The sequence below is a fragment of the Castanea sativa genome, chromosome 4 (genome assembly GCF_040712315.1).
Source record: "Castanea sativa cultivar Marrone di Chiusa Pesio chromosome 4, ASM4071231v1".
NCBI lineage: Eukaryota > Viridiplantae > Streptophyta > Magnoliopsida > Fagales > Fagaceae > Castanea > Castanea sativa.
The window spans coordinates 15,843,121-15,915,209 of NC_134016.1; the positions used below are offsets into that span (position 1 = coordinate 15,843,121).

General features: G+C 36.2%; 5 protein-coding genes across 5 annotated transcripts; 4 read left to right on the plus strand and 1 right to left on the minus strand.

Moving 5' to 3' along the window:
- Positions 1-8,751: 8,751 nt before the first annotated feature.
- On the minus strand, positions 8,752-11,228 carry LOC142631741 (adenosylhomocysteinase). The gene is made up of 2 exons (XM_075806032.1): positions 10,341-11,228; positions 8,752-9,805 (listed from the first exon to the last, which is right to left on the minus strand). The coding sequence occupies exons 1-2, from the start codon at positions 11,049-11,051 to the stop codon at positions 9,059-9,061; spliced, it is 1,458 nt and encodes a 485-aa protein (XP_075662147.1). The 5' UTR covers positions 11,052-11,228; the 3' UTR covers positions 8,752-9,058.
- A 15,247-nt stretch (positions 11,229-26,475) lies between these two features.
- On the plus strand, positions 26,476-26,880 carry LOC142632514 (uncharacterized). Its single transcript, XM_075806900.1, has one exon. The coding sequence runs from the start codon at positions 26,476-26,478 to the stop codon at positions 26,878-26,880; it is 405 nt and encodes a 134-aa protein (XP_075663015.1).
- Positions 26,881-32,402: 5,522 nt separating this feature from the next.
- Positions 32,403-33,285, plus strand: LOC142632515 (uncharacterized). The gene is made up of 2 exons (XM_075806901.1): positions 32,403-33,195; positions 33,278-33,285. The coding sequence occupies exons 1-2, from the start codon at positions 32,403-32,405 to the stop codon at positions 33,283-33,285; spliced, it is 801 nt and encodes a 266-aa protein (XP_075663016.1).
- An 8,641-nt stretch (positions 33,286-41,926) lies between these two features.
- LOC142632516 (uncharacterized) lies at positions 41,927-42,505 on the plus strand. The gene has a single exon (XM_075806902.1). It carries the CDS (start codon positions 41,927-41,929, stop codon positions 42,503-42,505), a length of 579 nt encoding a protein of 192 aa, XP_075663017.1.
- Positions 42,506-43,622: 1,117 nt separating this feature from the next.
- LOC142632517 (uncharacterized) lies at positions 43,623-44,675 on the plus strand. Its single transcript, XM_075806903.1, has 2 exons — positions 43,623-43,890; positions 44,005-44,675. Exons 1-2 carry the CDS (start codon positions 43,623-43,625, stop codon positions 44,673-44,675), a joined length of 939 nt encoding a protein of 312 aa, XP_075663018.1.
- The last annotated feature ends 27,414 nt before the right edge of the window (positions 44,676-72,089 follow it).

Below are 72,089 nucleotides of genomic sequence, written 5' to 3' on the forward strand. Positions count from 1 at the left end.
TTTTTTGGATTGATGTTCACTCCAGCAATGCTTGGGGTCCTACGTTTTATCCCTTTTTCCGTTGGCTTTTTTGTTTTTTTTTTTTGTTTTTTGTTAAATTTGTTTTTGTTTAGTTTTGGTATCATTTAATTAGAGTTTTTTTATATACATATTTTGTTATTCATTATTAAGGTAATTACACTCTACTCCTTTGAGGTTTAAGAGAATAACACTCTACTACAAACTTAAAGATAAGAAACACTTTCCTCCATTGACATGACCAAACTTTGTTAAATTGATATTAAAAATGTTGTGCACTATCTTACTTTCTTACTTAATGACAGGCTTCCAAAATTATTATCCATTTCGGTATTAAAATTCATTGTTTTGAATTTTTAAATAAAGAGTATTTTAAAATATTCAAAATGACTTTTTCTTTTTCTTTTTTCTTTTTTCAACTAGCTAAGAAGAGATTTATTGATGTAAATTTTTTGGTGCTTCATAAATTTTGCATTTTAATTATATATTTATTAGTTACGTTTTTACTAATCATGGTTAAACTTTGTTAAAGAAAATCTTTTAAAATTTTAAAATATTCCATTATTAATATTAAACAAAAAGGGGAAGTGTTATTTTCTTCAACTGTGTGAGGTGAATGGTTTTTTCCTTCTACTTTAAGTAGAGTGTCATTTCCTCAAATCTCAAAGAAGTGGAGTGTAGTTACGCCTTCTTTATTTAAGCACAATTATCAATTTTGTAAGAAAATGTTTTTCTTAATGGTAATAAAGCTTTCTTCAGTTTTATGATTGGTGCCGACTCAAGCTGTGCTTGGTGCTAATTCCAAGTAACCCTAGGTGAAGACATCTAGGTTTTATCCCTTATATGATATTTCAATGTTTATTTTCGAGTAAAATTGTTTTCTGTTGTCCAGCTGCGTCACTGCCAATAAGTGGGAGAGCTTGACAAATTTCTTGTGGTTTGATGCAGGTTGCAACTGACTTTGTTTTTGCAGAGATGAGGCACTTGCTTGAGAGTATACTACAAAAAGTTTTTGAGCTCAGTTAATTCATCACAAAATGAAATTGATTTCCACCCATACATCTTTAGTCCACAATTTAACATAAAAGAAAAAGATGCTTAATTAATGTTTACCAAAAATTTTATTAAAAAAAATCTCAATTAATGTTCCTTTTTCTTCTTTTAATTGCATATATGAATAGACTACTTCTTGTGGGCAAAGCATTAGTATGACATACCTTTTGAACGAATAGCTTGACTTTTGAGACAATTTGGAGACCCTGTACGTGGTTTCCATGGTCCTTTTGAATGCATAAAGGAAGATCAACTTGATGAATTTCGATTAAAAACCAAGATATATTTTATATAGACAATCAAATATCATAGATTCATAGTTCATGCATAAAATTTTACAAATAAGAGTTTAAAAAAATGCCTTTTGATTTACCAGATTGGTGACTTCTATTGGAAGCACAGTCATCTGACCTAATGAGCCATTTAAATGGAATAATGATTTCATTTCTGTGGCATTCGGAAATGATGCAGCAGGGCACAGCCACCCTCCTATGAATTTACAAATTCAGTTGAAAGAGATGAGCCTTAAGAAAAATTTATACGATTTTTGGGTATAAAGATAGGAAGGAAGTATTGACCATTGATTTGTCAGTCTCAAACGACTTCGGGTTGGAGAAGATTGAAGTGAAAAGTTTTTTGTAATGAGATCATTGAAAAGCATCTATATCTCTCTTTAAGATGATTGAAAAGCATATTTGTTATTTACTTTGATGAAGCAAAGGTTCGTCAGTTGTAGTGAGTTCGTCCGGATAGGGCTAGGCGCTCTCCTGCGTCACAGTGGAAGTAAGAGCTCGCTAAAATGGTCACCGGTGTGGTGCCTGCTACAACGCCTCCGATGCCAAAGTTAGTACCAAGGAATTCTTATAACAATAGGTCAGAATAACTCAGTATAGCTTGTGATTATGTGTGTACCTCTTGTTGGCGATGTGACGACTTTATATATGTTCCTCTGGATTCTAGCCGTTGTGACATTAATGTCTTTCTTGGTAACGCTTCTTGCTAAGTAATGGGTTTTTAATATGCCCTCAACGGTCTATTCAGCTGGTGTTGTAACCGCCTGAGGCATTATTGGGGGCATTGAATGATCCTGGTATCCTCGTCGGTGATGTGGATACCTGCTTTGGTTCGTCTAAGGGAGTGGTATCGTCTACAGTATTGAACTTGTCTGTAGTTGATTTCGTCAGTCCCATCATACTTGATTATATTTTCATTGAGACGAGGCAAGTTTGTTCAAAGAATTGGAAATCTTGTTCATAATAGATAGGGAGGCCTTTTCAAGTAGTTCTTGTTTTGAAATTATTAATTTGCCTTCTCTAATGGGTTGAACACACTATTTTATGTGCGGATGTATAGTGATTTCTTTTTATTTTCCTTGTGTTGTAAACTTTAGAGGTGCAATCCCCTATGTCCGGATCCATTATAGCCTTCTTAAAATTGAAACTATGTCTCAAAAAAAATTGAAACTAATTGGCTTTAGAGAGTTGAGGTTTTTTTTTTTTTTTTTTTGGTGGGTAAGGTGTGGATCTGTATATGCTGTTGAAAGGTGTAGATGCTCATTTTTCTTTTTTTTTACGAGCCTAGCAGGGAAGTAGGCTTAAAGTCAGGGGGCAAAAGAAAGTAGTATGGAGTGTCATTAAGCTAAGTGGCAAGAATAATGGATAATGGGTCTAAAAAAGCAAATAAATAGATCCTGAAGAAGTAAGTGGGCCTAAAAAGGCCCGGAAGAAAGTAACAACAAACCCATGGGCTATATGGATGTGGAAAAGAGAGAATAGGCCACGGCTGCTACAGCAGGCCCAAAGTAGTGCAAATAAAAAAAGTAAGGGGCTATGGAAAACCCATGAACTCCAAGGTAAAGGTGAGAAATACTTGGGCCAAGAAAGTCCAAGAAGTTATTAAAAACCCATGGGAAACATTTAAAGTAGAAAAAAGGGTCAAGGATGCCCAAGAGAATAAGTGGGCCAAGGACGCCCAAATGAAAGTAGGCGGGACAACGGGAGCCCACAAGTAGCAAAGGGCCCAGTGAGATCATTAGGCCTTCGAAGAAAGGATAAACAGAAAAGGTCTAAAATGGCCCAGCAGGCTTGGGTCAGGTAGACCTCACTGCAGGCACAACAGAACTGTGTGGCAGGAAACAAGTAACAGGAGCTGGGAATAAAGGCTTGGAACGGCCCACAACCAGGCAAGGCCCAACCCTTAGGAGATGCAGGCCATAAATAAGGAGTCAGGTGAAACAGCCCATGCTGAAAGAAGCCAAAAACAAGTAGCAGACTAGGCAGTTTATTGTTTAAACCACGGCAGACAGATGAACAGCAGGCAGAATTTTGAACAAGCATGAAGGCAAAGCACGCGCAAGGCCCAGACACCACCAGCCTGTACCCAGCTAATATAGGAAATGGTGAGGTCATGGGTCAGAGGTAAAGGGGGTATGGTCTGGCGGTGGGGAAGGGGAAAGACCCATTTTCATGTTTTCTGCTTAAGCTCTTTTGGAAGTACTGTCCTGCTGGGATGACATACTATCCAAAAGAGGTAAGGCTGGGTGGGAACCACCAGGTGCATGCCGTGAGAGATTGAGGGAAGGAAAGTATTCACACTGTGGCAAGTAAGAATGCCACAAGGAGCAAGCAAAACGAAAAAGGCTTTCTCTGACTGAGTCGGAGGGGCGCTGGCTGGGTGACTGACCAATTAGTGACGGTCGGCAAAAGAACCTATGCCAGACAAAAACGGTTAAGGGTTAAAATGGTAAAAAGCCAAGCACGGGTGACCCTATATAAGGAGCCCTACTGTGCACGACTAGGGACAGACGGGGGGAAAACCTCTGTAAGATAGTCGCTAGAATCACAAAAACAGGGGAGCGAGAGAAACAAGAAGAATAAGAGAGAAAGAATAAAAAGAGAGTAAAAACAAGAAAGAAAAAAACAAAAGAAAACAGAATAAGAAAAGAAGTGAGAGAGAGGTAGAGGGAATAGAGTGATTGGCATGCACCGAATGGGTTAATCTCCCTCTCCCCTTCCAACCCATGCTCTCTGGTAATAGAAGGAAGAAACTTCATTCAACCCAAGTCACTTAGGACCGTTCCTTCAAAGCAGCTAATTTCCTCCTCAAAGCAGCTAATTTCCTCCTCAAAGAGATTAGTCGCGTTGAAGGAGTGGTTTCCCTTCCTAACACACTCCGTGGAACGGCTTAACGCGGCAGGCTGACATTTGTTTCTTTAATATGTTCCTTATTCTCCATCTAATACTCATTACTTTGTTAACATCGTGTAAGACGGGCACCCACCATTAAGGCCCACTAACTATTTTGCCTAAATTCTTATTATTATATTTATTATATCTGTCTGGTGTAGTTAACGTGATAGTTCTGCCTGCCGTAAGCGTACAATCAAGACCTGACCAACAAGGGCATTGTTTGTGCACAAAACAGACCAGGAAGGTTTGCTCTTGGACTGGTCCCAACTCCTCGATCCAAAAAACTTTGGGTCTAGTGTACTGGCCCAGCCCAACACTTGCAAAAAAGACCCACACAAAAGGCGAGGCGAGAACTTGGACAGCAGGCCAAAAACTTCTAACACCAGAGAGAGGGGTAATCGTTGGTTCTAACCATTTCTCTCTCTTACACTCAAAATGTTTCTCTTTTCTTCCATAGGGGTTTGGACTTTTGGTTTTGGTATTTTAACATCACGTGCATTTCAAGTGCATATTATGTTAATATTTTAATAGCAAACTAACAGACATAATGAATTGCCAAATGTGTGAAATTTAAGAAGTAAATTCAGAGAATGTAACGGCTACTACCTTAAATTTAGGGGGTATGTGAGCATTTTTTTCCTATATATTATGAGCCAATTGGCTAGTGACAGAATATAGTGGGGATTAAGTTTTTTCAATAATGGCAATTTGAAAGAAAAGAGAAAAATAGAGTTTTCTCACCATTAAAAAACCTTCAATTGAGTTCTTATCAGCCTTTGAATTTCTAGGAAGAGACTGTCAGCAGTTTCAACAGGTTGTACCAAGGCCTCAATTGAGTCCTTACTAGCCTTTACTTGAGCTAAAATACGTATATGACCTACAACAGATAACAGCCATGGTTGGTGATGAAAAACACTTAAACCGTTATAAGAAAAGACTTTTCGATTTAGCAAAACAAACAAGCTTCAACAATAATAGAAAGCTCAAATAGCGGGCAGGGGCTTCTTGATCCACTTTCGACCTTCCCCATCTGTTCTCACGCACAGATACTACCACTTATAATCTATCCGGCCTTAAGAAGGGAAAGGAAGAGAGAATTCCCTAAGAAAAAAATTAACAACATATTAAATCATTGTAAGGAAACCTCATCCACGAGGCACTACTCAGACAAGTTACAAAAAAGAGGAAGAAGTTTATTACTTCATTTTCAGTTTTGATTGTACTCTCTTTTTTTGATGAAATTGATATGGATTCTAGTAAAATGATAACAACAAACTTAATGCTACTACTAATACGGTCAATTACTTTTGTGCTGGTGGCAGAAATACTTTCATACCATTCTGCTCTTTTAAGGGGTGTGTCATCTGTTTGATCAAAAGCAATCGCAACATTTCTTAGTCTCAATCAACTACTTTTTCTCCTTGTAGTGCCCCTATCTCAAATCAAATCACCCCTTAATTTTATTTCTTCTTGAACTTGACATGATCTTTGTTGTCATGTTAAAACATGAAGCAAGATAGAGTTTTTTTTTTTTTAACTGCTCTTGACTAAAGTACTACTTTTTGTTTTGTTTGTTTCAAAAGAAATGTACCCCAGTCTTCCAAAGGTCACATCATATCTATACTACTATTTAAGGGGTTTTCCCTGTTTGGATTCTTATTTTTTTAGTTCAAAAATACCCCTACAATCCTATATTTAAATAGAGACAAAACTAAAAGACAATCCGGTAAAAACTCATTTTTTAGTTCAAAGATGCCCCTACAGCCTTATGTTTAAGTAGAGACAAAACTAAAGGACAATTCAGTAAAAATGCAACTCCAACTCCCACTAAAATATTGCCTAAAAAATAGGACCACTCTCCTATTAATTTTTAAATTGATTTATTCACTTATAAATTAGATTTTTAAAATAAAAATCATATATATATATATATATAAAATAATTAAATACAGTTTTTTTCTACAAAATAGGACCACTAAAAAAGAAAAGTCCTATCGCACACGCGAAGAGCGTGTGATGAGACTAGTAACCCATTAACTATATCCAAGCATCATCCTTCCCACATACTACCATATTTTGTCTATGCTGTAAGGGAAAACACAGTATTACACATAGAACTTCATTGTTTGGAGGTTGAATTATAGTGAACAGTGTACAACACATGCTTCCCTCAAAAGTTGACAATACTCAATTGAAGAGAAATTACCAGAATTGGTAAGTACATCATCAGGGGCTTGTGACTTTTGATCCAGCACGAGTAAGCTCATGCAAATCTTTCTCAGCATTAGGAATTGTTTCCTTTCCGATTTTAACATATTCTTCATAAACCATACGGAGCTTGTCCAACTGCTGAAAATGAGAGTCAGCACTTGAGGTATCCACAGCTAGCACTTTCATATGCTCAACAGAACTTGCTGCCTTCACTCTTGCGTAATTCACAAGAAAATATCAGCCACCAGATTTAATGGGCATCCTAGTGCAACACCAAACATTCCCAAAAAAAAAAAAACAAACAAACAAACTAGTGTGTGCTACAGTCCAATGATTAACCTAATGATGAAATAGACCAACCTTTTTAACAAACTCATCTTCATCTTCCACAGAGAGTCACAGCAAGGGCAAACATGATGAGCACAGGCAACCCTTTCAAAGGGATCAAACATTTACCACATATCAACTGCAATGTTGTATTTGCTGCAGGGGATGCCCCATAATACCATTAGCACCTCTATAATCGCAAAAGTGATGCATAAACATATTCATTCTGATATGCATCAATTGATAAGATCTGTGAAGCAAATGTCAGGAACCTTTTCTGGAGATCTCTTCTCTTTAGCTGACTCCAAGACTTTGAGATAAGAATCAATAAGAGATTGTGAATCCAAGGACTGAAGTTTCGATTCAGTAAATCTCTTCCTTGTTGTATGAACATCAAATATGAAGCATTATAGAGAAAATGATTTTGACACAGTGAACTACTTTGCATAATAACTTGCTTCTTGAAATAAAAGCCACTCCTATATCCTTTTCCCCTCAGAGTGGAGATCACGTTACTTGGTCATCTTCCCTAAGTGAGATGTTCGAACTCAAGGAAGCTTACAGGTTAGCAAATATAGAAGAAGAGGGATGCCAGACTGAACCATTCAGAGGGGATTGGATCTGTAAAGTCCTAACCATTCCCAAGGTGAAATGCTTTTTATGGCAGTGCTATCATAAGAGTATACTGGTTCAAGCTACCATTACTGCTAGAAGGATGGAAATACCCCCTTTATGTCCGATTTGTAATGAAGCCCGAGTCTATAATCCATGCTTTGAGAGACTGTCGTTTTGCTCAATACTTTTGAAATTCTTTCCCTTCCCCCATACAAGCCACTCTGTTTTATGGAGCTAATGTTCTCGACTGGCTGAGATTAAACTGTTGTAGTTCCAAGCCTTCTTTTTTTTTGGATGTTGACTGGGGTATCTTGTTTTCCTTTAGGATCTGGTCCTTATGGCTTCAAAGGAATAGTGTCGTCTTCAGGAATAAGAGGTCTCATAGAAACTTGAAGGCAGAGACCTTGGCCAAAGCAACGGAGTTACCATTCATTGGCATTAATAGTAAGCTAACCTGTTCTCACACCAATATGAAAGTTAACCGGCTTAGGCCTCCAGTGAGCTGGTATAAGTTGAATTGGGATGGTTCTTCCCTAGGAAATCATGGGCTAGTGGGAGGAGGGCTGATCTGGAATGATAATAGAGATTGGGTCAAAGGCTATGCTAGAGCCATTGGTGTTAGTGTTACCACCAGCGTTGTAGTTGAGTTGTGGCCGTTGGGAGGAGGGCCGATCTAGAATTATAGTGGAGATTAGGTCAAAGGCTATGCTGAAGCCATTGGTGTTACCACCAGTCTTGTAGCTGAGCTGTGGCTGTTGAGAGATGGAATCCAACTATGTAGGATCAGCTTGAGGGATATTCCTACGGTTAGAAGTCAGCATTAATATAGGTAAACCACCAATTGTGATGGTGCCCTTGCTAGAAGGGGAGCTTTGTTACCTCAAGATTTTGTTGTTTTTTTGGAACCTCGCGCGCCGTTGCTTAGTTTAGACTCTGCGGGGGTTCAGTACGTTCGTGCTGTATCTTCTTCTTTTGCTGTTGTTTAGTTGCTAATGAATTTGCCTTTTCACCAAAAAACATAAAAAAAGATATTTTTGTACTTAGGGAATTTGAACCTGGCTTCCTGTAGTTTTGAGTTTCATTGAGCCAAAGGAGAGTGACAGTCACCATTACCAAGTTGAAAATATAAAATTTGAAAAAAATAAAAATAAAGGGGAAAAAAGAAGTGACTATTATAGTATTATATACCTACAGGCTACACTAATCTTATAAGTGATTCTTCTAAAAAAATATCTTAGTGCGGAAAAATATTTAATGGCATTTAAAAAAAAAGTCACATTGCATATGAAAATAGACCAGAAGGTCGAGAGTAGAGAGCCACCAAAACAAGACAGAAAGCTAAGGAAATAGCAGTCCTTTTTTTTTAGGTTTTAATAACAAACGCAACAAAAACTCAAACAGCATCTGTCAATAATATATTCCCACACAGCCCCATCCAACCCTTATTGATACCCCAATTGGTCTCCTTTCAACAGAGACCAACCAATTTCTTTCCTCCATAACATCCACCACCAAACACAAAAAGCCCCTACCAAAAAGAAATTCAAAACCTAACATCCTAATAAAAGTCATAAATTTGTAATTCAAGCCGGTCCAAATATCAAATATATTGGTTTTCTTGATATGCCTTGCTCTCTTGACTCTTCTCAGTACCTGTAGTGAGCAGGCTTGTATGGACCCTCCACAGGGACACTAATATAGTCAGCCTGGTCCTTGCTGAGCTTGGTGAGCCTAGCCCCAAGTTTGCCAAGGTGAAGTGCAGCAACCTTCTCATCAAGGTGCTTTGGCAAGACATAGACCTTCTTCTCATATTTCCCGCTAGTCCTCTCCTTCCACAGCTCAAGCTGTGCAATCACCTGGTTTGTAAATGAGCAAGACATCACGAAACTTGGGTGCCCTGTGGCACAACCCAAGTTCATGAGCCGACCCTCGGCCAACACAATGATGCCTGAGTTTGTATCAGGGAAGACCCACCTGTCTGTTTGGGGCTTGATGGTGATGCGCTTCACACCTGGATAGTTCTCAAGGCCAAGCATGTCAATCTCATTGTCAAAGTGACCAATGTTGCAAACAATGGCATTGTTCTTCATCTTCCTCATGTGGTCAACCATGATGATGTCCTTGTTACCGGTGGTGGTTACAAAGATGTCAGCCTCAGATACAACATCCTCAAGGGTTAGAACTTGGAGGCCTTCCATAAGGGCCTGAAGAGCACAAATTGGATCAATCTCAGTCACAATCACACGGGCACCAGCTTGCTTCAAGGCAGCAGCACAGCCCTTGCCAACATCACCATATCCAGCAACAACAGCAACCTTGCCGGCAATCATGACATCAGTTGCCCTCATCAAACCATCGGGGAGGGAATGGCGGCATCCATACAAGTTATCAAACTGTTCCAACAAAAGATCACGCCCATTATTAGATCAATCATATGACATACAGATCAATCACTAAAACACTTGTATTAAAAGATGCACCAACTATGAATTAAGATTGTTAATGTATTAAAGATCCGCTTGTTAAAAAAAGAGATGGATGCGTCCAACAATTACAAGTAATCTCACAAAAGTAACAAACACATAAAAGCAAACCCAACATTGGATCTTAGATTCGAAATCCTACAAATTCAATAAAAATAACTAAATAAATAAGATCCACTAGAATATGCACTACAAATTTATTTTTAGACTACACTATTCATTTCTGGTGTTCTATTTTCAGTCAAGTTATCAAAATAGCTAAAGAGTAAACACGAATAGAACACAGAGCATTTCCATATCAGATCTGATGCAAAACCCAAAAGACAAACTAGATCTAGAACTTAAATCAAATCAAAATCTACCCTAAACCAATTAATTCATTAACAACAATAAGGGCCCCCAGATCTAAACGAAAATGACAAAAGACAACGTTTTTAGTTATTACCTTGCTCTTGGTGACGGAGTCGTTAACGTTAATAGCAGGGAACAAGAGGGAACCATTGAACTGCATCTGGTAAAGCCTCTTAACTCCAGTGGTTGTCTCCTCGGACACACCAACCAATCTTTGCTTCATCTTGTGGTACCTCTTGGGGTCTGTCTTCAACCCATCTCTGATAATGGTCAGCACAATCTGGAACTCGGCGTTGTCGGTGGAAGCAGGGTCTGGGAGAGTCCCATTCTTCTCGAACAACTCCTCGGCCTTAACACCCTCGTGGATGAGCAGAGTGGCGTCACCACCGTCATCGACAATGAGATCGGGCCCACCACCGGGACCCCAGTCGAGAGCACGCTCGGTGCACCACCAGTACTCCTGAAGGGTCTCCCCTTTCCAGGCGAACACGGCGGCGGAGTCACGGGCGATGGCGGCGGCGGCGTGGTCCTGGGTCGAGAAGATGTTGCATGAACACCAACGGACCTCGGCGCCGAGGGCCGTCAGGGTCTCGATGAGGACAGCGGTTTGGATGGTCATGTGGAGGGAGCCTGTGATTCTGGCTCCCTTGAAGGGCTGTGAAGGGCCGAACTCAGTTCTGCAGGACATGAGACCTGGCATCTCCACTTCGGCCAGCTCGATCTCGAGACGACCGAAGTCGGCCTGAGACATGTCCTTCACCTTGTACTCACGACCGCTTGTGGTTTTCTCTACCAACAAAGCCATGTTGAGAATGAGGGTCGAGAATTGGATCTGATTAGATTAGGGGGTAGGGAGAGAGAGAGTGAGACACGAGAGACTGAAGGAGCGAATGTGGGTATTAATAGGTTAGAGTGTGTGAAATGAACGGTGTAGATTGGTTTTAGAGAGTTGGTGGATGGATCTTTGGTAGACTGATGAGTTATGGCATAGGACACGGAAGCTGATGCGGGGACCCGAGTGGCTAGAATTAGAAATGAATAAACGATGATGATGCGGGGGAAGCGTGACGGCAGACAGAGTCTAAGAGCCTATTTGGTACATGTGTTTCAAAATATATATTTTGATATTTGAAAATGTATATAAAAATATGTGTGAGGTAAAAAATGTATAAAAATAAGTATAATGTTGTTTAAAAACTGAAAATATATGTTTAAGTGAGTATATCAAATACCTTCTTAACTTTTTTATTTTTTTATTTTTTTATTTTACTAATGTGCACCTAATAGTATACCATTTTTTTTAAAAAAATTTATTGGAAATTAAAAAATTTTTACAGCTTTTTCAATTTCTCATAAAATGTTTCAAAAAATAGATAGGTTAATGTGTGTCCTAAGGCCCACATTAACTAGACCATTTTTTTATTATTAGTGATAATTTTCTATTTATCTCAATTTACTATAGTTAGAGCATCCACATTAGTGGATGCATAATTTCTGTCCATTTTATAAGAAAAAATATACTTTTTCTATTTTACACATCTATTTTTACAAAATACTCACATTAGTTTGTCTATTCTACACATTTATTTAATAAAATATTCATTCTTGACTCAATACCCAGCCACCATTAACGATTAGAGCCGCGGCGATCAAACAACGACATCAAACAACCCACTAATCAAAACCCACCGATCAAACAACAACATCAAACAAAAACGACATTGACTCACTCAATGACACCGATCAAATAACCCAATAATCAAACCCTCCTAGCGATTCAACTCGTTCGCTGCAACTCATTTTGCCAACTCTAATCCACTCAAGGACTTGGCCATTGATTCACTGATCTTCCACAACAACAATGACACCTCTTTCTCCGTCGGAGATGACGCGTTCGCGTCGCAACCAGTCTCGAAGATCTATGCCAATGAAGCAATCGGTGAGGACTTCGATGAAGGGTATCCTGGATCGAACGGTTCAATTTTGCCCCCTCCAATGGAGATGGAGCCTGAGGAAGGCTTTGCTCTCAGGGAATGGAGGAGGCTAAACTGAGGGACCGGAGAGAGAGGTGAGAGTAGAAGTTGAAAAGGAGAGAGTGAGGTGGGCAGCACCACGTTGATCCCAGGGTGTTCCTAGGAACACCCTGAACTGAAAAAAAAAAAATATTTTATATATAATAATTAAAATTATTTTATTTGTTTACCCTTAAAAAAAATGAGGAACACCCTCAATCAAAATTAGGAACACTCTCAACTAAAAAAAAAAAAAATTGTTCTTACTTTCAAGCAAAAAAGAAATAAGCCCAAAAAAAAATTTGAACTAAAAAATGGTAACAAAGCAAGCCCACTAGGAAAAAAAGCCTAACATCAATCAATAAAGCAAACCCAACAGATTACAGTAGCAAACTCACGGATTCTCAAAAAAAAAAAAAACCCAAACAAACCAAAACCCACTATACTAAAACCAGAAACCAATAGATGGCACTTGAAAGAAAGAAAGAAACCTAACCTAAAGTCTAAAGAAAAAAAATCTAACCCATAAACCTATACTGAGCTTTAGAACAGCAGAACGCCAGAACCAACGGATCGCCAGATCGGAGAAGGGGATTGCCAGATCGGGCTTCAAACTCGAGCTCCAAAACGGCTGAACATATCAGATTGGAGATCAGATTGGTCTTCCTCGCCTCGATGTTCTGCCCGAGTCCCGACGACGCCACCCCTCAACCTCAGGCCTCCCTGCTCCCTCAACCTCAAGGTATTTCATCTCTATCTCAATCTCTCCCTGTCTCACTCTCAGTCTCTCTCTCTCTCTCTCTTCATCTCAGTCTCACTTTTTTAACATTTACCCTGTTTGTTTTTGGCTTTATCCGATATTGGTGTTGGTGCTTCTTTTTTTTTTGATATAGTGTTGGTGTTGGTGTTGGTGTAAGTGCAAGGTGTTGGTGTTGATGTTGGGGAGATTATCAATTGTCTTTTAGTGTTGGTGTTGGTGTCTTTTGGTGAGATACAATAAATTGGTTTTATCTAATTTACTGTGTGTTAGTGCTAGTGCAAGTGCAAGTGTACAACTAATAATTAATAAATATGGTTGTGTGGTGTGTGCTAGTTGATTAGTTTAACTAATGGTCGTAAAATATGTAATAAATCACTCTTTTTTAGACTTGGACTTAAGCTATACGGCCTATATATTTTTGTGCCGCACAATTTATTGACTTTTTTTTTTTTTTTGTTAAGTAATAGTGTGATGTTCCAAGTATCAAACAACCATAGCAATTAGTTGAACTAATTAATTTTGTTTGTTTGGGACATTAATTAACCAATAATTAATTGGGGAAAACAACTAATAATTAATAATTTAATTAACCAATACATTATAAAAGACAAACAAAAAACATTATGTTAGGCTAAACAACAATTAATAATTTTATAATTAATGAAACAACAATATAACAAATTATAGTTTATAAAAGACAAACAAATTAATGAAACAACTAAACAACAATACATTTGGAAAAAAATTCCTAGAGCCGCCACTAAGAAAAATTATGCTTCTTAATGAATACCCTGGGAAAAATTCCTAGAATCGCCACTGCCTAAAATACACTTATTTTAGGATGTTCAAAATAGAGTTAATAATTAACAACAAGGAAAAATTATTTTCTTTCTTTTTGAAGATGTGGCAACTAATGGCTTTTTAGGAAATTTTTTTAAAAAGTTATTACATAAGATGAAGAAATAGATATTCAATATTTTTTATAAAGAATAGTTATTCTTCATTTTGAAGAATAGTTATTCATAAGGAATAACTATTCATTGTAATAAAAATAATAACCAACCAACTGAATAGTTATGTCGTAGAAATATTTATTACATTACAGTATGTATTACAGACTACCATATATGCCTTAAGGGCACGTTTGGTACATTGAATGTGGATTACAACAGGAATGATAATCTTTATTACCAGGACTAAAATGTGTTGTAATGGAATAACTAAACTTATTCATTAGTTTGGTTGAGAGTTATTACATTATAATAAAACTTATGATCTATTTTAAGAAATATTTCATTCATACAATTATATTTCCTAGAAAATAATATATTTTAAATTTTAGAGAGATGAGTTATTTTTTGATAATTTTTTATTTCCATAATTGTTAGGTGGAGTAGAAAGTTTATTTATTTGAAAATATATTAATGTTAGAAATTATTACATCTACTAAGGAATAGCTATTACAACCCTTTTAGAGAGGAATAATTATTCCTCATTTTAAAGAATAGCTATTTATAAGAAATGACTATTCCTTATAATAAAAATATAACCAAACTATTGAATAGTTAAACCATAGGAATATTTGTTATATTACAGTGCCTATTACAGTCTACCAAACATGACCTAAAGAATAACTAAACTATAGGAATAACTATTACATTACAGTGCCTATTACAGTCTACCAAACATGACCTAAAGAATAATTAAACTATAGGGATACCTATTACATTATAGCGCCTATTATAGTCTACCAAAACATGCCCTTAATGCTTTGAGTAACTTAGGAAGAATGGAAGATTGGCTTCTTGTGTCAGTTGTGAGTGTGTTTTTTTGGAATTTGTAGGAGACTTCAGAATAGAGATTGGACAACATTGTAACTACTTGATGATAACTAAAAATTTAAAATTGTGATGGAAGACTAAACATTTAAATTTCTATTTGTAAACTGATGGGACAGTGCAACAATTTTATCGGGCATTTTTTTAAGGGGGAGTTAGCAGACGTATTTTTACTGTTTTGTCCTCAATTGTTTTCACTTATTAAACATTGGATGCGAGGATATTTTAGACTGATAAAATGTATATCCCAAATAAGGAAAATCCCTTAAATAGTAAACTGAACATTTAAATTTCAATTTGTAAATTGATGGGAGAGTGCAACAATTTTATCGGGCATTTTTTTAGGGGGAGTTAGTAGATGTATTTTTACTACTTTGTCCTCAATGGTTTTCACTTATTAAACGTTGGATTCGAGGGTATTTTAGACCAATAAAATGTCCATCCCAAACATGATAAATCCCTTAAATAGTAGACTGAACATTTAAATTTCAATTTGTTAATTAATAGGAGAGTGCAATAGTTTTATCAGGCATTGTTTTAGGGGGATTTAGTAGACGTATTTTTACTGTTTTTTCCTCAATTGTTTACACTTATTAAACGTTGGGTGCGAGGTATTTTAGGGTAAATTTCAGTAAACTACCCTGTGGTTTGGGCTAATGCCAACTAGGTTTAAGACTTTTCAATAGTGACCCTTAACACAATTTGGTCCTTAAACACTATTATTTCTATTACCTATTCTCAGCCTCTCTTTCAACTAATAACAAATTCTTTGCTTGGGTTTCACTTTTTGGTGTACCAAAATATCCATACACAAATTCTAAAATAACATATCTTTTAGTTTAATTTAATTTCCGACCAAAAAAAAAAAGGATTAAAAGAGCTATTTAGCATTCTTAAAATTTATCGAAATTTTTACTACCAATAACAGACACTCCACCAAAACCCACTACCCCACATACGCTTCATCGACCTTTTTCATCGGAACTGAAAGAAAAACTGTTACTTCTATTTGTATTCAAATGTCTGCTTTCTATTTCTATTTCTTATCTATTGTAATTAAAGTACTTTACCTACATACGGTTACTTCCTTAAATATTTTTTTTTTTAAAAAACTACTCTTTCTTGTCCCAATCTATAACATTATCATAACAATTAGACAGGTTTAACTATAAAATTAAAAAATTAAAAATTAAAACAAAAACAAAAATTAAAAATTTCCACATGTCCACTTCTTTTTTACTTCTTTTAAAAAAGGAAATTGCTCATTGTTATCCCAACCCATGCAATTATCACAACAATTTTATTTTACTTTTTTGAGAATGATTTATCACAACAATTAGATGGGTTTAACTAAAAACAAAATGAAAATTGCCCTCTTTTAAAAATGTTAAAAACTGATTGCATTAATAATAGGGTTAACAACGAAGCTTTACTACTCCAAAACACCTAAGGCTATCTCACCTCCCACTAGCCACTTCCAAAGAGTCTGAAACAAGGGAACCACAAGCGTGTCACTATCTCAACTCCCACAAGTGTATCACGTCTCCCTTCCTCACTTCACAGTTCACAGTTCACAGACTGCTTCAAATTAAACAAATCCACCAGTTAAATTGCATTAATACGCAAATGTTTGTTTGTTTCCAAATATTTTTACAACCTTTGTTTGATTTGTTCTCTAGATGCTGTAGATTTTTGTTTTACTCTTTTTTTTTTTTTGAGTTTTTTACTCTAATTAAATGGTCTCTTGTTTTTTTTTCTTAGTAAAATTTGCGTATCAATATTGAGGTTGAGATTCAGGGGCGACCTTATGTTAGAGCCAGGGGTTAAAATGAACCCCCTGACTTGTCAATTATATATATATATATATATAAATTTTTTAACTTTTATTTTGACCCTATAAAATAAAAATTTGAACATCCTAACCCTAAATTTTATTTAAAGCCAAATAAAATAATTTTGAATATGATCATCTTAATGCTACTTTCATAATATTTTCACAATAAATGTTATGTGACAAGTTTTAATTGGTTTTTATTTAGACCCATAATTAACATCACTTTTTACCTACCATTAACAACTTACCACCTAGATTTTGTTAAAAAAAATTTGTAAACGTATTGTATATTGAATATTATTAAAAAAAAGTTTCATTTTTGCTCCTTTGTTAAAAATATATGTGTATATTCTCTACAGAACTCTAGCTTACTTTATTGTTGATAGCAAAATGAAGCTATTTTTTCATGCATATTTTTTCTTCATAAGCAAAAAATTACACTACTGTTACAACCAATATATCTCTATCTACATTGGTGATTATTTCCCATTCTCTTCATCTCTCTTTCTTTCTTATGTATTTTTTTGGTTTTTCTCTTTATTTGATCAAATTGTTTGATAAATACTCTACAGATTTTCAAGTCCAAGAAGTTTTTTAGTGCTTGCTCAAATTCCAAGAGAGCGATCACATGTATGATTAAAAAGCCATACATGATTATAAAAAAAAGCCATATAAAAAACTTATATTAGTTACCATTTTTTTTCTTTGTTTCACATTACTCCTAGTTCTACTCTTAGGTGTGTTAGTATTCTTCTTTATCATATATTTTTATTTAATTGATAATACATATAAATATAATAAGTTATTACTAATTTGACAAAAATATATGATTAATTATTTAATTATATTTGTTGTATTACTGATCTTTAAACTATTAATAACTTTTTTATATTATTGAATAATATAGTTGTATAATATACTGAATTGTATTTAGAATACTATTTTAGATTATTGTATATAATATGGAAGTTGTATGTACAAGAAGAAAAATTATTTTATTTTTTATTTACTCCTATGACAAATTTCTTGCTCTATCATTGTGAACCCCCTAGAAAAAAATCCTGGAGTCGCCATTGTTGAGATTTCCAATATTTTCTATCAGCCCTTTGTTAGTCTTCTTATACTTTTTTTACATTTACCTGATTGATATTACCAGGCTTATTTGTGGGATTTTTACTTTACATTTCTCTTTTGCATGTTGTCAAAATTTGGTATATGTGGTCAAATTAAAGCAACACTTTTAGCTCTGTTTATTTTACTGGAAAACTTTCTATAAAGATAATTTTCTATATTTTTCAGTGTTTAGTAACAAAAAAAAACTGGTCAACGGAAAATTATCTTTAGTCAATGGAAAATCCTAATAAAAATAAAGATTGTTTTTTATAGCTTGTTTTCCAAAAAATTTTTTTGGAAAACAATCTCTCTCTCAGTACGCTCTCTCACTATCACTCTTTCTCTTTTCCCTTTTCCCTTTTCTTTTTCTTTCCTCACACCATCACTGTCACTCACTCTGGTCTCTTATTTTCCATAGATCTCTTTCCCTCACTCTCTCTCTATATTTCTCTTCCCCTTTATAACACAGTTCTTTGAGTAGATTTTTTCTCCTCATTGCTTCGTAATTATTTCATTTCTCTCTACTAACTTGCAGAAAAGAACATATTTGCAGCGGTAATTATTCATTCCTCTCTACCAAAATCCCAATTCTTTACTTTGATTTTCAAACTTGATTTTATTTTTTTTCTCTAAGAAACTTTTGGTTTGATGGATTCCATGTATAAGTTTTTTTTGCACATAAAAGTGCTAAAAATATAAAAAATAAAAAATAAGAAAAAATGAATGAATGAAGTAAAAGACGAAAATTTTAACAAGAGTGCCTATATGGCTCTAAATTGCTGTAAGGACCAAAAGCTCATAAAATCAACTTCAAAACGTTCCTGCTGCTTTATTCACTTAAGAGTCCTCATACAATACATTTGGTAGAGAGGGTTCAACAACAAAAAGCCCCCTTCTCGTAGTCTCTTGATTCCTATTTATACTATTCTCTGTTTTCATCGTAACCTTACACCTTGCAATCTGCGGTCCTTTTCCTGTGACACTTGTCCGTCGGCAATGGAACAAGATTCCACTTTGCATCCCGCACTGTTCAGGTCATGTCCACATTAATGCGACAGATAGAGGAGATGCTTGCTAATTAATGCGGCCAGAATGGTTGTTGCCAAGCATTTAATGCAACTTTGCAACCTTCCAAATCAGCCTATTACAACCAGATATTTGTAACATGCCCCTTATGTAGTTATCGTCCTCGCCACCTCATCTTCGGGCACACCCGAAGAGACCTCATCTTTCATTCTAAATGTTGGCCTTTCTTTCTTCGGGTCCTCGGGCTCTTAGGTCCTCACAATTGCTTTGACATAGGATAATCTTTTTTGTTGATAGATACATTATGCAGATACTATGTAGTGATGATATATTATATAGATACATTATATAAATACATAATTTTGAGTAATATTAAAGATTTCTAGTTGACCATAATAGACAATTAGTCTACCAACAAAAAGAGTAAACAATGAAAAGTTATTGTTATTTTGTACTTATTAAAGATCTATTCTCCTGTCAATTTTACGTATATAGACAAATGGTTGATATATATATATATATATATGTATGTATGTGTGTGTGTGTATGTGGTTGATATATATATATATATATATATATATATATATATATATATATATATATGTGTGTGTGTGTGTGTGTGTGTGTGTGTGGACGTTCCTGTCCATATATATGAACAAGATGAGTGGTAGAGATTATAAAAAGTTGACAACTAATTTTTATTGTATGTATTGTCAAAATTTTAGTATGAAAACCAAATTCATTATTGATTTTTTTTTTTAATATTTATTACATTAGTTAGTTTACATAATACGTATGTTTTAAATTACACAAGAAATATAAAAAATAAAAATTTGCATATCAAACACCAGAAAATATTCTCAAGATCATTTTCAAGGTCGTTACCAAATACTGAAAAATAATATAGTTTTGTAGAAAATGTTCTTTGAAAAATGAATCATTTTCCAGAAAATGTTGATGCTGAAACAAACAGAGTTTAGTTAAAGTTAGCAGTGTTCCTTTTGGTTTAATTTCATTATTAATGATTTTTTTCTTTTAAATGCAATGATTATTTTTCTCAGTACATATATTAGTTGTTGTCGTTTTTTTTCAAAAGTTTGATACTTGTATGGGGCAAAAATCCGAGACCCAAAAAGGAATTCCGCTTGGATTAAGGTTCAATGCAATTAATTTATAGAGATAGAACTCTAGACTAACAGTTAAACTTTTGGCCATAATTCTTATTCAAAGATATAAATATGACAAGAAAATAGTTATGGGATTACTCATAAAGTGCAAATTAGTTTGTATTATCTTCCTCGGAAATAGCCAAGGAACCGTTTACATTTAGGAAAATACAAGTATATGTGCTACTTTCTCTCAATTTCGTAAATCAACCTTTTTTCTCTAGGATTCCTTCCTCTGTTCACTAGGAATCTCTCACCTACTAAAATGTTCAATTCCAATGGATAAACCAAAACAATATTCAGAACATTGGCTTATATTAGATCTTAAATGCCTTTGTTGTGGAAATGGACCTAACATGGGCTTTAGCCCCGAATTGCATCATTTTATTGTGAGTTTGTGTGGGTTTCATGTTTTCTTTTGGGTGGCCCTTTTTCAATTTGTTAGCACCTGTGGGTGAGACCCATGATCAAATCTTGCCTTCCGTGACACCAACCTACCCTTTTTCTTTATTTATTTATTATTATATTTTATTTTTCGTAAAGGAATGCACGACAGCACGAGTACATTGGCTTAATTTCATTCGGTCGCTGATTGGGGTCTTTATGTTTTGACATATAGTCAAAAATAATAATAATAGGTCTTAATAATAATAGAGTGAAGAAAAATATCTTTGAGACTCTAGCTAGCAACAGGAGAGCTATGGAGATAAGGGCAAAGACTAAAGCTATAAAGGGAGGAAAGAGGGGAGAGAGAAAAGGAGAGTCTTTTGGCTAAAAATTGTAAAAAACAGAGTTTATTATTGTTATAGGTACTGTTCAAAGTTATTTAGCAAAATGAGGAGAGAGATTGAATTTCGGCAACGGTATTGCCGAAATTGCAAGAAAAAGTAGAATGTGTTAGGGGAGAGAGGAAAATTGAATTTCGGTAATGAGATTACCGAAATTCTTGTCCTGCCCTTACTTGCGAGCCTGCCCGTGAAGTGCCCAAAATACTGAAATGAAAAACCAATTGTGGCAATGGCATTGCCGAAAATAGGTGGAAAAAAAAAAATTGTGGCAACCAAGTTGCCGAAAATGGAGGGGGGAAAAAAATTCTACATCCACAACATTTTTCACAACAAATTACAGGTGATTAGTTGTTATTGGTTCAAATTTGAACCTAACACTAAGATAACTTTTTTGCTCCAATAATAACAATAAGTAACAATTTGTCATTTATGATTTGTTGTAAAAATATTGTGAAAATGTTGTGAATGTATCATTTCTAAAAAAAATTGTGGTGCCGAAATAGAAGGAAAAGAAAAAAAAAAAAGTGGCAATGTGGCAATGCCATTGCCGAAATAGAGGGAAACTTTTTCCCTCTATTTCGGCAATGGCATTGCCACATTGCCACTTTTTTTTTTTTTTTTTTTTGTTTTCCTTCTATTTCGGCTCCACGATTTTTTTTGAAATGATACATCCACAACATTTTTACAATATTTTTACAACAAATCATAAATAGCAAGTTATTACTTATTGTTATTATTGGGGCAAAAAGTTATCTTAGTGTTAGGTTCAAATTTGAACCAATAACAACTAACCACCTGTAATTTATTGTGAAAAATATTGTGGACGTAGCATCTTTTTTTTTTTTTTCCCTCCATTTTCGGCAACTTGGTTGCCACAATTCTTTTTTTTTTTTTTTTCCTTCCATTTTCGGCAATGCCATTGTCACAATTGGTTTTCCATTTCAGTATTTTGGGCACTTCACGGGCAGGCAGGGCAGGACAAGAATTTCGGTAATGTCATTACCGAAATTCAATTTTCTCTCTCCCCTGACCCATTCTACTTTTTCTTGCAATTTCGGCAATACAGTTGCCGAAATTCAGTCTCTCTCCTCATTTTGCCAAATAACTTTGAACAGTACCTATAACAATAATAAACTTCATTTTTTACAATTTTTAGCCAAAAGACTCGAGAAAAGGATCTGAAAAAAACAAAAACAAAATAGAGAGAAAATATAAGAAGCACCACAGGAAAGTGATAGTTCCCAATTGTAACACCTGAATAGAAATTGTAATGCTTTTAGTTAAAGAAATCAACTACTTGAGTTTTCTATTGTGGAGTGCTTATCCCTTATTATTTATTTTTATTAAAGCTACGTAAATAGTTGGAGTAGGAACTAGGAATCAGCGGTGAACTCCTAGGGGGTTAATTTAGGCATCCCTCACAGGTATCTTTGGCGATATTTGTCTGCATTGAAAATTCAAAACCAAGATATAGTTTATTAGATTATCCTACAATTGGGCCCCCCCACCTTGGGCGAAGTGGGTGTCCAAGTCTAGATATGGAGTTTGCTATACCTACAGCTGAAAATTATACGAGTTGTGAAATCAAAAAATAAATAATAAAAAATAAAAAAATCATACGAGTTGTACTGTAAACTGTAAAGCCATATTCCTATCAATAAATTGCACTTATTTCCAATAAATATTTTGATTCTATGAATTCACAGCTAAATTTAAGCATTTCCCTGGACTTGACTTGCATATATTCCAGCGACTGTACCTATGAAAAAATGGGTAGCTAAGAATATGACATCTGAAAATTCTAGAGCTAGACATCTTACTTAAGAAAATGACATCTACTCATCAAAAAAATGATTAGCTTTTACTGTATTTTACGGTTGTAATTGTATTTTGGTGGAGCTGAGCTCCTGAATGGTAAGGAGAATGAAATAATTTTGGATGTTTTGTTGTGTCATAGCAACTAGCAAGGCCCTGAGAGCATAGGCAGTGGGCTGCCATATGCCAAATGTAAGGTACATTTGGCATTCAAGCCCAAAACATGCTCAGCAACTAGAAGGCCAAAATTGAGAAAGACTAAATTTTTTTGACATAGTGCTACAATACCATTTTAAATTTAAGATGGTACAATAGCTAAATGGGATAAAAAAATAATTTTTTAATACTCTCTCTCCTCCTTTTTAACCCCGAAATTTCTCTCCTTTCTCATTATTTCTCTTCTTTTCTCTCTCTTCCTTCTCTCTTTCTCATCTACTCTCTGCTCTCTTCAGACCCAAGACCTTGTGCTTTCTCTGATGACCCTCTCTCTCTTATAAGTTAGATGCTTGCATGTTTAAAATCTGAAAGGCTATCTAATTAAGTATTTCCGAGAAGCTAAGATCAAGGTCGGCGTGGGTTTTGACAACGGTGGAGATCGTGAGTTTTGACGACGGTGGGTTGGGTTTGGATCGGCGTGAGGGCTCCGATGAACAAAGTTTCTCTCTAAACTAGTTTGGAAAGAAACCCTACAAACTCATCATATATCTTTATATTGAGTGTGAATTTTGAAAATCTAACCGTTGGATTGCATGCTCTTATTACATCCTTAATGCTTACAAAATTTCAAGAAGATCAAAAATCAATTACTATGTCATCAATAGTAAATAACATCCAATTTGAACAAAATATGATATGCATGTTAAGAACATAAAGAACATGAAATTCAACAGTTAGATTTTCAAAATTCACACCCAAAAAAGAAATATATAAGAAATTTGAAGAGTTTATCTCCAAATTAATTTGGAGAGAAACTTTGTTCGGCTCCATTGAGTTTGAATCGAAGCTCCGATGGCTTCGATATGATTCTGACGAGGCATCGGTGGTGGGTTTCTTTGCAGGTGTGGTGGCTATTGCTGGCTCCGATTGGTTTGATGGTTTGTGTGTGTGGCTTAGTTGATGGTTTGATGGTTTGTGTTTGTGTTTGTGTGTGTGTGTGGCTCTATTGATGGTTTGATGGTTGGTGTTTGTGTGTGTGTATGTTGATGGATTTGGATAGGTGGATCGGTGTATCATGGGTCTGTGTGTGTGTGGCTTTGTGTGTTGAAACCGATGCTAGAGATTGAGGGAAAAAGAGAGGAAAATGAATAGAGAAAGAGAAACATTTAAAAAAAGAATAAAATAGAATATTTAAATAAAATGGGAAAAAAATAGAATTTTGAGATATTGGATGTGTTGTAAAATAATATTGTATAATTGATAAAGCAGCTTTTTGAGATGGTAAAATAAGATGGAATAGCATTTCCTGATGCTGATGCTCCGAGTACAATGGATTACACCGCTTAACCTACTATGTACCTAAAAAATAAAGGAAAAACGAGTGAAACTTACTATCCATGAAAGAGAGGACTCATATACACCATTTATGAACGAGAAGACTCATATACCCTTAATAGGACCTACCATTTGTAAGAGAGATGACTCATATATCTTCTTCTAAAATGGGAAAAGATGAATTGATCGCCAGCAAGTTATATAATACTCACTACTCACTACTCACTACTCACTACTCACTACTCGCTCTTTCTATATATATGTGTTAGTACTATCAAGTATCAAGCAAGGTACTCTCTCTCTCTATGGTCTACATATATGTCGGTATCAAATTGTAACTGAGTGAGTACTTGACCACACAGATAATTTAATGAATCAAATTATGCAAGGAACCCAAGGACCTTCGGCTTTTGTTGGTTGGCTATTCAAAGATTATTTATCATGTCGACTGGATCTGTGGGCACCCAGCTGATGCTATGATGCAACTCAATCAAATTCGTTCTGTGCTATGAACACTGTTACCCGCCCGATTGTCTCTTTGTCTTTGGCCCATCACTAAAACTGAAATATTTTTGCTCAATAATATACGTAAGCAAAAATTAATTGAAATAGTACAGTAAAATTCATGAATTAAAAAGTATAATGAAATTCATAAATAGTAACAAAAATAAGATAAATAGTAAAATAAGTTAGCAAAATTAATTATGCCAAACAAACACTAAAGGTCTGTTTGGATACCGCTTTTTTTGTTGAATACTTATTACTAAAAGTACTGTAGGTAAAAGTAAAAGTTAGTTGAAATAATACAACTTATAAATAGTATCAAAAAATGTAATAGAGTTCATAAAGAGTCCAAATCTTCTGTCTCACTTTTCCTGCTCCACTTTATTATCCACCAATAAAAACTTGCCACGTGTTCACCTAACTAATTAAATACTATCATTATTGACTTATTAATGCTACCGTTATTAATTAATAGTAGTATTTAATTAATTAGGTGAACACATGACAAATTTTTATTGGTGAAGTATAGAGTGAAGTAGGAAAAATGAGATAAAAAATTTAGACTCGTCCATAAATAGTAGAAAAATAAACTCATAATTTTAAATTTTCATTTATCTCAAGCAGCGTCGGTGGGTGCTATTAAAACGTGAGGTGAGCATGTGAGGATGGTCCTGAATCCTGATAGCTTAGGGAATATCAGCATGTGCCATGCGGGCTCGTGGTTTGCACGTAATAATTAAATTTAAAGGCACTTCGACACAGGGAGAAAAGCTAGCTTCATCCCACTCTTAAATCTATCACTATATTACATCATCATCATATATATTATTAACGTATTTTAATATATATATATATATATATATTTTTTAATACATCAAGGAAATTTAAATCCTAATTTTCTCATTTGAAAATATCAAAAAATGTCAATTGATCTACAATTGAAAAAAAAATTAACTTTAATACTAATACTTGTTTCAGTTGTTTGAAATGAACTTCTCATTTCCTCACAGCATAATCCAAATGCATATTAATTGTATTCTTTTACAAGTAGTAACATCCAAATAACGATGAATAAATGTTGTTAGAAAATGGATATTTTTATCAAACTTAATTTGATGCTTAGCACAAAATATACAAGGCGTAAATGAACTTTTAGTCTTTACATTTTGACCCGATTTCTATTTTGGTCCCTACATTTTCATTTTACCACTTTTAGTCCCTAAACCAATTAATGCGTGACATTTAAGTCCTTACCGACACCCAACTAACAAAAAATGCTGACGTAGCTAATGGCACAGTAAAATAATAATTAAAAAAAATCTATTTTGGCATTAAAAAATTGCCACATCAGCATCTAAATTAATTTTAATTAAATAAAAAAATTAAAAACAAAATTAAAAACATAAAATTACAGATCTAAGAACCTAAGAACTTGTTCTTCAATGTTCTTCATGAATCAAGAAATAAACCCAGGATATCAAACCTAGAATCAAAAAGCAAACCCAGATTGAATATCAAAGACATCAAACCCAGCAAACCCAACTGTGGTTGTAACCATCATAGTCCTCAACATATTACAAACAATATCTGTAATCAAATCCGCCCTGACTCGTTCGAAATCATGTCGAAAACCAAACAAAGAAACATGAATGGAACACGCTAGCCCTCGCCCCAACTCAACCACAACCACAACCACAACAACCACCACTAGTAAAAACCAATTCACCATTCAACGATTCCGTGCGGCGCTTGCGGCTCCTCAGAATGGTGGCCCCTCCACACAGTTCAACACAGAGGTAGCTACCGCTGCCTCTGCACTGATTGCATCCTCAAAAACCACCAGTCCCGCTTTTGCCCACTTTGCTTCCAAGTGTTCAACGATATGCCTCCGCCTTTACCCATCGATTGTCTCGTTTGCCTCAATTGCCCTTCGATCGCTCACCTCTCTTGTGTTCCACCTGACTCTTTTGCTCCCTCTTTTCTCTGCCCTCCTTGCTCTAACCCTAATTTCTCTTACTTCTTCTCCGATTTTGATCCCGACGCTAAGACCAAGCAAATCAAGACTGAGGACGGAGGCAACTCCTCTCTCCGCGGCCATAATGAGAAAGCGATTAATAAGGAATCCACCAAGGCTTTGTTAGCAGCGGCAAGGATTGCTACCGCGTTTATGAACAAGGTGGCTGCTACAACTCAGGCTGATGCTGAAAAGCGCGTTAAGGATGTTTCTTTGGCCAAGAAGAAAGCCAAGGAAGCGTTGGAGCATCAATCTGGGTATGCTCTTTGCTAGGTTTATTGAAGAACAAGTTCTTGTTCTTAGATTTAATTTTATGTTTTTAATTTTTTTTATTTAATTAAAATTAATTTAGATGCTGACGTGACAATTTTTTAATGCCAAAATAGATTTTTTAATTATTATTTTACTGTGCCATTAGCCACATAGCATTTTCTGTTAGTTGGGTGACGGTAAGGACTTAAATGTCACTTGTTAATTGGTTTAAGGACTAAAAGTGGTAAAATGAAAATGTAGGGACCAAAATAGAAATCGGGTCAAAATGTAGAGACTAAAAATGCATTTATGCCAATATACAAATAGCTATATAAAAATACTTAAATCTAAGATCCAACTTTAGGGTCTGTTTAAATACCGCTTATTTTGTTGAAACTAAAAACTTATTACTGAAAGTACTGTAGATAAATGAAAAAATTAGTTGAAATAGTACAGTGGGGCTTATGAATAGTGTCAAAAAGTGTCATGAGGCCCATAAATAGTAGCAAAAATGAGCTGAATAGTGAAATAATTTATAATTTTAATCTACATCTAAACGCACACTTATTATTAACTAGTTATATATATATATTATAGGCGAAACTACACTATTTGTCCCTAAAGTTTACCTACTGAATGTTTTTGGTCCCTAAAGTTTCAAATGAGCACTACCCATCCTGAAGTTTAAAAAATAGGTGTTATTGTTCCTTCCATTAACTTCCGTTAAATTTTTTTTGCTTGTGTGTCTAATAAACAATGACATGACATGTTTTAACTAATGTGTCAACCTTTATTTATAAAAAATTACGCATTGGAGCAACTTATTTTTATTACCCACCCAATTCAAAACGGTTTCTATCGGGTCTTCTTTGCCCATTATTGAGCTTCATGATCAACAAGCAGAAGAGAAAGAATAGAAAAAAGAAAACTGAGAAGTGAAAGGAAGCCCAAAGCCCTCAGGAAACCCAAGACATCAATTAATGGAAGAAAGGTGTTGCAAAATGTTCATAAAAGTCCCCAACTTGATTTCTCCAAAGAGGTTGAATCACTCTTCCTCTTTGATTTGCATTGCAAGATCAAGAAGGCTCAGCCTAAGAGTGATTTAATTATAATTATTTGTCAAGAGATCAACTTTGCACAATGGGGATCTACCTAGTAATTGTAATCTTGTAATTGAGGTTAATTTTGAATATATCCACTCTCTTTTCCAGTTAGGGCTTTAGATCTTGATTTGGTGGGATTATTCTACAACCTAGATGATGGTGTGAACTGTGAAGTTAAAGTTAACTACAAAATATCATCAAAGATGAAGTACAAACCAAGAATAAAGAGGTGGTCGTGAAATTCCTAGGGATAACACTTTTACATTAGAGTTGCAGACTTGACAAGCAACTTAGAGAAATCACAACGATAGAAAAAGAAGGCTGGTGACCAGACCACGTTTGGAGGTTTTCAAACCGGTTTTGATTTGGGAAAGAGAGATCCATTAGACTTTATTGAACTGGGTGGGTAATACAAATGGGTTGCTTCAAATCTAATGTGTAGTTTTTTATCAATAAAATAGTTGTCATGTGAATAAAAAAATGCCATCACTTCGTTATACACATAAGCAAAAGAACTAACAGAAGTTAACAAAGGGACTTATAGCATTTATTTTTTCAACTTTAGGGACCAATAATGCGCATTTGAAACTTTAGAAACCAAAAACACTCAATCAATAAACTTTAGGGACTAACAGTGTATTTTTGCCATATAATATATATATATATATATATATATTTTTTTTTTCCCTGTGGTTGAGGAAAGGTACGGTAGCGTCCGACATTTAGTGCCCGTTTGGTTGGGCTTTTAGGGGCTGAAACGCAGCTTTATTTAAAAGCTGGACTTCTTTGAGCGTTTGGTGAAGCAAAAACGCAATTTTTGGGTAAAAGTTGCATTTTGGGCCAAGGCAAAAACGCCCAATCCAATTATGGAGCTCTGGAGCTCCATAAACAAAAAATCCATGCGCGTTTTCAGCTATCCGTTGGGCTCTTTCTAAAATTACCGAATCACCCATTGATAAATCATTTGTTCTCTTGTGCAACTATCCCTCATTCCTCTCATCTCATCTCTCTGCTCCGCCTAAAATCCCTGAAGCTTAACGCATTTCATCTCTTCTCTACTCTACCCTCTCCGTGCTGTTACCAGTCTCTCCGTGGTAAGTCATCCGTGAATCTTCTTCCTCTTCTTCTGCTTTCTTTGTCTTCTTCTTCGTCTTCTCTAATCTATATTTAAAAAAAAAAAATTATTTATGTCTAATCTAATATGAGAAATACATTTTAAAGGTAGAGATTTGATCAACAAAACACCAAGCAACACTGATCTGCTACCAAAAACCACCAGGTACCAACACTGATCTGAATTTTTTTTTTTTTACCAAGTGTGGGAAAAAAAAATTTCAGATCTTGCATGCTTTGTTGTTGCTAATGATCTATTTGTTCTCTTGCCGGGTACTACAATTTTTTTTAGCTACATGCTTTGTAATTTTTATTTCTTTTGTGGATGCTCTGTTTGACTGAGGATGCTTTGTGGATGCTCTGTTTGACTATTAGCTACATGCTTTGTAGATGCTTTGTAATTTTTTTCTTTTGTAATTAGTCATACACTTTTTGGGAAGCTGAAACAGATAAAAAAAGAATGTATTTTTAAAGTATTGGGTTGCTTCAAATTTTTTGTTTTTTGTTGTGTTTGATTTGTTTTCTCGGCAACCCAGAAGAGAGTTATTGTTATAGATTAATGGGTATTGTTCCTTTACTTGTTTAGTTATTTGTTTTTGTTGATTGGAATTTACAGTGGTTTGAATCTTGCTATGAATGGTTTGTAGACTTGTTATTATTATTATTATTTAGTAAGTATATGAAGTAGTTGATTTAAGTATGAAATAAACTCCCTTATATATACATTGTCCTTTTTGGTAATTTATTCCTCAAACTATAACTTTTATAGTGCTAGCCAAATACTCAGCTTTTTCAAAAAGCACTTTTTAACAGATTTTAAAAAACACTCAGTTTTTTGAAAAAACACTTTTTCATTATGCATTTTTTGAAAACTCAACTTTTTCATTATGCACTTTTTCAAAAAGCCCAACTAACCTCACCCTTATTGGTCGGGCCAAAAAAAAGGTTTACAAAACTACGCAAGCATCTATAATTATAAAAGAGGTCGCTTGGGATTATGAATTTAGAAATGAGTCTTGGCCTTTGACAATTAATTACCATTACTTGCTTATATTGGCTGCTTGCTTACTTTTTACAAAATTTCAATCACAACAACACTAGTCAAAGACCAACTTAGGCTATGGAGAAAATTTTGACCTCAACCATTTTATTTTATACTATCTGTATCAAATATAATTTTCTCAAAACTTCGATAGAATTTGGAACATTATGAAATTAAATTAGGAAAATGGTATTGGTAGGGGTAGCCGGCAATGAGGATTGAATATTGAGGGTTATGTCCTACCTCTGTGAGTACTAAAAAATATAACTGGAGTGTTTGCTTATATATAGAATGCGTTTGACTCCAAATTAAAAAGCCAGCTTATTATACTATTTAGTTTATTTTTGCTACTATTTATGAGTTTCATTGCATTTTTTAGTTTTATTCATAAGTCCCACTATACTATGTCAACGAACTTTTACATTTATTTACAGTACTTTCAACAAAAATATTTCAATTTCAATAAAATAAGCGGATCCCAAACAAATCTATAATTTAAATAATAAAAAAAAATCAGATTTGGTAAACCATTCAATGAAAAGCAAGTCCTAGTTTAGTTTATGATGTAATAAGGATATGATAGGATCTAGGTAGGCCAAGTACCTCATTTGAATATCCTATTTCTCATTTCACGACCCTCACACCAATCTCTCTGTCTCTCTCTCTCTCTCTCTCTCTAAGTTAATTGTTTGCTTGTTTATATTATGTTCCAAAAAGATGTTCTCTCTCTAAGTTAATTATTTGCTTGTTTATATTATGTTCCTAAAAGATGTGGTGCATGCATGGTTGTCAAAATCGCGATCCGGATCATAAAATCGTGCGATTTTACGATCCCACCTCACCAAAAAGTTTAAAATCGTAGCAGGATCGCAAAAATGTTAGGATCGTAGGTAGGATCGTGTAGGATCGTAGGATCGTATGGGATCCTACCGATCCTACCATTTGGCTTTTTTTTATTTTTTTTAAGTGTGATTCGTTTTGGACAATTAAAACCCACAAGCCCAACATTTTTTAAGTGTGATTGGTTTGGATAAACTGAAACCCACAGGCCCAAGTGCCCAACGGTTTTTAAAGCCCATGAAGTCTCAAATTAACCCCTCTGTGAATATACAATCTCAAAAAAACCTAGGTATAAGTATAAGGTTTTCAAAAACAAAACCTATTTAGAAACACAGCTCCAGCAAGCTCTCTGTCCCGCGCCTCCCCTCCCCTCTCCCGCGCCTCCCCTGTCCTACGCCTCCTGCATCCGCGCTCGAAAAACCCGACGGTCCGGCACCTCTCAGCCTTGGTAAATCACTGCCAAACACAGCTCCAGCAAGCTCTCTGTCCCACGCCTCCCCTGTCCTGCGCCTCCCCTGTCCCGCGCCTCCCCTGTCCCGCGCTCAAAAACCCAGCAGTCCAGCACCTCTCAGCCTTGGTAAATCACTGCCAAAGCTTAGCGTTTTTTTTATTTAAAAAACCCATCACCTCAGTTTCACGCATCCTCACTCCTCTGTCAAGAACCCAGACCTCTCAGCCCTCTCAATGATGTTGCCGTGAGCCATTGTTGCGTTTAAACTTTCTGGTAATTTGTTTTGGTAGTTAGTTTATCATTTATTTGTACTTTGATTGCTTGATTCCATATTGTTCTGTTGTGAATATGATTTTGACCAAGCTTTTAAGGGTTTTATTTTTCTATTTTGTTAACTAAATTAAGTAAATTTGAAAAATTATGAAATAGGATCTTCAGTATTTGATTCTTTGAGAAATATTAGTAAACACAATTAGTAGTTTAGAATTGCACACAACTTGTTTGATGAATTCTCTGTGTGATTTTTAAAGCATGCTCTGTATCTTGGTGTCCTTCTTTTGCAGCTCTAGTACAAATATACAATGTATACTTTGGCTAGAAAGAAAATTAAATGAAAAAATGCACCAGGAAATAGGTTTGGCTTGGGATGGGATCATGGTGTTGAATTAGGGTCAAGGAAAGTTCTATGTAATTATTGCAAAGAATTTCATTGTGGGTGTATATATCGGCTGAACCATCATTTCGCTAAGGACTAGGAAAAATGTTTTAGCTTGTTCTAGTGTGCCAGAAAAGGTGAGGGAAAGATTTGTGGCTCTTTTGAATGCCCAAGTTGAAGCATCTATAAAAAAGAAAAGGTGGTATACTATAGAAGAAGAGGATGATGGCAGTGATGATGAATTAGTTGAAGTACAACAACTACATTCATCAAAAGGGAGGAGACAAACACATAGGCTCCTCCATGGATAAGTTTGTTACAAAAAAAAAGCAAGTAACAATGAATCGTATGTTTAAAAAAGGAGAACGCGATATAGTGATCCAACAAATTGCTAGATTCTTCTACACTAGTGCCATCCCTTTTAATTGTGTCAAAAATCCAGAGTTTCTACAAATGATTGAAATGATTTCAAGATTTGGAATTGGCCTCAAGCCTCCTTCCTATCATGAGATTAGGGAGACATGCTTGAAGAAAGAGGTAGATTTCACACAACAAATGCTTGAAGAATATAAGGTTGAATGGAAAAAAACAGGTTGTTCAATTATGTCTGATGGTTGGTCTGATAAGAAAAGGAGATCCATCTGTAATTTTTTGGTGAATAGTCCCAAAGGAACCATTTTCCTATACTCTATAGACACATCTGACATATCTAAAACAGCTGAAAAAGTTTATCAAATGTTAGATGAAGTTGTGGATAGGGTTGGAGAGGAGAATGTTGTGCAATTGGTGACTGACAATGCTGCAAACTATAAACTAGCTGGAGAGATGCTGATGCAGAAGAGAAAGTGCTTGTTTTGGACTCCATGTGTTGCCCATTGCTTAGATTTGATGCTTGAGGATTTTGAAAAAAAGATTAAGGACCATAAGTACACAATTGCAAAGGGGAAGAAGATTACAACGTACATATATTCTAGAGCTATGCTTTTAAATTGGTTGAGGAATTTCACTAAAGGGAGGGAATTGATTAGACCTGCTGCCACTAGATTTGCAACATCGTATTTGACATTGTCATGCCTTAACGAGTTCAAAGGAGAATTGATGACAATGTTTTCTTCAGAACAATGGAGGTGTAGTAAATTTGCAAAAACAAAAGAAGGGAAAACAATTCATGCCATAGTTATGGATAACAACGGCTTTTGGCGACTTGTTGTCAGATGCTTGAAGGCTGTAATACCCCTCTTAAAGGTACTTCGCATGGTTGACTCTGATACACCTCCAATGAGATTTATTTATATGGAAATGGAAAAAGCAAAAGAAGAAATACAGAAAAATTTCAATAATGTTCAAAAGAGGTAACCATTTTATTTATATCTTCCTTAAATTTACATTTGTTTTTAATTCATTAGCTTATTAAATATATAGTCATTGTTTTTTTTAATATAATATCCACTGTTTTAAATTGTAGTTACAAAGAAATATGGGATATTATTGATGATCGATGGGAAATGCAACTTCATAGGCCTTTGCATGCTGCGGGATACTATTTGAACCCATCTATTCATTATGATCCTTCTTTTGATCCGGGTTCAGATATTAAATTAGGACTGTATACGTGTCTTCAACGAATGGTTCCAGAAGTTAGTGATAGGAAAAAGATAGATGTCCAACTTGAAAAATTCAAACAAGAAAAGGGACTTTTTGGTATTGAAGCTGCCATACTAGCCAGAAATACTAAACAGCCAGGTAACAATTTTGTTTTTCATTTTTTGTTTTACATTCAAATTCATCTTTATTAGTTGTAGATTATATTCTTAAGACTAAGATATTATAATTCATATATGTATCGAGTGAGTGGTGGGACTCATATGGAGATGATTGTCTTTGAATTGAAAAAAATTGCTTTAAGAATATTGAGCTTAACATGTAGCTCATCTGGTTGTGAAAGAAATTGGAGTGCGTTTGAAATGGTAAGACCAAATAACTTTGTTATATTATGACAATATGATTTTCCATTTTCGTTCTTAGTTAAAAGTTTGTTTCTTCCCCTCTCCCCTTTGTTTGAGAATTCTCAATTAAAATTGTTGCAACTATAGGTACATTCAAAAAGGAGAAACCGCTTACACCAGAAAAAAATGAATGACTTGGTCTTCGTTATGTACAACTTGAAGATAAAAGAGAAAAGAGCTAAACCATTGAGTACAAAAGAAGAAGTTGGTTTGGAGAATTTGTCTTCTGATGATGAGTGGTTAGTAGCAGATTCTGTACATTCAGAAGATGATAATGCAGATTTTGATGAAGACAATGAAGGTATTAATTTATAACTTTAAAGCCTTCCTTTATAGCTAATATTTATACAAGTTACCTATGTATAGTTTGAATGTATGACCACTAAAAGTATACAAAAAGTAGTTATTGCATAGATCAAACCCAACATCAAATTAAAAAAGTTTAGAATAAACTGGACCCCAAGTCTAGGACTGGATCAACCAGCCCAAACCCACATCAAGCCCACACTACAAAGAACACCTTAGCAGGCACACCAGGCGTACATTAGCAACTAGCCTCTTTTATCCTCAAAATGCTATTGTTTACTCTCTCCACTTTCTTATCTATGACTATGATCTGTCCTATTGTTATCTATGACTAAGCAGCTAGCCTCTTTTAGCCTCTTTGAATTGCTTTTGAATTCTCACAAATTTTTGATATTTGGGTTTTAACAAAAAAAGAAAAAAGAAAAAAGAAAAAGTTAGTGTCTGATTGTGAAGAAAGTTTGGGACTTTGTGAGTTGTGTATGGACTGGGAAAGCTTGTTCTTTGAGGTAAGAATCAGGGGTTTTAATTAAAAAGGAAGCTTGCTTTGGGCTTAAAAATTAGGCCTTTTTATTGTTTTTTATCTTTTGAGATAAATGTATCATGGATTATCTTTTGATGTTGGGTTTGATCTATGCAATAACTACTTTTTGTATACTTTACTTACATTTTGTATATTTTGGTTATCAATGTTAGGTGATGATGAAGTTTCAAGAGTTGCTGCCAAAGGAAAGAGTGTGCTAGTTCATGATGTTAGTGATGAATATCATGAGAATGATGATGGTTCTAATGATGATGATAGTGATGGGCCCCCACCTGGATTTGAGAGAGTTAGGGATTTCGATGATTACGCCATGGATGTTGATACTAGGAATGATATAGATGATGAAATGGGATATGGCAATTATAGTGATTAAATTAGAAAAACCTTAGAATGAGAATTCTCTTTTGGATTACATATTGTAAATTTGTAGTTAGCTAGTTTTTATATGCTAACTAGCCTAACTTATTTTGGATTTGGAACTTAGAATTTGGAAAACATTTTCCATATGTGTAGATAATATTTTGGTACTTAGTTGCTAATTAAACATGTACTAAACTTTTTAGATACATTATGTTGAAAGTTAAATATATTTTGCTTCGTTAGAATGACATAAGAACAATGTAGTGCATGCAAATTACATTTTATGATGCAATTTTTTTTTTTTAATGGATGGATTCATATTTTAAGTGATTATATAATATCTGAAATCATTATCGATAGGTTTTTTAACTTAAAATTTGAAAATAGGTAGGATCTTACGATCGCGTCCGTCTTACGATCTCGATCCTCTACCTCCGTGATCCTACGTAGAATGCGATTTTGGCTTGACCTTGGGTGCATGTATAAAAGCTGCAGTAGGTGTATACTCTTACTCGTCCAAAAAGTCGGTCCCAGCACTAAGTCTCCAACTGGGTTGGTGTGTTAGGTGAGGGTGTTATCGGAAGTCCAAACTTTAATAACCACAACAAGGACAGGGCAAAGATTGAAGACGTCTATTAGAATAAATATCCAAACTAATGGTGAAGAGCGAAGAAATTTATCAAAATAAGTAAATATTCAATGGCTCTAATATGATTAAGGTTGAGTTTTTATTTTTATTTTTTATTGTAATCAATCAACTTTAGTTAAAAATAAGTAAAATAGGATTGCTTTCCATTACAGTGGAAAAGTTTCTTTCATATACCTTAATTACCCTTAACATTTTTTTTCTCCCAAAACCCAATTTTACGCTTTGCTTTTATTTTATTTTATTTTTTTAATTTTATTTTATAAACCTTACACGCCACAGTCAAAACTACGTATGACAATTAGTTGTGCAGAGTAAGTTATAGGGCAGGAAACACACATGCACACCGATGTAGGACAATATGCCCAATGATTTTTTTGAAAAACCTTAAACTCATATGTCATAACCAAAATTGCATAAGGCAATTAATTGCATGAAGCAAGTTATAAGGCGGGAAATATGCGCACACCCTTCTTCCTTGATAACACAACACAACTATCTCAAAAAAAAGAAAAAAAAACAACTATTTTTTGAAAATCAACACAACACAAACAATCATAATCATAAAATTGGTGTTGTTGGTGACCAAAACTATTTCTAATTCCAACTCAAGAGTCAGTCCCTCCCGAGACTCCATGGTTCTCACTTACCTTTACATTGCGATGAGAGAGACATGATAATTTCCATCTGAGATAGAATAAGGGAGAAAGAGAGAGAAATAGAAGCATGCACGGTGAAAAATGAAACTAATCACTCCCTCATTGACGATGAAAACAAAGATGGAAAGGCCATATTAGATCACTGACAGGGGATCGAGTGAGATAGAGAACGAGAACGAGAGAGGAAAAAAAAAATAGACGACTTTAGAGTCTTTAAGCAGAGCAAAGATTTAGCCTTTTGTTTTAAAACGCTAAAAGATAAGCTCAAATAAATAATGCAAGTCTCTGGAATGTATGAGGAAATAATAAAATAATTAATTTTTTTTTATATTTTTCATGAAAGTAGTGTTAGAACTAGTGTCTGTTTGAAAATAATTATTCATGCTTTTTACTATTATTTTTTTAAAAGTCTGCTAAAGTATACTTGTTCTTCGAAAAATATTGAAAAAAATGCCGAAAAAAGTGAAGTTTTAAAAAGCTATGCATAAAAGTTAAAAGGGTTATATTAACAGATGCTCTTAAGACAATGAGTTAACAATCCATTTTAGGAAAGTTTTGACACCACTTTTATAAGAAATGAAAAAAAGTATCAAACATTAATTACTTTTTTTTTTTTCCATAAAACTTTCTTTAAATAAATTATTAACCTTGCCCTAAGGGCATCCGTTAGTATTTTCCAAAATTAAAAGCTGAAGTTTTAAGGTGCTACCAAATAAATACATATAATCCATTAATAACTGTTTTAACAACACCCTTTTAACATAATCTTCCACATGTATGGAAGCATGAAGGAGAACTAAAGGTTGATGTATAGTAATTGAAAGTAAGGCACCAAGTTCCAACAACCACATTGGCTGCTAAACGAGTGCAGAGGGGGGAAGGGATCAAGGAAGATGTCATTATCAAGGGGGTTGGTATTGTCAAAATGACCAAATTACGTCTCAACAACCCACAAACTTCCAACATCTCCTTTTTATTGTATTGTTTTGTTTTGAGTCCAATTCCAAACCACAACTATCATCTCCTACCACTTACCAACTCTAACAATGACATAGTGAACACATCATTCCCTTCAAGAAAAGTCTATCTTTCTTTTCTTTGGATAAATTGAAAAAAGAAAGAAAAAAAGACACATTACTTATTAGACACGTGTCCGAGATTACCTTCATTCACTATTCATTACCTATTTTATTATTTTAGCAATTTACATTCGATTCCCTCATTTCCTTTTGGTGAATCCATTGTGAACTGAACACCTTAGATCATAAAAGCTACGTTTGCTAAGCCCAAAAGAAGTCTTTGGGCTTTTAGATCTTAGATAAAAGCCGCGTTTTTGTTTTTGAAGCAATTCAGTGTGCTTTTGTTAAGCCGAAAAAAAAGTATTTGGGCTTTTAGTTCTTACTTTGACGGCCCCGCACAACCCCCAAAAAAAAACAAAAAAACAAAAACAAAACAATTTCGGTTTTCCTTTCGTTTCCACTTTACTTTCGGTATATAAGGCCTGTTTGGATGTAGGAGACCCCTCACTCATCAGTCATCACTCAAAACCCATCACTCACACTTAGAGCATTCACAGCAGTGGAGCTAAAAATTTAGCAATTTAACTCCACCAAAAATTACTTTATCTATTTTACCTACACACATGTTGCAGCAGTGGATCTATTTTAGCTTTCAATACAATAAAATAATATAAATATCACAATAAAATAATATATCTACCACAATAAAATAATACATCTCACTACAATAAAAACACCACAATAAAAAGGTAATGTGAACACAAAATAAAAAATTAATTTTTTTTAGCTCTCATAAATAGTGCACATCTATCTATAGATGTGCACTGTAGCAATGAGCTAAAAAAATATAGATTTAGTTCCACTGCTGCATGCTTCTTTTTGGTGTTTTGGTGGAGCTAAAATAGCTATATATCTATTTAGCTCCACTGCTATAAGTGCTATCACTTAATAACCCATCACTTATCACTTAAAATTTTCAACTTTCTTTAGAGGTTTGTTTGACACTTATTTTTTTTCCTTCTGATAACTCAAAAACCTTACCTTTATGTGGGGCCTACCGACTGAGCACCATGTCTGCTCACAGTTAGCCTGCCCACGTATAGTTTCACCCCAAAACCCATTAGCAAACTGCATGCAAACGTGCTAACTAGGCATATTTTGAGTCCGTTTGGATAGAACTTATTACTGAAAACTGAAAACACTGTAGCAAAATAATTTTTAAATGGGTAAAAAATACTGTTCATTCCAGAAGTTACTGTTCATTGACCTAAAATCACTGTTCATGGCCAATGAACAATAACAAACACGCGTTGAAAAAAAAAAAAAAAAAAAACGTGGACGCAGCTGAAAAACGCTGAATCCAAACGTATTCTTTATTAAAGGTTCTCCTAAAATATTTATTAATAAACCATTTTTAAAATTTTTAATTATTTTTTTTACCATAAAAAGTTTTTAAAAAATATTCACAAACTAATGCTAGGATATCTGATAACTTTTGACTTTATTAAAAGTACCAAAAAAAATTGCCTTAAAGCTAACTTTTTCAAATAACCTAACTTTTTATTCTAAATTCACTTTTTATCTTACAGTTAAACAAATAAATATGTCGTTCTCACTTGTACTTACACCATGAATGAATGATGATCTTCAATGTAACATGCTGCCTTTCACGTATTCCATGTCATTCTTGACCTCTAGTTTTTTGGGTTTGTTGAAAATCTTTCTTTTGAAAGATGTGAGTTATAGTCATCAGTATCTCTCTCTCTCTCATATATTTTTTGAAATCTTATTTTAAGAAAATGTTTGTTATAATCATTGTGGCCACCAATTCACACATACACTTGTTAAACTTTTTCTTTAGAAAATTCTAGATGACTTAAAAAAAAAGATCCAACCAATGATAAAACAAATTTCGGAAAGGCAATAATCTTAAATGTATTAAAACCGAAAGATCTTCCCATAAAAGATGATAGATAATTATGTTTAAATTTCAAACTTGGATCTAATTAAATTAAGAAGGAAAAGTCTTAATTACCTAATTAAATATTAAAATATTTTCAAGTTTATGGCAATCAAGCTTTAATAACACAAGCCAACTGTGGGGGTAAATGGTCAAAATATGCATTTGGGCCTTGGGCCTGATTTGGTAGTGTAAGCCTGTCCGAGAAGAGTCTTTGGGGGCCACAAGCTAGTTTTTGCTAGAAAAGTTGGTGATGTTGTCCAAGGAGGGGCATCTCCTAGGCGGAGTCTAGTAAAAATTGTATGACATGTCATGGTGTTTGGTGAGAGAATTCTGGAAGGTTTGGTGGGTAAAAATATGTACCATATGGTTACAGGAGAGAAGAATATACGAGGCTGATCAAGGGAAAAGCTGCTACCATCGCATTAAAGACCCTGCACCTACCTCCCTGGCCGCATTAATGGAGGAATGACCTCTGAACAGTAATATTCAGCCTTCTAGCTATTGTTTGAAGACTTCAAGAACGTGATGGATGAGACAAGTATCTATTTGGAAGATTTGTGCTACACATGGATGAAAAAGGGAAGAAGAAGATGGATATAAGAAGACGAGAGAGGAAGAGAGAAGGGGGACTTTTGAACTTCATTTGTAATCTCTTGCTTGAAGAAAGAAAAGTAATACAAGTGGTCCTCAGCTTACGTCCGAGGAGAGTTTTTTGGTTATATTCATCCATTGACTGCGTCAATAGTGGCAATCTAGCTAGTTTACCATTTGTCCAGTATCCATAAACCTAGGTTTCAAGTCCATACTCTACAAATTTCATTGTATAAGGTTTTTTGGGCCTGAGTCCATCTAATGATTAGACCGGGTACAAATTGTGCGCTTACAATTGGCGCCGTCTGTGGGAAACCTTGTTTCGAAGGGACTGGAACAAGATGGCCGACTCAGGTCCGCATCATGCAGAGTCTCAAGGATCCTAGCGTGAGGATCAGTTCCAACGTCTCGAGCGAGAAAGGGAACGAGAGGGTAGTGTACACACAGTGCACACCGGAAGGAGTCATTCGCGTGGTGGAAGTAGGTTCCTCCATGAAAATGATACCAAGGCCATGCAGAAGGCGATTGACCACCTTAGGAAGAAGTTACGCCGCGCGAGACAGAGGAGGACACCTTCCCCTTCTGATTCTTCTTCTGAGGGCTCCTAGGGCAATATCTACAGGCCAAAGTCCAAAACTCCTCCTAGTGAAACCTTCTCGTATGAGGAGGACGAACTTCATGATCGTAGGGATAAGAAGTCTTCCTCTAGGGGCTTGGGAAACGATACTATGAGTAGGGCGTTGCACCAGATCTCCAAGTCTCCTTTCACACGTAGGATCGAAAAAGGAGAGCTTCCATGACGGTTCGTTCAACCCACGTTCACCATATACAATGGCAGAACAGATCCAGTGGAACACGTGAATCATTTCAATCAGAGAATGACGGTACACTCTAAGAACGAAACCTTAATGTGCAAGATCTTCCTCTCTAGCTTGGGACCCGTTGCGATGAGATGGTTTAATGGCCTCAAGGCAGGTTCTATCAATTCCTTCATAGAGCTTACCAAGGCATTTGGGTCTCGATTCATTACATGCAGTAGAATTCCTCGGCCTTTAAACTCGTTGCTGTCCATAGCTATGACGGAGGGAGAGACCTTGAAAACGTATTCTGATTGATACTGGGAGATGTTTAATGAAATTGATGGTGATTTTGATGTAGTGACGATTAACACTTTCAAAGTGGAACTCTCAACTGATCACGACTTAAGGAAATCTTTGACCAAAAAGCCTGTACGGAGCGTACGTTGGCTCATGGATCGTATTGATGAGTACAAACGGGTCGAGGAAGATCAGCAACAGGGTAAGGGAAAGGCGAAGGTTATCTCTTAGGAGAGGAGGGATTTCAGGTCGGATAGGTACAATAACAGCAGGCTGAGGAGAGATTTCGCTGGGCAGTCTGGTTCAGCCATCCCTCAGGCAGTTAACACCGTATTCCGAGAGCCGGTACATCAGTTGTTGGAGAAGATCCGGAAAGAACCATACTTCAAATGGCTAACCAAGATGGCTAGAGATCCTACAAAACGGAATTAGAACCTCCTTTGCCAATACCACTAGGATGTGGGTCATACCACTAAGAACTGTCGGACATTGTGGAACCATTTGGAGAAGTTGGTTAGTGAAGGAAAATTGAAGCAATATTTGTATCAACCCAATGGACAAGGAAGCCATTCGGGTTTAAACAATCAAAGGAACAATTCGTCCCGGCCTCCCTTGGGGACGATTAATGTCATCTTTGCTGCTCTTGGAAGAACCGACTCATGTCCTACCAGGGTGATGTCTATGTCACATGTCCTCGTCAAGGAGTCTGGCTCGAGGCCAAAGAGGATTAAAGAGAGTGCTCCACCTATTTTGGGCTTTTCAGACGAAGATAAGGTTGGGACGATTCAACCACATGACGATGCCTTGGTGGTTACACTAAGGATAGGGGGTTATGATGTGAGGAGAGTCATGGTTGATCAGGGTAATGGTGCAAATATTATGTACCCTGATTTGTTTAAGGGGCTTAATCTAAAACTGGAGAATCTCACTCCTTATGACTCACCGCTGATAAGTTTTGAAGGGAAGACTATCATACCAAAAGGACAAATTCGTCTACCTGTGCAATCAGGCCCAGAAACGATAGATGTGGATTTTATTGTAGTTGACGCTTATTCCCCATACACGGCCATCGTAGCAAGGCCTTGGCTACATGCTTTGGGTGCTGTATTTTCAACGTTGCATGTCAAAGTGAAGTTCCCTTCAAGGGAACAGATCGAAGAAATTCTTGGAAGTCAATCAGTGGCTAGACAATGTATATCGGTTGCGATATTGCATCAGGCTGAATCTAGATCCTCGGCTACCGAGGACTTATAGCAATTAATGCCTCTGGATGTGCTCAGTGTGGTGACAACAGAGGAGGAAAAATGCGAAGGGCTAGAGAAATTTCTTATAGGTGATGATCCTGAAATGTTCTTTCAAGTGGGTGTCCGACTACCATATCAGGAGAAGATGGAATTGGTCATGTTTCTGAAAAAAAATATCGACGTATTTGCATGGGATCCTTATAAGGCCCCGGGGGTTGATCCAAGCTTCATTTGCTATCGTTTGAATGTCAATCCTGCCATTGTTCCGAGGAGGCAGCCACCTAGGCGTTCCTCTAGGGAGCATGTAGAGGCTGTCAAAGAAGAGGTGCTCAAGCTCAAAAGGACAGGGACTATTAAAGAAGTTTTATACCCCGAATGGTTGGTGCACACAGTTGTAGTAAAAAAGAAGAACGGAAAGTGAAGAGTATGTGTGGACTTCACAGACCTGAACAAAGCCTATCCCAAAGACTCGTTTCCAATGCCTCGCATAGATCAGTTAGTGGATGCTACAGTTGGATATCCTCGGATGAGTTTTCTGGACGCTTTCCAAGGCTATCACCAAATACCTTTGGCACTGGAGGACCAGGAGAAGACAACCTTCATTACTCCTACGGGAAATTATCACTACAAGGTGATGTCGTTTGATTTGAAAAACGCGAGGGCTACCTATCAAAGATGATGACCAGGATGTTCGAGTCTCAGCTCAAAAAGACTATTGAGGTATATGTGGATGACATGGTAGTGAAAAGCAAGACGGTACTAGGCACATGAAAGATTTGGATGACACCCTTCAAACGCTCAAGAAGTACAAGTTACGCCTTAATGCCTCTAAGTGCTCTTTTCGGGTGGGCTCTGGTAAATTCCTAGGCTACATAGTGACTCATAGAGGAATAGAAACAAATCCGGCGCAAGTCAGGGCAATCCATGGTCTACAACCACCTCGAAATCCAAAGGAAGTTTAGAAATTGACTGGGATGACTGCTGCTCTCAGCAAGTTCATCTCTCGATCAGTTGATAGGTACAGACCTTTCTTCCAGTTGCTGAATAGGTGGAAGGGATTCGAATGGACCGATGAGTGTGCTTTGGCTTTTCAACAACTTAAAGAGTACCTTTCTCGACCACCCATCATGTCTCGGCTAGACGTCGATGAAGTCCTATTTGAATATATAGTTGTGGCCATCCATGCTGTCAGTTTGGTTTTGATACGAGACGATGATAGTATACAGAGACCTGTTTATTATGTGAGCAAATCTTTGCATGAAGCTGAGGTGTGTTATTTGCCATTGGAGAAGGCGATTTTGGCCATAGTACATGCTACGCGTAAGCTTCCTTACTATTTCCAATCCCACACAGTTGTTGTTTTGACTCAGTTCCCTCTTAAGTCGATGTTGCAAAGTGCTGATTACTCAGGAAGGATAGCAAAATGGGGAACTATCCTAGGGGCTTTTGATATCAGGTATATGCCTCGCACCCCTATGAAGGGCCAGGTCCTTGCCGATTTGGTGGCAGAATTTGCTGAGCCTTCATTAGAAGAGAGTGTAAAGGAGTTGCACATGGATGGAAAATTAGTTGGTATGATCATATGCAAAGAGCTCCCTGTTTGGAAAGTGTACGTTGATGGGGCGGCAAACCAGAGAGGGTCAGGTGTTGGACTTGTGCTTGTGTCTCCAGAGGGGCTTACTTTCGAGAAATCACTGAGATTAGGGTTCCCGGCCACTAATAATGAGGCTGAATATGAAGTTGTTTTGGTTGGGCTGGGTATGGTTAAGAAAATGGGCAGAAAATCAGTTCAAATGTTCTCGGACTCTCAGTTAGTCGTGGGCCAAGTGATAGGGACACTAGAGGCAAGAGATTCAAGAATGCAAGAATATTTGACCAAGGTTAGATACTTACGATCCAAGTTTGATTCTTTTATCCTGACGCATGTTTCTAAGAGTGCCAACACACAGGCGGATTCATTAGCCACACTTGCAACATCCTCAGCTCAAGGTTTGCCTAGGGTCATCCTTGTGGAAGACTTGTTGAAACCTGCTCGGACGTCTATTGATGTTGTCTGTATTCATCAAGTTAGGCTCGGCCCTAGTTGGATGGACCCCATAACATCCTTTCTTAAGAGCGATGTCCTACCCGAGGATAGATCTAAGGTAGATAAAGTTCGTAGAAAGGCGCCCTGGTTCTAGTTGTCCGAGGATCAGAAGTTATATAAACGCTCCTTTTCTGGGGCATACTTGCTGTGTGTACACCCTGAAGCCATAGAGTCACTATTGGAGGAATTACATGAAGGGATTTGTGGAAGTCATACAGAAGGGAGGTCTTTAGCTCATAGAGCTCTGACCCAAGGATATTGGTGGCCCAATATGAGGACAGAAGCTCAGGATTACGCTAGAAAATGTGACCAATGCCAGAGATTTGCTCTTAACATCCACCAACCTGGTGGTGTACTTAACCCTCTATCTAGTCCGTGGCCGTTCGCGCAATGGGGATTGGATATAGTGGGGCCTTTCCCAAAGACTGTGGAGAATAAAAGATGGTTACTCGTAGGGACCGATTACTTTATCAAATGGGTTGAAGCAGAGCCTTTGTCAAACATTAGGAATGTGGATGCAAAGAATTTTGTTTGGAAGAATATCGTCACAAGTTTTGGAGTACCCCATACACTTATTTCAGATAATGGCTTGCAGTTTGATAGCAAAACTTTCAGAAAATATTGTGGTGATATGGGTATTATGAATAGATACTCCACTCCAGCTTATCCTCAGGGAATGGGCAGGCCGAGGCTGTTAACAAGGTGATAGTAAATGGACTGAAGAAGAGGCTGGATAATGCAAAAGGAAGGTGGGTGAAAGAATTACCACATGTTCTGTGGACGTATCGGACTATACCACGAAGGTCCACAGGAGAAACGCCCTTCTCCATGACCTATGGGGCCGAAGCCGTGATCCTTTTGGAAACTGGGTTTCCGACGTTAAGGACAAGCTTTTTTAGCCCAGAAAATAACGATAGTTTGTTAGAGAAAAGCTTGGATCTGGTTGAGGAATGGCGATAGGCTGCCATGGTTCAACTAGCTTATTATCAGCAGAAGCTCAAAAGAGGATATGATGCTCACGTGAAACTAAGGCCACTTGTGCCTGGAGATTTGGTCTTGATGAAAGTCATGGGTACCTCTAAGAATCCAGCATGGGGAAAGCTAGCACCTACTTGGGAAGGACCATACCGAATCACTTCTATGGCGGGTATAGGGTCATATTGCTTAGCAGACTTAGATGAAAAAATTGTACAATGTCCTTAGAATGTAAATAACCTACGAAGGTATTACTATTAATGAAAGGCACTTTCATCATTTTTGTTCAATTATCATTGTGTTGTATTTTGATTCATAATTCTAAGTATCAAATAGAAACTTGTTCATGCATGGTTCTTGGACCACATACCTCATGAAAATTGATATCTTATTAAATGTTAAACAGAACCTTAGTTACGTCGGTTCCTCGGACCTTCTACTTTGGAAAAATTAACATTTTGATTCATTATTCTGAGTATCAAATAGAAACTTGGTCATGCATGGTCCTCGGACCACATATCTCGTGGAAATTGATATCTTATTAAATGTTAAACAGAACCTTAGTTACGTCAGGTCCTCGGACCTTCTACTTCGGGAAAATTAACAGTTCGATTCATTATTCTGAGTGTCAAACAGAAACTAAGTCATGCATGGTCCTCAGACCACATACCTCGTGGAAATTGATATCTTATTAAATGTTAAACAGAACCTTAGTTATGTCGAGTCCTCGGACCTTCTACTTTGGGAAAATTAACATTTCGATTCATTATTCTGAGTATCAAATAGAAATTGGTCATGCATGGTCCTCGGACCACGTATCTCGTGGAAATTGATATCTTATTAAATGTTAAACAGAACCTTAGTTACGTCGGGTCCTCGGACCTTCTACTTCGGGAAAATTAACAGTTTGATACATTATTCTGAGTATCGAATAGAAACTTGAGCATGCATGGTCCTCGAACCACATACCTCGTGAAAATTGATATCTTATTAAATGTTAAATAGAACCTTAGTTACGTCGGGTCCTTGAACCTTCTACTTTGGAAAAATTAACATTCGATTCATTATTCTGAGTATCAAACAGAAACTTGGTCATGCATGGTCCTCGGACCACATATCTCGTGGAAATTGATATCTTATTAAATGTTAAATAGAACTTTAGTTACGTCGGGTCCTCGGACCTTCTACTTTGGGAAAATTAACATTTCGATTCATAATTCTAAGTATCAAACAGAAACTTGGTTATGGGTGGCTCCTCAGATTACATGCCTCGTGGAAATTGAAGTATTGATAAACCATGGTAAGTTTGACGGTTTATTTTATGCCTTAAACTAAATACCAAATTAAGTCTTAGACTGTATTTCTCTTGTTTAAATGTAGAAATATTCATTCATACTTGACTGTATATTGTTGTACTTCATATATTGCAGTTTCGATACATAATTTATCTGCTGATGATAAAAATTGATAAAGTGAATGTACTTTTATGTGGGCTTATTGATGACTGAGGCGTTGTAAAGGCTTCACCGTACATTGGAATATTGAGTTAATTTTTCCATGCATGTAATTTACATTAAGGTGAAGGAAATTAGAATTTCACTATCGGAGATTGGCAATGAGTTAAAGAGCAATCTTTCAAATTTCTCATTAATTCTATCAAGGGGTACATTGGAAATGAAACTCTGAAATAAAAAGATCAAGATAAAAGTCCTAATACAAAAAACTTATTACATAAAGAAAAGGGTCCTAACTGGCCTATGCCTTAAGTTTTGGTGGGGGGTCCTACTTGGACTTGCTGGCAGCTTCTTTTATTTTGTCCTCCTCCTTAGTTTTCTTAAGCTTCGCTTCAAACGAGGTTTGGACTTGTTTTCCTTTGTGCTTTGCCATTGGTGGAGGAATATTTGGCTCGGCATCCTTGCTTAGATGCTTCTCGGCTTCTTCACCTTGTCCCTTCTCTTTGTTGGAACCAGCAGGTTCTTTAGGAGTTGGAATGGGTTCTTGAATGGTGGATGGCTATGTTGAAGGCACTGTCTCGGGGGTAGGTGTGACAGGAGGAAGTTCTTCGAACACTTGGATGTCTTGGGGAATCCAAATGTTCTAAGGTTTCCTCAATTCAGAAGTTGTGGGGAATCCTACCACGTTTAGGGCTTCTGCTCACACTTGTTGGCAATACTCCCTACATAACTCTGCCAACTCCTTTGTCAGTTGGGTTTCTGTCGCCTCGACCCCTTCATTGTAAAAAGCCTTCTTGACATCCTCCATGGTCTCCTTGAAGGTGCGAACCTCTTCCTTCGCTCTAGCAAGCTCTTCCTTTAACCCTGAATTTTCTTGCTGAGCTTTGGATAAGTCTTCATCCTTTTGGCGTAGCAGCTTACGTTGCCCCTCCACTTGAGTCTTGGTTGTTTTGAGGTTGGCCTCGACGCCGCTTCTTTCTCTCTTTTCATTTGCCAACTTCTTGGTCAGATCCTCGTTTTGAGGCTGGTTTCGACTCTAACCTGGAGTTCGGCTGTAGCCTTTTTCCGGGAGTCTTCCACCTATTTCTCTGTAACAAAGACTTCTTGGATGGTCTGCGTTGAAATATTAAACAAGCACATAATGACAGAAACAATATAGAAACATATATGAAAGATATTATACAGAAAGATAATGAAGTAGCGAGATAGAAGTAGTTGAAGGGCACTTACCAAAGCTAAATCCCTTTTTAGGGAGAGGAAAAGGTGTGGTTGGCTCATCTTGTCCAAAGCCTCCATATCCCTTGGTAGAAGAAGAGGCTGTTCCAGGGCATTCGCGAGGTGGTGAGCACGTCTTTGCTAGAACGCTCTAATGCTGGACTAGCCAAAAATGGGAGACCCATCTAGTTCCAGCGTAGGAGACCAATTGCCTTGCGTTCGGTGCACCTTGGCCACGTCATGGCTCTCCCCACTCTCAACAGAAGGGGCACGCGTTCTACCCTTGGCAACGTTTTGTTGTTGTTGTTGTTGCTTAAGTTTCTTTTGTTTCGCCATCTCTGTCTCCTCGGCCTCGTTCTTCCTTTTATTTTTGGGGTTGGAGGCTAGAATTTTGGGGTCAGAAAGAGGAGGAGGTGGTGGCAGCTTGGGAGGAGGTTGAGATCCAACTGTGCCCTTTTTGGGAGCTTGTGTACCCCTCTTGGACATCAGTGTCCTCAAACTGGCCATATCTTCTTCTTCGTCGCTAGTATCAACTTGTGCTGTACTAAGCCTTTTATACCAGAATCCTCCTAGGATTCGTTTTCTTTGTCCGAGATGGTGACGATGTGGCTCTCTAGAGGTCTCTCAGCTTCCTCAAGTCAAAACTGATCTATTTCCTCTTCGAATGATTTTCGCGAGGATGTTGGTTCTTCTCGGATGGCTGATGCTTGAGAGTGTACCGAAAGAGGGATTGCTAGGATGGGGTGTGTGTATGAGATAATAGAAGGATCGTCTGGTAGCTCATGTTTATCGAGGAAGCCCGGTCTCGAAATATTTATCCTTCTGCGCCTCTGGTCACTCGCAGTGATTGCGTTGCCGATGTCTTGGAAGTCCTCTGATAAAGGATCGTATCCTAGTATGGGGTGGGCTGCCCTCAATCGAAGAATGCGATTGAGGTCCACGACACTACAAAGGCTAAGACGGGGTTGTACGTGTTGTTTGTCTGCAAAAATATTCGAGAATGCAAGCATGGTTAGATCAGCGAAGAATACCAAATAAAGTAGCAATAATAGGCTATGTAATTAGAAACGATTAAAGTTAATAGAACCAAGTCACAGGTTAGGGAATCTAACTCCTATGGAGTCACATTTGGGTCTCCCCATTTGACTGGGCAATGAGGACCATCGTACCGCATTCCAGAAGCAATAAGGTAGTCGTCCTTCATGCCTTTATTGGATTTCGGAAGGCAAGATATGAGCCTCACAACGCTAGACCTAGATTTCAAGTAGTATCCTACATCTTTAAGTTTATGACACTCGTAAATGTAAACGATGTCGTGCCATGTGAGATTTAGGCCCATTTGCTCATTTAGAGCATCGACACAGCCTAAGACCCTAAATTCGTTGGGTGTGCATTAATCTGGGCATATCCTATGGTTACAGAGGTATTCACTGGTTACATTTTTCATGGGAAGTGTCATCCCACCCTCCAAAAAGGCGATGATGGGAATGATGACTTCTCCTTCTATCCTATCGTTGGCTATGGCTTCAGGGGAACAATATCTCAAACCTACATCTTGGGGAATACGGTATTTGGCCCTAAAACCCTCCATCCCGGCATCAGTATCTACCAAACACTTGAATCTACCCATTTGTTGAAGGCAGGATCGAAAATTTAGTGAAAGGAAGGATATAATTAATGGCCGAGGACAATGGGTGAGGAGAAATAAGTTAAAATAATTGAGAACTTACGGTAAAGAGGCGGATATTTCTTCGCGAGCTTCTTGAGAGGAAAGAGGTTAGGAAATTTTGAGATTTGATTGATTTATGAAGTGAGAGGTCGAATTTCAGTTTCCTAGGTGTTTTGGCGTGTGGGAGGTGGCATTGAATGGGAGTTATCGCGCCCAAATTTGAGGAAGAATCTGAACCGTTAGATGCGCATCTCATCGTTGAATGTGGAGGACAAGGTGTAACTTACAGCCATTAATGCAAGTGTTATGGATTTCGAAGCGTCAAGGGCGGTTTAAAAAAAGCGAAGTGACCCTTTCACGTGCGGTAATTTGCAAAGCATGTGGAGGTTGTGGGGTTAGTTCAAAACTCCATTTCTTTCCTCGGATTAGGAGAAAAATGAAGTTTTGAGGGGCTATTGTAGGGGTAAAATGGTCAAAATATGCATTTGGGCATTGAGCTTGATTTGGTGGTGTAAGCCTGTCCGAGAAGAGTCTTTGGGGGCCACAAGCTAGCTTTTACTGGAAAAGTTGGTGATGTTGTCCGAGGAGGGGCATCTCCTCGATGGAGTCTAGTAAAAATTTTATGACACGTCATGGTGTTTGGTGAGAGAATTCTGGAAGGTTTGGTGGGTAAAGATATATACCATTTGGTTACAAAAAAGAAGAATATACGAGATTGGTCAAGGGAAACCGCTACCACCTCATTAAAGACCCTGCACCTACCTCCCTGGCCGCATTAATGGAGAAATGACTTCTGAACAGTAATATTCAGCCTTCCAGCTGTTGTTTGAAGACTTCAAGAATGTGATGGATGGGACAAGTATCTATTTGGAAGATCTGTGCTACACGTGGATGAAAAATGGAAGAAGAAGATGGGTATAAGAAGACGAAAGGGGTAGAGAGAAGGGGGACTTTTGAACTTCATTTGTAATCTATTGCTTGAAGAAAGAAAAGCAATACAAGTGGTCCTCGGCTTACGTTCGAGGAGAGTTTTATGGTTATATTCATCCATTGACTGCGTAGATAGCGGCAATCTAGCTAGTTTACCATTTGTCCAGTATCCATAAACCTAGGTTTCAAGCCCATACTCTACAAATTTCATTGTATAAGGCTCTTTGGGCCTGAGTCCATCTAGTGATTGGACCGGGTACAAATTGTGCACTTACACCAACTAATTAAAATTTTGAATTTTAAATTTAATTATGGAAAAGAAAATTCAGTGTATCACGAGATACACAAACACTTAAGAAAATTATTAATAAAAATTATAGACATTCATATATAAAAGGTATATTCATTATAAATTCAGAATATATTTAACTAATGACTAATTTAAACACTACTTATGTAATAATATTTAACAAAGCTAACTTGAGATATAATATTAACTTATGTTTATAACATATACATTCAAATCGATTAAACTCAGAAGTGATAATACCTTGCTTAATCAACTCTATATAAGTCAACGTTATTATCATAGTCATCATCTTGCAAAATTAAATTTTCATTGACATTTTCTTCACTATTATCAACATTTACTGCCATTATTTTTGTTTTTTTTACTCTAATAATTTTTTTCCTTTATATTTTTCTTGGCATTCTAGCTTTTTAGACTTATAAAAATAATAACAAAATAAAAAATAATTATATTTTCATTTAATACATTATTCATAACATAGAAAACGAAATTTTCAAATATGAAAGTAAAGTGTCAAGTGTAAAGTCCAAATTTTGTAAAAGAAAGAGAAGATAGGGAAAAAAGAACTCACATGCTATTTTATTAGACTCAATTAATTTCCCCAATATGTTAAAAAAAGAGTTTGAGAACTTGTTTAAATCAAATAAAACCACAAATTTTAACCAAAAAAAAAAAACTCAATTTAAACACGTGTCTATATATCATCTGATACATATGATTCACCGATATGATACGATATGATTAATACAATATGCACCTATGTAGCAAACAATTCATGAGCACTAACGATACATCCTTACGATACGAAACTTGTTGTATAAGAAATGATACGTCTCTTGCGATATTGACAACTATGATCAAGAGATCAAGTTGCCTAAAGAGTTCAAGACAATCAAATTCATATTTAAAAACAGATTAAGAAATAACAAGATAATTTAATGACTCAATGGCTTCTCAAAAAAAAAAATTTAATGACTCAATGAATATGAGCATCCTTCCAAAAACCTTTAAGGGTTTGTTTGGTTGTGTGAGTGAAAAATTGAGAGGGACAGAAAATGGTGAGGGGATGAAAAAGTATGGAGATAGAAGAGACTTTAGTTTTCCCTCAAGGTATTTGGCTGGGGGTGGAAAAGTGAAGGGATGAATAATTGATTTTTTTTGTTAAAAAAAATGAGAAAATAGAAAATAAAGTTTGTATAAATTTACCATCATATCTAAATTAGATTAAACAAGTGTAACAAATTATACATTTGTTATTAACAAATTATGTATGAATTGACACTTCATTCGAAAAAGAGAAAAAAAATGATGAGCAGAGGAAGTTCAATATCCCAAAAATGTTTTCTCAAAATATAGAAAAACAAATGAGACTGAACACAAGAATATGGCCCAAATAAACAGAGAGAGAGAGAGAGAAGCAAAACATGCAAAAGATGATCGTTCTTGCTTGGGGTAATTTGTCCAAAGTACAAGGAGCTTTTGCTTCTTGTTTTCAATCGTTGGTTGGCCATAATGTATACATGATTAAGTTTATCCACATTCCCCTTTGTTTCTTGTCTTATAGTTAGATTCTAAGGTTAGGGTGCATGTCAGTATGTGTATGTGTAAGGGCCTACTAACACTTGAATAAAGTGGCAGCCACAAGCATGGTGGCATGAGGAGTATCCAAATAAGCCTACAGCATAATCCAACCAGATTCTTAAGCCCAACCAAGGTGATTTTTAAGCCCAGCATATAGGGCCATTATTATGAACAAATTTCCCAACAATTTTAGAAGTCCAAGATGTCAAAGAGCATTTAAATGGGGTTTCCTATTGTTGATACTGCATTTTGTCCAGCTCTAAATTTTGATAGAGGTGTTAGCCCTATAGTTAAAGGATTTCATAATTTTAATAGCTAGACTCCATTTTTAATATCATGAAATTCTCTTTAATTCAGTTTCTCATGGACAAGAAATTGGATTTGAATCAAATAAAATGTCACTTAATCGAGGAAATTGCCCACTTTGCATTTTAATTGTGAAAAAGTACATAGTTTTCTATGTGATGTGTGCTATATCGTTAGTATGATTTTCATGAAAAATTGGTGCCATTTTGGGACTTGTTAATCAAGCATGACATTAAGGATCACACACCAAAATTGATTAACAAATTTAGCTGAATTTCCTAAATTACAAGTCCTATTTTTTTTTTTAATGGTCCATTTACTTTGTCCTATTTGGTCCCTCCTTTTCACCATAAAACCAAAAAAGGTCACTCATTTTGGCCATTTACTCAACAATTGAAAACCTCAATGGTAACAGCAACCACAACAAACAACAACAAGAAGGATAAATGCAACAAAGGTAGCAACATACATCAAAGAAAAGGAAGAAAGAAGATAGAACAGAGCAAAGACATTCTAATAATATTTTCTCACTCTCTCATCTTTCTTTTCCATTTTAGCTAGGGAAAATTATTGTGTACTCCTGGAATGCCATAAATGCGTACTCCTTCTTCTCACATGAATGGTGAGCCCCATTAATTAAATTCATGGTGGGACCCACCATTTATGTGAGAGGGAGGAATACGCATTTTTGGTACTCCGAGAATACCTAATAATTTTCCTTCAACTAAATGCCTAACCTAAAGTTTGTTCCTTTTTGGCTATCACTAGTGTTAGAAATTGAAAAGAATATGGATAGACACCTAAAGTGGGCATGTCCCTCTGTTACTTCAGAAGAATTGTAACATTCAGGAGTTATGGAGTAATGGTTTAGACTGTTACTCTAACCCACTAAGTCCACTATCCCACTCAATATTAATGGAATGGTGTGTATATAAACACCGAAAGTGGTACCCATTGTACAATGAACGAATTCTGCATTTCTCATAGTGTTTACAGAGTGTTGTGAGGCTCTTAGGCTGTGGGTTATGTTTGCATCACTCTACTAGTGTGCAGCACCATCGAGAAACGTTTTTGGTTCGTGGGTTATATAAACTGGAATTCAAAATGTGTTTGAATAGCTGGTTTGTGTGGAGGCTGGCTCTAGACAACATAGAACAATCTCAAAGCTCTTATGTGATCGTTGATTTGGGCCAAGAGAGGTATGTTGAAAAACCGACTATTTATATTCCGCTGCAAGTCTCTATTTCTTACATTGGTATTAGAGCATTTATAGGTTGTTCTCGATGTCATAGGCATATATGATTAGTTCTTAATGTGTTTTATGCTTCTAAATATGTTATGAATTTCTATGTACCTCACATGGCCTTCAATGGCAAGTTTTAATTTTGAGCATTTCGTGCCTTGAAATTAATATATGTTGTTTATATTACATGTATGTTATCCACCTTAAGTTTTGTAGCAAATCTCTAAGTGTGCCATGAGATGTAGTTTAACAAAACTTAGAACACCGAAATTTTAAGGACAAAACTGCTCTTATATGATTTCTATTTGCAAAATATGATTTTATATTATGAATCTATATGTTATATGCTTTAAATCGGTATATGGTACATTAAAAATGGACTTGAAATGAAGAAGATATAAAACTTTGAAGTTCATGTTTGAAACTCGTTTTTTTTTTTTTTTTTGGCTGAAAGAAATTGAGAGGATGAAGGTAGAAGACAACCTGTTTTATGCGTTTAGCATATCACATGTCTGCCACTCGCCAAAAATGGTAGAGTGATAGCCAATGAAATACAAAAAGGAGGTCCCACAATTGTTTACTTCTTAAACACTTTTTTGTATTTTCTTTTTTGCTCTGCTAGTGTGTACTATTCAGTATGTACATGTGCTCCATTTGGGTTCCTTGATTCTTGTGAGTTTTTTTTTTTTTGGTATAATAAGCCTATTGCAATTGTTTCACCATTTAAATATAAAATAAATAAAAAGGCCTAAGTACATGACCAACTCTATATCATGATCAGTGATAAATTTGTGATAATTTATCTAGATTAACACTCTATTAAATCTGTCCAATTATTTCATTGAAACATATACCATAGAGGCCTAGCATTTATTTCTCATGAAACGTAAAAGGTATCTGCGTAAATGATATGGAATTAATTTAATTTTGTAAATTGTTTAAGGACAAAGTTTAGCTACAAAATTGGTTGTAGTTTAAGATTACAAACTCACTCTATAAAATAAATATTACAACATATTTTGAAAATCTAACCGTTGAATTGCATGTTCTTTACGTCCTTCATACACATGTTAAATTTTGTGTCAATCAAATATCATTTGCTATATGATCTATAAACTTATATTTTGTGCATAATTTTAAATTATAAAAATTTGCAATTTCAAAAATTTATTGATGACGTAGCTATTGATCTTTAATTTTCTTGAAATTTTGCGAGCATGGAGGATATAAGAAGAAGATGTAATTCAATGGTGGATTTGTCAAAATTTACGTCCAATAAAAAAATATTAAGTAAGTTTGTAGCCTAAGGTTACAATTAATTTTGTAGCTAAACTTAGTCCATTGTTTAATTCCATTATTATTTCTTAGTGAAATATGGTATAAAAGATAAATATTATATTTAACGCGACAAAACAATAATTATTTCTTAGTGAAATAATGAGATGCCTTTTAGAATTGTTCTTATGAGTTTAAATTGAGATAGCATGTTTGGCTTAATAGTTAATTGATAATATTGGTGAATTATTTTCAATACATATATTTTGTAAATATGTTTAGAATTGAAATATAGAATAGTGGGAATATAGTTGAGTTGGGTTATCTCTCATACATAATTTTGCATGAATAGGTTAAAATCAAGCTTAGTAATAAATACTAGGGGCACAAGAGATGATTAAGAAGCTTAGCGAATTTTTGATCTTGCAATATGTGTTGATTATCTAAGTTTATTTTAGATCGAAAGACAAATTTTATGAAATGTGTGTAATGTCCTATTTGTAAAATTTTGTAGTGAAATAGCTTCCAAAGGTATAGTTGCTAACCTCAATAAAGGAGAGAAACTGGATGGTGAAAATCACAATATTTGGCACCGCAAAATCTAGTATGTGCTAAATAAGCAAGAAATCTTGGAGACTTTGACTCATTTGTCGAGTAAACTTGATGAGGGAAGCACTGAGCAACACCAACGTGATCTTGTTGCCTATGAAAACTGGCACAAGAAAGATTTGTATGCACGCTTTATAGTGTTGAGCAGCATGCAAAATGACTTGATTGGTGATTTTGAGCAGTATACAACTGCGCAAGACTTGTGGAAAGCTCTAAAACTAAGATATGGAAGGACATCAGCCACTAGACTATGTGGCTTAACAATGAAATTTGATTCATATAAGATGTGCTTTGAACATTCGATGAAGCAACATCTTTGGGCGATGTCCTCCATGATTCGAGAGCTCAAATTAGCTGGAAACAATCTTACTAACGAACAACAAGTCCAGGCAGTGATTCGTTCACTACCAAGTTCATGGGAGACGATGTGTCAAAACTTGACACATAATGAGAACATCAAAACATTTGATGATGTGGCTCGTCACTTGGAAATTGAAGCTAAGCGCCTTGAAGTAGCCAAGCCGATTAGTTCTATGCACATGGCTGAGATTAGCTCACGTAAGGCATCTAGGCCTAAATGCAAGCAACCTGATTACAATCCTGGACAAGAGAGACCTAATGGGCCATTGCCTAAGAAGGCTAAGTTTGCCAAGTGCAATACTAGAGGAAAGCGCGTAAAGAAAGACAAGTCTAAGTTGACTTGTTATAATTGCGGAAAGAAATGACATTTTGCTCGTGATTGCATTGAGCCAAAAAAAGGAAACACCTAATCCTACATCTCACCATGTTTTTGTAACTAGTCATGTCCTTGTCGCTAATTCTGCTCCTATGTGGACTGTAAACTCAACAGCAACAGAACATGTAGTGAGAGATAGAGTGGCATTTGTGGAGTATCGTCGGATTCCTATTGGGAGTAGATACATCAAGGTGGGAAACGGAGCTAGTGTGTAGGTACTTGGAATTGGTACTTACAAGTTAGAGTTACGAGATGGTCACACTCTGTTACTCCATGACATATTGTATGCTCCTAAGATCCAAAAGGAACTTACTTTCATTAGTTACTTTGTTAAGACTTCGTTTTCGGTTTATTTTTTAGAATAATTATGTTTTATTACATTTAAGAACAGTTTATTATGGTCTTGGTTTTATTTTAAATGGTTTTATTAATTTTGGATATTGAATATTATAATAATGATAGTTTAGTTTTTTTGACTTCATCTAATAATGCTTCTGATAATTCAATTATATGGCATGCTAGGCTTGGCCATATAGGGCAAGAGAGGATGACTAGGTTAGCTAGAGAAGGGCTTATGGGCAATCTCGCTAAGGTCACTTTGTCCACGTGTGAATATTGTCTAGTGGAAAAGTAAAAAAGAAAACTGTTTGGAAAAGCCACAAGGGCATCTTTTCCATTGCAACTAATCCACTCTGATATATGTGGTCTAATGAATGTGAGGACAAGGCATGAAGGTTTCTACTTCATCACATTTATAGATGACTATACACGTTACAGTCATGTCTATTTGATTTCTCATAAGTCTGAGGCTTTAGATTGCTTTAGATGATAAATGAGATTGGTTGAGAATTAATTAGACAAGAGCATTAAGGCTCTCAAAATTGATCGTGGGCATGAGTATCTATCTGAGCAATTTAAGGAGCTCTGTGATGAAAAGGGAATTGCAAGGCAATTAACGATGCCTTATACACCACAACAAAATGGTGTAGTGGAAAGGAGAAATCGAACATTGCTAGAAATGGTTAGGTCAATGATGGTACAAGCAAACCTACCGATTTAGTATTGGGGGGATGCACTTTTGACTGCAGCCTATATGAAATGATGGATCCAGAGGGAGGTGCCCCAAGTAGACTAGTAGAGGACAAGGAAGAAATTCCTTAAACTCCTAGAGACAGTGGGAGCGATTCACAACCTAGTGGGAGCACACCATTAGAAGTTGATCCACAACAACCTCAACCATGTAGAAGCAACCATGGTAATGTTCCTCGTCGTCGTTTTGAGATTGAAGGGGAAGCTTTCATGATTGCTTCACATGATGATGATGAGCCAAAAACTGTTCAAGAGGCTCTCTCATCTTGTGTTAGTGAAGAGTGCATGAAAGTAATGAATGATGAAATCGAGTCTATGAAGACTAATCAAGTCTGGGATCTAGTAGACCTACCGTCAGGGTAAAAAGCAATTGGGAACAAATGGGTTCTTAAAATCAAACGCAAGGTGGATGGGTCAATGGAAATGTAGAAAGCTCGATTAGTGGCAAAAGGATACACTTAAAAAGAGGGTGTTAACTACGAGGAAACCTATTCTCCGATTGTGAGGTTTGCCTCTGTTCGACTCATTCTAGCTACTGTTGCAAACTTGAATTTGGAATTATACCAAATGGACGTTAAGACAGTTTTTCTCAATGGAGAACTAGATGAAGAAATCTATATCGATCAACCTATTGGCATTGTGACCAAAGGTCAAGAGCACAAAGTGTGCAAACTTAAGCAATCCATATATGGTTTAAAGCAGTCATCTAGACAATGGTAACTGAGTTTTCATCGAGCCGTTCTATCAAATGGGTTTACGATGATCAAAGAAGATCATTGTGTCTACTTAAAACGATCCAAGGGAAGTTTCATTGTTTTGTCATTGTATGTCAATGACATATTATTGGCTGGTAATGACATGGAGATGATTATCACCACAAAAGGGTGGTTGTCCTCTAACTTTGAGATGAAGGACATGGGTGTGGCAAATTATATTTTGGGAATTAAAATCCTCAAGGATCGCTCAAAGAAACTTTTAGGTTTATCACAACAAACCTACATTAAGAAAGTTCTTGAGCATTTCCAAATGCATAATTGCAAACCCATAGATACTCCAGTTGCAAAAAATGAGAGCTTAAGCCTGGATATGTGTCCTAAGACTCAAGATGAAAAAGAAAAGATGGTTTGTGTTCCTTATGCTAATGCAGTTGGAAGCTTGATGTATGCAATGATGTGTACTCGGCCTGATATATGTTATATTGTTGGATTAGTCAGTAGATCTCAGTCTAATCTAGGACTTGCTCATTGGAAAGCTGTCAAGAGGATATTAAGGTATCTTAAAGGGACAACAGACTACGTCCTTTGTTATCAGGGTTCAGATTTGCGTATGATTGGCTATAGTGATGCTGATTGGGGTAGTGACCTAAATGAATGAAAATCTTCATTTGGATATATTTTCTTGCTAAATAATGGCCCCAACACTTGGAGTAGCAAGAAACAACCCTGTATAGCATTATCAACTATGGAAGCTGAGTATGTAACATGTTCAACAGCTGTTCAGGAAGTAGTTTGGTTGAAAAGGTTCTTTCAGAATCTTGAGGTTGTCAAGGATGCCTTAGATCCCATTACGATACATTGTGATAGCATGGCAGCACTTGCCTATGCTAAAGACTCTAAATATCACGGTAAAACCAAACACATTGATATACGATGTCATTACATTTAAGACATGGTTGCTCACAATGAAGTAGTTCTAAAACACATTTCTACAAGCCTCATGATTGCTGATCCTCTTACAATGCCTATAGGAAGGGATGCCTTTCAAGCTCATGTTAGGAGTTTAGAGCTACATAAAATATGATGATATGTTGTTTTTAGTTACCATTTATTGTACTCTTTTGGGATTTTTTTTAATGCATATGATATTATTTAATTAGTAATATGTATGTTTACACATGCATATACCATATGATGAGTTCTGTATGTCAGCAGGCTTAGGTCGGCTCACTTACATGAGCGATGGCCTATGGCGCTTGAGTAGCGAGCAAAGATGAGACATTGTGTCTTTTAATGCTTATGTAGCACATATAGATGGTTGACACAAATAGATGTTGCCTTAATTGAAACTAAGATGAGGTCTATAATATATTTATCTTAATTAGACCATACATGGATAGTCCATAATCCATGTAGCCTGTGGTTAGCCAGATGCGAGACCTTAATTTAATGCCTGAGGTGGCAAGCGAATAAAAGACTCAAATTAGGCGCTTAAGTAGCGACTAGACTAAGATTTGTAAAGTGTATTGAGTTAAGAAATATGCTCTTACTTAAGAGAACTCCATTGTAGCATGTATTTCATACTACATGTGCTTGCTTGACCAAAAGTGGAGGTGAGAGAATAAATCTCTACCTCTTCACCGTGTAAGTCCCATGGATCTTTCATTAATATCCTACTTACACCTTTGTTACTTTTGACTATGTCATGAAGCTGAGGTTTTGATGTCTGCTACTTTGGCATGTTACCTATGGTCATGTTGGATTCAGTCTAAAGGGACATTGTTAAGAAAGCTATTGGACCAAAGTTAAAGGACATGAGTGCAGAGGGAAGACTATTTTTGTAACACACCCTCATATTTGTACTCACTGTCGACAGGTTATAGAGCTCATGGTAGCGAAATAATCATGATTACATCTAGATAGTTATGATGGATCAAACATAAGTCTAACTATTAAACTCAAGAAGGGTTAGATATGCTTGATTCGACGTGTTAATATATATGTCTAGGACATAACGAGACACTTTAGGGATGTTGCTATGCTGGCCTTGGTATAAGATTTAGTATGGTGCTCCCAAATATGCTTTTCAAGTGTGCTCAGTGGTTGTACAACCTATTTTCCAGTATGAACGCATTGAGAAACACGTTGAGAGATGGATAATAGGGCCATGCCCACAGTGGATGAGCGGGAGGTGTTAGAAACTAAAAAGAATATGGATAGACACCCAAAGTGGGCATGTCCCTTTATATACTTTAGAATAATCGTAACATCCATGAATTATGGAGTAATGGTTTGAACCGTTACTCTATCCCACTCAATATTAATGAAGTGGTGTGTATATAAACACCAAGAGTGGTACCCATTGTACAGTGAACAAATTCTGATTTCTCATAGTGTTTACAGAGTGTTGTGAGGCTTTTAGGTTGTGGGTTATGTTTGCATCATTCTAGTAGTATGCAATACTGTCGAGAAACGTTTTTGGTTCGTGGGTTATACAAATTAGAATTCAAAATGTGTTTGAATAGCTAGTTTGCGTGGAGGCTAGCTCTAGATAGCGTAGAACAATCTCAAAGCTCCTGTGTGATCATCGGTTTAGGCCAAGAGAGGTATGCCGAAAAACCGATTATTTATGCTGCAAATCTCTATTTCTTACAAATAGAGTACATAAACATAGCATAATAAAGAAGCTTGAAACAAAGGGCAATGAACAAAAATAAAAGCAAGTAACACTGAACCTTTTCCCATGGCTTTTTTGCTTACCATCTATGCAATGCTTGCTAGTCTACATGTACATCTAGATTTGTAGATACATACATAGAACATGTATTTATCCGTTTCATTCACACAAGCATGCATTTTTGAACATAAAAGGTCATATATTTTCTATCTGTTTCATTCATATAATGCCTACGCTTGAACACAAGACACACATCACAAGGCTACATTACAAACATAGAGCACTAACACATGTTCATACACATAATCGCGAATACAATATCAACCTCTAAAACACCTAAAACTCAAATCAAAATCCCATTTTTCTAACCCCAAACCCACGAGCAAACATTCACACCCAAAAACCCTTTCATGTTTTAAACTCCAAACCCCAATACATCAACCAAGATGCAACAAGTAAACAAAAAAAAAAAAGGAAAAAAAGAGAGAGAAAGGTCAAGAGAGAGACACTTTGGCCGTGAATTGCGGTGGTCATTTGGTGGACCCTTGGAGGCCATGAACTTTGAGTGAGAGAGAGAGAGAGAGAGAGAGAGAGAGAGAGAGAGTTTTAGCTTCGGTTATGGTGGGTGAGCTCTTGAGATATTGGCCATGGAGGTCTTGAGATTGAAAGCTAAGGTTAGGGGTAAGAGAGTGAGAAAATTCGTCATTTAACATTATTTTTGGAACAATTTAGTTAGTTGTCAAGTCTGCAAAATTATTTTGTAAACTAGCATCTTGAGGCTCTGAAACTAGAGTTTAGTGAGGGAACTCAAGTCTCTAAGTCTCAAGTTCCAAGTGATGGCAATCTGATGTGGAAGAAAAAATTCACATGGAACTCAAGTTCCTGCCACTACTTTTGTGTGTGAAGGATGTGAGAGACCGCGCCCCCGACTCGTTTTATAGAATGTTAGGCCAAATTCACGTGAATGGGTGGAGTCGTGTTATTGCCTCTCAAAATGGAGGTTCAACTAGTTATATTTTCCCCTTTAGATTAAAGGTTTCACAATGGAGTCGCCACTTATTTAATTATTGGGATAAATAAGAAAATCAAAATTGAAAAATTCCTCATTTTATTAATTTTCAATTAAATTTACATTGATCATAGGAAAATTACATGGCTTTGGTCCTAGATACAATCTAAGATAAAGTACATAGCTTTATTTCCTAGTTACAATCTAGAAATTGAAAATTACAAGGATAAACATTGGTCTATCAACCCTTGATCTAAATTCGGAGGCTATATTACAAGGTGGGAAGGTGTTAGGCACCCACCTTGCCCGGTGAAACCGGTCTTCTAGACTATGGTAGCCAACATTCATATCACATCATCCAATATGTTATCAATTAATTTGCATGTCGAATTTAATGTGTGTGCATGTGATAGATCCTAATTCAATTTATTATACATTTCATTTTAATTGAAAAATAAATTCTAGTGAATGTGTGTGGATGGTGATATCCTAGATTCAAGAATTTAAAAGAATTATTAAACAAACATATTTTTCATGTTTTTTATGTGGATTTAAAATCGAAACTAGTGTTATGTATGAACATGTGATGAACAACCAAAAATATGTGAAGAACATATAAGAACAATTAAGAACATTCAAACATATTCAAAGGAATTTAAATGATTATTATCATGCTTTAATCTTAAACTCTCATCATGGCAACACAAAAAAATAATTAGGGAAAGGGATTATACCTTCATGCAATATCCATATGGTAGATGAGGAGACTCTTAAGGGAAGTCCTAAGGGTGGAGGAAATGAAGAGTTAGGAGAGGAAGAGTTAGTCTCACTCAAGAGAGGAGAAGAGAGGGGGTTTTTGTTTTTCCTAGAATGAAGGAGAGGGGGGTTTATATAGTAGTGGTGGAGGAAATATGAATGGAATGCCATTAATGAGGGTTGACAAAGAATCATGAACCTATACCTCATTTTAGCCTTGGGGGAAATCTGGAGCATTAAATGTAGAGATTGGTGAGAGTGAAGAGCAAGCCAAAATTCAGTTTTTCTGTAGCTGCTGTAACAGCTTGTAAATCCAATTTCAAAAAATCATATCTGACTCAATTCTGATTGGAATTGTCTCGTTTTTGTACTAAAATTGAAGCCTCGGATGTCTAGTTTCTGAGAAAATTAATCTCATTCAAAGATTCAAAATATTCTGAGAGATATCAATGAAATTGTGAGCATATGTCACTTGTTAGAAAATGGTTTCAGCACAATTAACATTAATAGGTCCCAAATTAGCTCCCAATTAACATTAAATGGCCCCAATCACTCCCATTTCAAACTTGATTAGTTCCAAATTTACCTTAATTAAAAGATAATTGCACAAATTACTCATTGAATAATTAATATTTATCTATCTGATTAATTAGGTGTATGCAACCTCACCATAAAATGTAGTCCTAACCAATCAAATTATGATATCATTAATCTCAAATTGATTATAATTATAACCAATTGGAATCAATTGTTCATAATCACATATAATTGAACTCAATTTGTGATAGTGCATCTCGGCCATTAAAACTTGATCTGATGATAACTTTCAATCTGATGGTTCGATTAGGGCTTATGACCACTTGATTTGATCGTTACAACATCAAGATCATTTTAGTGAAATGAGATTAAGGATCTAATGACCAGAATCAAGATGAATATTTTCAAGAAAAAATTACTCTTTTACCCTCCATGTGAGGTTAAATGTGGGTTGTAAAATGAGGTGTCAACAAAGGGGTTCTTTTTATTCTTCTTCTTCTTCTTTTTCTTCTTCATCAGATCTTCCTCTTCAGATCTTCTTCTTCTCCTCCTCCTCCTCAATTTGCTTCTTTCTCTGTACACTCTATGGAACTCGAGTCTGAGACTCGAGTTCCACGTGGATTATTTATCCACATTAGTTTGAAACTCGAGTCTTAGAGACTCGACTTTTTTCACTGAACTCCAGCCTCTAAAGCTTGAAATGCTAGTTTACTAAAATGTTTCAAAAACATGCCAACTAACGAAATAGTTGCTAAAATCTTGTTAAATGACAAATTTCCCCTAAGAGAGTTTGGCTTGGGCTTAAAGAGAATAAGGTTAGGCTTGAAAGTTAAGGAGAAAATAAATAAATTGAAAAGGAAATTAAAGAGATAAAGGCTAAGTGAGGTGGCAGAGTTTCATTTGGTCATTAGAGATTTTCCTAAGCTATGATTGGAGGATGAAAAGGAATTCTAATAAAATTAGATGGTCCTGGTTCAACACTTAAACCCACTTTAAGCCCAACCCGTGAGTCTACACCTGCCCATTGGGTCTCACATTTTTCACTTAGCCCAAGTCCTAAAATACCCAAGGCCCAAGCACTCAAATTCCCTTAGACCCTCATACCTGGTGCCCTCAACAGTCAATTTAGCTTTAAGACCACAAAAGCCCACGTCTAAATAAGAGAGATTCACCAACACAAATCCAAGGTTCGGCCCACCATCAAATGAATTTACACAAAATTGCACCTTGGCACTTCCAATTGCTACGAATCAAATATCAACCCCAAAGTTTTTTTTAATTTACATTTTGGTCCGCACACATTTTCAAAATACAATTTCATCACCAAATCTTTTCCAAATTAAAATTTGACCCCAAAAGTTTTCCAAATTCACTTTGACCGGAAATTTCCAAAATTACAATTTGACCCAAAACTTTCTTGAATTATATTTTGACCCTAAACTTTTTGAAATCACAAAATGGCCTTTAAAACTTCCAAAAATTGCGCAAAGGTCTTTAATTTAGGTCATCAAAAATACATTTTAATCCTTATTTTGCAAAAATAAAATGTTCTACTTCAAAAATAATAAAATTGCCAAATGACATTTTTATTAGACTTTTTAGGAATTCAACATTTTTGTTCTTGTCCGATCAAAAAAAAAAAAAAAACATTTATGTTCTTGTTATTGTTAGACTTTTCTCACATGTCATGGTAAATTTATACATATGTCATGCATTTACATGTCATCTTGGGATAAATTATACATGTTATTCATTTACATATTATCTTAGGATAGACTATGCATATCATCCATTCACATGCCATTATAGTTTAGATTGCACGTGTCATTTTAGGGTAGATTAAGTGTCGTTTTTACATATCATCTTAGGATAAATCATATATCAATATCATTTTTACACGTCATCCTAGGATATAATTTATTATTGTTTCATTATAACATTTGTATTTTTTATGATATAATTTTTATGTTAAGTTGATCTATACAACTATTTTAGAATGGAAAAAGTTTCTCTACAATTTGAATTGGAGGAAAGTCTCTCCAAACTGTAACGTGTCCATATCAGAGAGTGGCACCTGTCCAACCCCACTAAAACACAAACTCAAGAGATAACTTTCGTTAACTCCACTTTTCCATATTTTTTTTATTAAAAAAATTATTTCTCTCTTTCTCCTTCAACACTCAGTCCTTTCTCTCTCTCTCTTTCAACGCTTCCCCATTCCTCTCATTTGTTCCACAGACGAAGAGGAAACCGAAAGCGAAAGAGAGAAGGAGATTGAGAAGGAGAGAAAAACTGATGGAAAAATTGAAGGAAAATGGATATTTCTATTTGTTGGGACTGTTTCCCACTCTCTAGCAAACACATTTTGGTTGGCATTTTGGTGTTTGGTTGGTGAGAAAGTAAGGGAAAATGAAATGTAAAATTTAGTTTATGAGTAACAGAAAAATTAAAATGGAAGCGGAAGTGATAGTTTTTGTTGTTTTTCATGTTTTCTCTACACAATAGGGTTTGATTTCTCGTGTTTAAATTTTTTTAGACACCGAGAAAATTGAGGAAAATGTGTGGAAAGTAAATTTTTTAGGTCACAGGCTTTCTCTGTTTCATAAACAAATACAAAATTCTTAGATTCAAAATTCAAATTCCTTTCTTGTACTACATTTTCTCGGCATCCAAACAACTCTCTCTCTTTCTCTCTCTAATGATTTTGACTTTTGGATTGGAATGCAAATGCTGGAGTTGGCAGGAAACGCGACACATGACAACAAGAAGACCAGGATCAACCTGTGGCACGTGCTGCTCACCGTGAGGAACTACGAGGAGCTCAGAAAGCTTCTCTAGGGCGTGACCATTGCTAACGGTGGAGTTCTTCCTAACATCAACCCAGTTCTACTGCCCAAGAAGAATGCAAACAACCCAAACACATGGACCAGACTCAGATTCCGACATACCATGGTAGTAGTAGGACTGCTTACAATAAGGGAAAAAGTTTCTCTACAATCTGAGGGTGGACGGAGAAATTGAATGGGTGGCCAGAGAAACCGAATGGGGGCCGGAGACGCCGAAACTACCTCCCTGGAGCCACCGAAGTAGATTCGTTTTTGGTTTTCGGAGAATAGATCTCTCTCTCGCTCTCTCTTTCACTCTCAGTTTCCTCTTCGTCTCTGGAACAAAAGAGAGGGATGTGGAAGCGTTGAAGGAGAGAGAGAGAGAGAAAGGACTGAGCGTTGAAGGAGAAAGAGAGAAATAATTTTTTTAATAAAAAATATGGAAAAGTGGAGTTAACGGAAGTTATCTCTTGAGTTTGTGTTTTAGTGAGGTTGGATAGGTGTCACTCTCTGATATGGACACGTCACAGTTTGGAGAGACTTCCTCCAATTCAGGTTGTAGAGAAACTTTTTCCTTTTAGAATTGTTATGATATAATGTTTTTGTAATTAAAGTCTAATGATGGTTTAATTGAACAATCAATTAAATTATACAACATGCCCCAAACAAATTTTAATGTATTTTATTGTATTATTATGTTAAGTTAATTATCTTCTAATGCATAAAATGATTATGGGCATTGTTCTGGTTAAACACTAGTTAGTTGACTAATGGATAAAGTGATTGGATACTCTTAGCATTTTTCTTAAAATGGTTTTGATTCTTATATGTCCACTATTTCGTATTCTTTTTTCAAATCCACTTTTATGTATTAAAATGTAAACATTCTCACATAAGTTGTGGATTTGTACATGTAATAATATTTTACAATATATATCCTAAACCTTTTTTCAAACCAATGATATCAATTCTAAAGTAATCACTCTTTATCACCAAGCTAAGAATCAAAATACTAATTAGTTTTTTTGTTTTTTTTTTGGCATGAAACAAAAGACTTATATTACAGAAACATGAGTCTTACAAACATATATATTACAACAAAACTACAGAGCAGTACAACATAACAACACACACTGATTGAAGCAAAGTAAAACACCATCCGACCCTACCAGACCTAAGAGAGGAATAGCTGAATCTAACCAAAACATTATTGGACCTTATTATCTGCGATGACCCCAGGATGAAACAAAACCCATGGAGTTCCAATATAAACGCTGCCACAAAAAGGTGGGGCAAGTATCATATAACACTTCCCTTTCCGATGGGAAGCACCTCACTTTGCGAAAATGTTCGCACAACTATTTGCCTCTCGCCATACATGCTCAACGTGCACCTCCCAATCCCTACGAATGTGCCACCTGCAATCTAAAACTAAGTTAGAAAACTCCATAGGATAGTCAGCATTATTATTCAACCAATTGTATGTGAGAAGAGAATCAGTTTGTAAACAAACTCGGTGATGGCCCATAGACCAAGCTCAAACCAACGCATCTCTAATACCCCAAAGTTCAACCATAGTGTTGTCGATGACTCCCAGATGTAAGGAGAAGCCCCACAACCATTCGCCATTGGTGGAGCGTGCCACGCCCCTTGCCCTAGAATTATTAAGGTTGCCAAGTGAGCTATTGTTTGTATTAATAGTGATGTAAGGTGGGGGCGCTAGACACCACGTAATAAATTTGATGGACAATGGAGCTAAATGCCCCGCATGGACAGTGCTAAGAAAGAAAATTCTATGGCATGAGAAATAGCGTTTTGTTTTAGAATATGATATGGAAGGAATGTACCTGATAATATTAAAGAATTTCTACCTAACCAAATAGCCTATTAGGTAAACACAAAAATAATGTTCCATGGAACATATCCTAAAGGAGATTGAAGTTTGGAATTACTTTTGCACTAATCATATAATTCAAGTTGGAAAAAGTCCGAAGTCAAGAATTGGCTCGGGAAGGAAGACCAGATATTTCGTGCAAAGTGACAATCATGAAGAACACACTTGGTCGCTCAGATTAGCATATGGGAAAATGATCGATTTGGTGGGAATACGATGATGTGCACATTTCCACAGATGCAGTTGAATTTTAGGTCGAAGTTTTTGCTTCCAAATCCAAGACCATGTTCTTGATGACTACACAGTAACTTCTTTGGGTGTTGATAAAAGGTAGTGATAAGCGGATCGTACAGAGCAAATGCCCGCATGATGATCCCAAACACAGTCATCAGTCAAATTATTAGGAGAGCCATGAATGGGCAATGGTTGAGCATAGATAAACTGGGCTGTCATTAATGGAAAAATCATACTAAAAGGTGTAAGGTGCCATTAGTGTGCGTTAGTAATCAATCTAGCTACTTTAATCTCGTACTCGTGAGGAAGTAAGGGACCATTAATAAGACCACAAATCGGACTCGGCCGTCGCCATTGATCCGTCCAAAAATTGATGTTACTACCATTTCGAATAATCCATCGCAAACCACCTTGCAATAGGGTTTTCCCCTTTGACAAAGCCTTCCACGAATGAGACTCAGTTTTAGAAGCAGTTTGTAGGAAATCAGTTGTTCAAAAATGCTTTTGAGCTAGGAATTTGGCTAATAAGGAATGCGGATTTCGCAATATACGCCATGCCTGATTCATAAGAAAGGCGTTATTGGTAGTTTTGGCCTCTCTAATACCCAGCCCACCACAACTCTTGGGCTTGGTAAGCGTGTCCCATTTAATTAGATGTACATGTCGTTGTGTTGGTGTGTCACCCCCATAAGAAATCCCTAATGGACTTGTCTACGTTGGAAGTAATGTTCCTAGGAAGAACAGTCGTTTGCATTTGATAATAGGTCAGAGGGGAAAGGACAGATTTAATCAAAGTAAGTCTACCCACCTGCAAGAGAAGCTTAGATTGCCAGGCGCGTATGCGAGTGTGTATTTTGTCCAATAAGGGTTGGAAGTTCTAGGATGACTTCCGTTTAGTAAGGAGAGGCATGCCCAAATATTTACCAAGATCTTGGACAATAGGCATGTGTGTTAGGGAAGAAATACTATGCTGTATCTCAGAAGGAGTATTTCGTGAGAAGAATAGCTTAGATTTTGAAACACTACAAATTTGTCCCGACGCCTTACTAAATTGTGAAAAAATATTAAAGAGGGTCTTGCAATCCTGAACATTGGCTTTGGCAAATAGGAAAATATCATTCGCAAACAAGATATGATTGAAGCCAATAGGGCGACGCCCAACGTGTATAGGGATAGTTGTTTGATATGTATTGCTTGGTCTAAAGACAAAAACAAATGGTTGAGACAAAGAATAAACAGATATGGGGATAAAGGATCTCCCTGCCTAATACCATGAGAGGGACGAAAAGGTGTGCCCGTCACTCCATTCCATATGATAGAAATTGATGTGGATGAGATACATGCCATGATTAAATCAACAATTGGATGGGGGAAATGATAGAACAACAAAGTATATTTTATAAAGGGCCCTTCCAATTTATCATATGCTTTGTCCAAGTCAATTTTAGCAGCCAGGAGATTAGTTTTCCCCCACTGGTGGTGGATATAATGCAAAAGTTCTTGCGCAAGGATGTAATTATCTATGATGTGCTGACGAGGCAAAATGGCTGCCAAACCCGCGTCTGACGCGGGGTGTGGTGGGCGACGCTGCTACCTGTGCGTCAGTGCCGCATCAAACGCGCACCGATTCAGGCCAAATCGGATCGTATTGGACTAATATCGGCGTGTTTCGGCCGGAAAAAGGAAATCAGCTAGTTAAAAAAAAAAAACTTAAACCAAATATACTTGATACACCACTGTCGCCGTCTTCACCGGCCTTAACCCCTTTCTTCTTCTTCTTCTTCTTCGCTTCTTCGTCTTCTTGTTCCTTCTTTTTCGCGAGCCCAACTTTTGTTCTGTTCCTTTTTTTTTTTATAAGTTCTTTTTGAAAAGGATGGTAAATGCCTTTGGTCAGAGAGGCTTTATTTTGTTTGTCGTGCCTCTCTGATCAAACACGTGAGCCTTGAGCCATCTTTTTTTTTATAATAGGAAGCTATACCTATTTTAATACCTGCCATATATATATCATTTATCTTGTTTTTGGGCTGACCAAATAGGTGAGTCACTAAACCACATCTTTTATTATTTATTTATGGAAGCCTCATCTATATTAATATCTCTGTCAATAATTCAAGTGTAAAAAACTTTTGTGTACTTATTACTATCTATTTATGTTCTATTGTTGTTGTTATTGTTATTATTATTATTATTATTATTATTATTATTATTATTATATGAGTTTTCTATTATTATTATTGTAAGTGCACAATTGCACCTGGCCCCAAGAACAGTTACGGGCTCAGGCCCAATGAGCCTTAAACAATGTAATTTGTAGAGTGTGGGCTTGAAACCCAGGTTAGAAGTGTTTGAGGATTAAATGACAAGCCAAAGATTACAAACACTTGACAACAACAAGGAATACTGTAAGTCAACCTGCTCGGACGTAAGCCGAGAACTGTTCTTATATTATTTCTCTCTCTCTTTTTCTCTTTCCTTTAGGTTACAAAGAAGGGATCCCCATTTCTGTTCTAAGTTGCTCCTTAAATACTCATCTTTTTGATACTTTGTACACGTGTTGCCCCTACTCCCCCTTAGCCTAGATATTTCTTTTCTCAGTGCCTTTGAATAGTAACCAGAAGTTTCCCTTCCACTGTTCAGGTGTCATTTCCCCATTAATGCGGCCAGGGTGGTAGGTGCAGGGTCTTTAATGTGGAGGTGACAGCCTTTATCTTTGGTATCTCTCTAACATCGGTGCTTCTGGGACATTCAAGGGCTTCCCCCCTTTAACCATCGGTCTTGACCGTGTCATTCCCTAACCTTTATCATGAAGTCCCGGGTTCTCTGGTGTCCGTCCGAAGATAAAATCACCCTCGGCTGGATCCTCGGATCCTCGGTGTATGGGCCGACCCGTAATCGATGCTCCTAAACCCAAGAAGCAGTCGGCCTTTTCCTTAAGACGCCCAACGGCCCATATTCCCATCAGGGTCTTTTTACTCCCCACAATTATTATATAAAAAAGCATGCTTAGAAATATATAAAATATATAAATAAATATATTTTTAATAATTTTTTAATTGCCGCACCCCATTGCACCCACATCCTATTTTTTCAAAAAATGTCGAGTCCCGCACTCGCACTCGAATCTGGAAATGCACCCGTGCTTTATAGGGTAATTATCCATTGCTCTTCTACTCGAGACAAATCCAGATTGGGCCGAGTGGATCATGACTGGAAGGAACGGTTTAAACCTATTAACTAAAAGTTGAGTTATAAGTTTGTTCAACCTATTGCACAAACTGATAGGCCGTAATTGAGATACTGTTTCGGGATGAGGTACCTTTGGAATGAGCACTAATTTGATTTGGGTCAATTCCTCTGGGATACTGCCAGAGGAACAATGTTTGAATAAATTTAGTAATATCCTCTCCCACAATCTGCTAATTATGTTGATAAAAGAAGGCTTGGAAACCATCCGGTCCCAGAGATTTC

Coding starts and splice junctions, on each gene's coding strand:
- LOC142632517 (XM_075806903.1), top strand. CDS start 43,623: ATGTCTCGGCTAGACGTCGATGAAGTCCTATTTGAATATATAGTTGTG. Junction 43,891..44,004: donor TCTTAAGTCGATGTTGCAAA/GTGCTGATTACT, acceptor ATTTGGTGGCAG/AATTTGCTGAGCCTTCATTA.
- LOC142632514 (XM_075806900.1), top strand. CDS start 26,476: ATGCCTCCGCCTTTACCCATCGATTGTCTCGTTTGCCTCAATTGCCCT.
- LOC142632515 (XM_075806901.1), top strand. CDS start 32,403: ATGAATCGTATGTTTAAAAAAGGAGAACGCGATATAGTGATCCAACAA.
- LOC142632516 (XM_075806902.1), top strand. CDS start 41,927: ATGTCTATGTCACATGTCCTCGTCAAGGAGTCTGGCTCGAGGCCAAAG.
- LOC142631741 (XM_075806032.1), bottom strand. CDS start 11,051: ATGGCTTTGTTGGTAGAGAAAACCACAAGCGGTCGTGAGTACAAGGTG. Junction 9,806..10,340: donor ACTCCGTCACCAAGAGCAAG/GTAATAACTAAA, acceptor TTGTTGGAACAG/TTTGATAACTTGTATGGATG.